Source organism: Setaria italica, chromosome II, assembly GCF_000263155.2.
Source record: "Setaria italica strain Yugu1 chromosome II, Setaria_italica_v2.0, whole genome shotgun sequence".
Taxonomy (NCBI): domain Eukaryota; kingdom Viridiplantae; phylum Streptophyta; class Magnoliopsida; order Poales; family Poaceae; genus Setaria; species Setaria italica.
This window is the reverse complement of record NC_028451.1, coordinates 1,552,029-1,623,008: the sequence shown is the minus strand read 5'-3', so window position 1 is coordinate 1,623,008 and position 70,980 is coordinate 1,552,029. Positions and strand designations below refer to the sequence as shown.

Sequence of the window (70,980 nt, the reverse complement as noted above, 5' to 3'; positions counted from 1 at the left end):
GAACTGCTGCACGCCGTCCCTCCTCATCGCAGCGTCGCTGGTGAGCACTCCTGGCCCAAGGCGCCGCCCCTCTCCTCTTCCCCCTGCCGTGTGCTCTTCCTTTCCCTCTGTCGCGGCCGGCCCCCAAGTTCCAGCGCCATATTTTGTGCCATGCCTGAACGTTGCTGTGCTTTTGTACGTGAGGGATCTATGTGGGGAAGAAGAAAGAAAGTCAGGGGGTTATGGGGAAAGTCGTGGGATTTATGTTTGAGGTGGGTTTTTGTCCAGGGGTGTAGGCGCAAGATCCAGGGGCCTCTACGCATTTAACCCATAGACTGGAGGGCTAGATTGGAAGATTGCCTCGGTTTTCTTTTTTTTCCTAGATCTAAAAAGGCTGAAAGTTTAAAAAGGCATAGAAAAGTGTAGAAAAATGCTAAAAATGCAAGATAAATTTTGTTAGACTCAATATTCTGTGTAGTTTCATATAAAAATAAGTTTACACATGTCTCTGTTAGAATTAATGTTATATGATTTAATCCTTGTTTAAGCTAGTTTAAATCATAGAAAATAACAGAAAATGCTAAAAAGGTAAATCCAACTCTCAAGTGTTTGTTTCAGAGAATAAAAGCTTAGAAAAATGGTTTAGAGCCTAGCTTAGACATTTAAGTTACTGTTTTAGTTTATTAATTGAAATCTACGGGTAGATTTTTCTTTTTGCATAATGATAAATCCAGAGATGATAAAAATATGAAACCACTTGGAATAATTCAGGAATGAGGTGTAGTTCACAGGAAAATTATGAGACTTGGTTTGAAAGTTAATGAAAACCTCTTTCCTTTTTAGAGAAAGATAAAAAGGAATAATATATGAAATGCCTTTCAGACTCTTGGTTTTGCATGTTGAATCATTTGCACCTGCATTTCATGTAGAAGTTAACATCGCCGACGGTACATACGAGCTACACCCGACGCCCGAAGAGGAAGCTGTAGCGGATCTACACCACGCCGAAGTCGAGCCCGTGCTAGAGCAAGCCGAGGACCAGTTCGGTAACTCCGAGTGTGAAGGCAAGCCCCGGATCATAAATTCCTATATTTAAATACTTGCAATATATTGGTTGTTTTGATTATGCATTTACGTTTATAGGAATTGATTGAAACCATAGATGCATGAATATAGTGCCCCTTGATCTGAACACTAGTATAAGAAGTCGAGTAGTTGCAATGCTAAATAGGACTCGGTAAAAGTCGAGTGATTTCCTATCACTCGCAAGTTATAGGAGTTGAATGATTTTCTTTTTGTTGCAACTATAAGGATGATGGACGGGGCCGGGCTTATGTTGGTACTCGGTGGTTTGCCCCGTCTGTCTACTTGAAATTTGGACTAAGGTCGAAAGGTGATGGTGTTCGTGATCAAGTGTTTGAAAGTACTAATCTCATACCTAGTATGGGATGGGGAAGCCTAGTACCTGATTGAACTGGGACGTGGCTTATACCCCTGCTATCCTTGGAACGTCGTTCCCATGGTGCATCATGTGGGTGCAATGGCGGTCATAGTACGGTAGAGACCGGGACTGTGGAGCATTGCATGCCAAAGGAAGTTTGGACCTGACACGTACCTAGGGATCGATGGGGACGGCTGACAAGTGAAGTGACCCTTCGTGGTGCGCGGATGTCGTGGGATTAGGTTCGCCATGCATGGTTAATAAATTCGAATCGATTCGTCTGCCTCTCACAGTGTGGGACTACTTGATCGCTACGCTACACTGAGTAAGAATGAAAGATGATGATGATATAATATTGTTACTTGTTATTAATTGCTTAGAAAACTATGCTTGTTTAGTATAGTTGCTAACTTAGAATGATAAACAACAGTAGAACTGGTGGCTAAAATGTTGAAAGTAAGGACCTACACTAGTCGCTTTTGGCAAAACAAAACCCAGAGCCAAAAAGCTTACATGTCTAGGTGTTAGTGGATTAGTACCACAGGTCGGTTAAGTCTTGTTGAGCATAGTTGCTCAGCCTTGTTTGTGGCACCTCTTTTCAGGTGAGGATGATGTTTCTGAGTTCGCTGCTAGTTCTGCTTGGTCTACCCAGCTCCCTCCGGGTTGGACGGTCGAGTGGGATCCCTCCTCGGACGGCGAGGACAGGGGTTAGTGATGTCATGATCGGCTTCTTCATGATATCGTGCACCGACGTTTAGTTTCCGTTCGTTTTATTTCCGCTGCTTGAACACTCTACAAACTATGTTTGAATTTCTGAACTTTATGTTGTAATAAATTGATGCACTTTGTTTAATCTGGATAGACTGTTGTAATCTCTGTAACCACTCACCATCGTGTGAGTTTTGCTTTCTCGATCCTGCGTTACGTGGTTTTATCGGAGGAAATCCGACGGACGACCAAGTTGACTTGTTTAAAGTACATGATCGCGTTTAGGCGACTTAAGTGTGCTTTAGCCAAGTTAATTTAGGCGGTTCTGCCACAGTATGTATGTATGTATGTATGTGTGTGTGTGTAGCAACCAAATGTATTCATCAAATACACGAATCCATACATAAGTCCATACATCGAGCATATTATTACAAGTCCATACAACGAGTCCTATCTAATCTCATGTTTGTCCAGAATGATACAAGCTACTTCTTACCCCTAAGCAATGTAGTAGTCCGAATCTGGTTCGACAACGTGATCCATAATGAATCGGGCTAGTTGTTCTTGAAGTGCTATTAGTTGGTTCAGTAGTAGCTCGGAAGTGGACAGCTTGCCATTCTGCAAAACACAAATCAAAGATGTATTAACATATATAGTTAGATTTTTAATAATCATATATACTCATATTAGTTTGCTTGTAATTATGGAGGTTTTCATAAGAACCTTCTTATTTACTATAAAAAAGTCATCCCTGTTGTAGAGATGCAAGTAATGAATTAATTAAAACCTGCACTGATCATTACCCTCAAGCTGCCTTAGGATGAAATCGAATTCCTTAATGGAGAAATATGTCCAAAAAGGTCTATGAACCTTGCATTTCTTACGGTAACGCTCAAAGACCCTATTTGACATTAGTAAGAGTGAACACTAGTAGAGAACTCACCTTCCATGTATTCACTTTTGTCCCAGTTTAAAGATGGCCCGGGACAAAAGGTGCTTTAGTCCCAGGTCAAATATCGATCGGGACTAAAGGCCTCTTTAGTCCCGGGTTAAAAAATCAACTAGCTGTGGGAGATCCTTTAGTCCCGGGTGGTAAGACCAACCGATACTAAAGGTCACCCTTTAATCCCAGTTGGTGTTACCACCCGAGACTAAAGGGTTTAGTCCCGGTTGGTGTTACTAACTGGGATTAAAGGGTCTTCCCACGGGTGGCTGAAAAAGGACTAAAACCCTCAGACCCTTTAGTCTTGGTTTGTGTTACCAACTGGGACTAAAGGGTGTCTTTTGTCCTGGTTGGTAACACAAACCGAGACTAATAAAGGGTTCCCCACGAGTTAATACAAAAAGATTGCATCTCCTATATAGTCAGATGTGCTGTGTAGGTGGGATGGTAAGAAGCTACGCGCGAGGCTTGAGGTCGTGGGTTTGAATCCCATGCATCGCGCACGTGCATATTTCATCTGAAAAATTACGTGACTTGTGACTTGCGACGTCACGTGTGTGTGGGGGGGGGGGGGCTCTTGAGAATTTCTAATATTTTTTTAGCACAAAATCCTTTAGTCTAGGTTGGTGGGGGCTGTGCCTAGCGTGACAGCCCCTTTAGTCCCAGTTGACTTTACCAACCGGGACTAAAGGGGGTCTTTAGTCCCGGTTGAGTAACCCGGGACTAAAGACCTCCCCTTGTCTCGATTGCTTTATCCCGAATGGATTTTCGGGAGATTTTCTCCCTACCAATCAGGATTAAATGCGAGTTTTCCACCAGTGGAATATGATTAGATGGAAGCAAATGTGACATACAAAATCCTATTTGTGATGTACGCCTTGGCGGCCTTCACAAAAGACTTCTGTCTCACCTTTGAACTGTGCATCCATCCTCAATCCATAGTTGAACAACATCACAAGAATGATATTCAATCCACGAAGAAATTGCTCAAAATATGGCCTAGAGTCAAGAAAGAGCCTCTCCATCACATTCTTCTCATTTTTCAACAATCTAACTAGGCAAAGCATACAAGCTAACAATTACAAAAGAGGCTACATATATACTAACCATAAAACATGTGAATTTTTGTGCTAACTTCAAACTTTTGGAGCATCCATGAAGAAATTGCTAAAAATGGTCTAGAATCAAGAAAGAGCATCTCCATCACATTCTTCTCAGTTTTGCAACAATCTAACTAAATGTACATGGAAAAGTGGCAAGATACTAACGTTCAAACAAGGTAGTGATAAGCAACCTTCAAAAATGGCCTCTAAAATGAAGGAAGGGAACCTCTCCATCAAATTCATGCCAAATTACAAAATCTAGCCAAATAAACAAGCTAAGAATTTAAAGGGCTGCTAGGCACCAACCTCGAAATCTCTACTTGACTTTTACACTATTGCCTCAGAACACATTGCAACAACATAAAATTTGTTGCAATAGATAGGTGTTATTCCTACCATTTTGATAAAACGTCAATAATATTGTGACAAATATCTTCCGTTGCAATAATCTTGAATTTCGTTGCAAGAGGTAGCTATTATTGCCACCATTTACAAAATGGTTGTGATTAATTAATAATATTGTCATGAATTTCATGTGTTGCTGTAATCTTGACTTCCATTGCAAAATGTTGGTCTATATTGCAACGAAAAACTACTCTGATTGTTATTGTTCTAGCCCCTGTTATGACTAGACTTGAACCTCTCGATCTCCTTGTCTTCTTCATCTGCCTAGGCTTGAATCATGATCTTGAGAGACTTGATATCTTTCGGGCATCTCCTGTAATAATCTTGGAACATCCGACAGTCATAGAGACCATTCTGGAAGCAATCTATGCTGTCACGCTCCGTGATGTCCATGATAGTGGCCTTCTTGTCAAAGAAACGGCGTAGATAACTGCGCAGGGTCTCCCCTTGTTGTTGTTTCACTCGAGACAAGTCGATTCTATTGCTAGGACGTTGCATTGCCCCTGCGATGTTGTTTGTGAATGCCACCTTTAGGTGCTTCCACGTGTCGATGGAGTTCTTCTCTAGGGATTTGAGCCATGTGAGTGGTCCTGCCTCCATGCAGATGGGGAAGTAAATGACCTTGGTGTCGTCGTTTCCTCTCGCTACCCGAACTAACAACGAGTAGCACCGCAGCCATTGGACTGGGTCCTGCTTGCCGTCCTATTTGGTGATACCCGAAGGTTTGAATTTGTCGGGTAGAACCATCTTTCATGCTCATTTTGAGAAGGTGGGGAACCCACAGAATCATCTCCCAAGTACTCAACTTCTCGTTTACGCTCATGGCGGTGCCCTTCAATGATTGTACGGGTGTCGCGGCTGTTGTTGATCTTCTGACGGAGGCCATGTACTAGGTTTCAGGCTCTAGGTAGGGCCCATGGCGGCCGCAACCTCTTGAGGGTTCCGACCAACTACCCTCTGCCCTGTTTTGGCTTGGTCTAGCATCCTCAATTCTGGCACCCTCATTTTGAATTGGTCGTCTATGGCTACTGCCATGCTGGGATGAGGCGTGTCAAACCAAATGTATTGGGCTTTGTTGATCGAGTTGCCTGTATGTGTGCTCTACCAGCTGAGCCAGTTGCATGGTGTACATGGTTTGTGGCATTGCCCAAGTAATCAGGTCAATGAACTGCTTCAAACGCGTGATCCAAGTTCATGATGGGTAGTTCAGCTGCAAGGTGGCAGCGACGCTCTGCTCTTGCAGCGTTTTTTGCTCACCATCGATTCCTTTGAGCTTTAGTTTCTTCTCCTTCTACATTGGTGGTAAGTTCATCCTGTGACACGTCATATAGGTGATGTTTGCATCATGGATTCCTTTCCGGTGGTTCTTCACCATCGCCTTCTCATGTGGTCAAGAGGGCGAAGAGTTCTCGCTTCGGAGAAAACTACCCAAACTTGACGTGATGATCTCTGTGGAGCCGCCTTCTTTGTAGATGGGCGATAGAGGGGTTCCCTCCTGGTACGGGATAGTGTCGAGGTAGACAACAAGGCATGACTCGTCGTCCTTGGCGAGAGCAGGTGGCTTCATGGTCAGTAGACGAATCTGCCTTGTGGAGTAGATGTGATAACCAGGCCTTGTTGTGTACCTGATAATGGAGTCTCCTCATCCGAATCTGAGTAGTAGTTGAGGTCCTTGAACAAATTCGAGTTGAATTGTGATCTGGATTGGGTGTCTTGGTAGACAGCACCCGAGTTTTGGAGTTCGAACGCAAATTGACTTGTATTGTAGACCGATTCACACGATGGCTTAAGCGCCAGCTCGTGGGAACCAATCCGACTAGTGGGAGAAGTCGAGTTGTACTCGGACTCGTCCTGCAAGCCTCTAAATAGGTCGAAAATTTTGTTGAATTTTTTGATGAAATCCTCTAAAGCTTGGCGATGAAGGTTGATGTTGTACTGCTTCTCCTCTGGGGCCGGCATAATGTGGCGGTGGAAGTTTCCAACACCATCTACGATGCAAACCCAAGAGCCAAAGATGAATGCCACGATCACTTCGAACGCAATGGTGGGCTTGATGATGACTTGAGCTATTGAGTTCGCTGGTGGATCTTTAGCGAGATCCCCTACTTGGCATGCCGACTGTCGGTATTTAGACTCGGCAACCTATCCAGGAGGTGCCCGAGGTAGTGTTTAGTGCATAGGGCTCGCCGATATCAGGAACTCGATGGTGAACTCGAACACATGATCTAAACAAGTTCATGCCGCTAAATAGTATAATACCCTACGCCCTGTGTTGGTTGTATTGTAATGGATTGAAGTTGTTTGTACGGGGTCTCTGCCACGCCTTATATTGCTGGGTGCAGGGTTACAGGTCGGTTGTTTACAAGAATACTAGTCCAATTCGATTAGAGAGACCTACTCTATTTACTACGAGTAGTTTCCTAATCTTCATCTAGTTCTTATCCTCCACGTAGACCACGCCGTCCTGCACCATAGTCTCCATGTCTGATACATCTCGGTGTACAGCCCCATATCTAGGACTGTCCAAACCTTCTGGTGGGATCATAGATAGATGAACGGACGACAGACTGGTGGTGATACGCTATCACCACCAGTTCACCCAAAACTGGTGATAGCCTAGTGGCAAAGGGCTCGTCTATAGTAGTGAGTTTTCCATATCCACAATGAAAGCAATATGGCTCGTAAATAATAGATTGATTGATGCAAAGTATCGGGGTTACATATATAGGCTAGGGTCTCCACGGCAATATGGAGATACTAGCCTGTGTGGCCAGCACCCAAGGTCCATAGGGCTGGCCTATATATAGAATCTGTCGAACACACAACAAAATACACGAATTTTTCCTGTGTATTTGTATGCTTAAGCTTTGAACATGTTAACTTGGCAGTGGAGCCATGTCGTCAACCATGACTACTGCACAGGCCATATGGTTCATATGAGGCATGGCCATTATTTCAGGCTTGTATCCAAAGGGAAGCGTCAGGGTAGTTTTGAACGTGTGGACACTTTTTTCAAATGATCCATATTTTTTGTTGATCCACTTGAATTGAATCAAATGAAAGAAAAAAAAGGTTTTGTAATTTCTCCATCCGGCTGGTGAATAGCAAAACCAATTTATAAACTAATAAAAGTTTATATTTCCCTATGAACAAGTTTTTTTTCATATCTATGTATGTGTATTGCCGATCTTCTTGATCAATCAACCACCTATCCGAAACTTAGAACACTCAGTAGTCACTAATTTCCCTTTTTGTGAATCTCATCACGTGTTGCATCCTCAAATGCATACCCTTCTTGATAGAAAAATCTCCATTGCGAATCTAGAGAGAAAGGGCACGAGCGCATCTCCATTGAGTAGCATGTGAGGGGCACTTCCCAAACCACGGCCAATTTTAAAACAAAAGCAAACATCCCTGTAAAGGGTGCTGAGTGCTGACAGCTCGCATGTAGAATTAAGAACTAACCAATATAGCTTAGGCGTTTAGCTAAACAAAGCACACACGAATACACATGCAGATTCTCTCTGTAAACAAAACACAAAAGCAAACACACAGATTCTTATAGGGATTGTTGATGCGCGTCACGCCAAACACTTGAGCACTGAACGTGCAGCCCACAAAGATGCTTCTTGTTGCGTTGATGCAGAGGCTAGTCAGACCGATAAGGCAGGTTGATCATACCGGTCTCGCCAGGGAGCCCGGCAAGGATCAAGCGAACGCCCACCCGAGAGGGATCCCTTCAGGGCAGGCGCACCTTGGGTTGCCTAAGGCTCGATAGGCCAGCTAGGGCACCTCCTCATGCAATGGAGATAGGAGAAGAACAGCACATGGGATTGGAAAAGTATGACAAAGAGGAAAAAAGGTAAAAGTAAAAGATAGATTGGTATTTGATTGATTGCATTGGATGCCCTCAATCGACTATGGCACTTTATATTTATAGGGTGGGGAGGTCTTGCTCTACAAGAAAACCGTTTTACAAGTTGTAATCAACAAGGACTCCTCGATTCTACTCAGACTAGGGATAGTCAGACCGCTCCAATTGAGGAAGATGGGCCTCGGCATCACTAACGTGCTCATCCGAACGAACTCTCCATTGTACGGGATTACCCCGGGCAATGTGGCTGTACCACTCGGACAAGTTGTTTTGCTAGTTACCTTTGGCACCAAAGAACACTACCGGATAGAATAGATCAGGTTCGAGGTGGCTGACTTCGAAACATCGTAAATTATATTTGAATATTAAATATTAAATAGACATTTGAATAGATTTAATATTCAAATAATAATTGAATATTAAATTTATGGTTTCTAGGGAAAGAAATATTTTGAAAAGGTTTCTAGGACTTTAATGATGAGAGGACGGGTCAAGAGTTTGAATATTATATTTGAGTAATATTCAAAGGAAGTTATCATAGGATTTAAATAGGATTACTAATTGGATAAAATTCAGATATTATATAGAGGAAAGAAATATTCCTAAGGCAAAACATATGCTGTCGTTTCATGCAAGTTTTATTTGCAAAAAGAGTTTTGAATGTTTGGGAAAAGGGATCAGGTTTAGTTTAAAGAAAAACTTTAGAAAATCCGTATTTTTAAATGCTCTAAAAAGAGGAATGTTGCATTAAGCATATTAACTTTATTTTTGAAATCGATGTATAACACTAGGTATCTTTTATTTAGAAAAGCTAGTTATAAATAGGAATTAATCAATTAAATCAGTTTAGGAAAATCGGGATAGAACATGATCAACTTTTATTTAGAAAACTAATTGAACAAGAATTAGTCAAGTTAACATTTTATATGAAAACCCGTGTTATAAAACTAGTAAACTTTTAATTAGAAAACTGGTTCTAATAGGTATTAGTCAAATTGTCAATTACTTTGATGTAAAAACAAGCAACAAGTAAGACACATTGGTAATGCAAGTTAAGGTGAAACGAACAAGAACAACGAAAACAGACTAGCATGGAAGAAAAGCTTACACTATGGTTTAGGAGAAACTAATCTACAAAGAGAACAACTAGGTTGCATGGACAACAAACTAGTCAAAGCTAAACTGAATTAGTCGGTAGAGAAACAAACTAACAAGACTGGTTTTACTGAGATGGCTGCGAAAATTTGGCCACAAAGAACTAAAAGAACGTAGCTGACTCAAAAAGAGACAACTAAGAAGGACAACTAAGAATAGCTATGAGCTGGCTAACATGATTTTAAGAGGAACAGGAAACAGCATGATAAGACTACTTTGATAGGGAAATGAGCAGCACAAAACTACTCATGTAGATATAGAACTACTAGGTAAATCCTAATCAAGTTTTATTTATAAATGTTCATCTATAAATTATATCAATTACACACTTAACTTTAGAAATGTGAAAACAGCTAATCGAATTACACATATGTCATGTTGGACTAAATAAACCTTATTTAGAAAATAGATTCATATTGACATTAGTCATTTTATCAATGATTAATAAAAACCGAGTTATAACCTAACTATATTTTAATTATAAATATTGAAGTATAAATTATACTATTTCAGCATTTAACTTTAAAAAGGCTAAACGAGGTGAAACATCTAAATGTTATTAAAAACATATTTGCGTTGACATTAATCAAGTAAATATTTATTTATAAAAGTCGGTGTAAAAGCCTAACCAACTTTTATTATAGAAAAGTTGATTCAGTATTGAACATTAATAAATCGATATTAGGTTATGAAAAACCAATATATAACCTAATTAGCTTTTATTCAGAAAAGCATGTAAACTAAACATTAATGAAATTAACTTTAATATGAAAAACATGAGGTAGAACTCTAATTAGATTTTAATTATAAAAGCAAGTCTATAAGCAATTAATCATATTAATATTTTAAATAAATTTTAAAAATAGAGAACATGATTAAAATTGCTTCTAACACGTAGGATATAAACCGAGTAAAACATGGATTCTATGAACTAAACAAGGTTTAGGGGTCTAGTCATGATTAACCCTAGACTCCATGTTTTACTCGGTGCTAGCAGAAAGATCAGAGTTGGGCTCGATCTAGGGTTCAAAAAGACTTCAGGGGGTTTTCTACAAACTTTTCGAGGCACAACAAGTTTTGAAACAAAAACATGACATCTCAGGGTATAAATTGCAAAAGCTCAAAGAGCTCTGGCCATGGATGCTGGCTTTGAACGCCGAGCATGGCTGGCGATTCGTCGAGCTAGGGGTTCAAGTCGCTGGCACACAAGATAGAGGAGATGGAGGGGAGTCTGCGAATGTGCTCACCGGCGGCAGAGAGGTGCTGATGCGGCTCGAAATTGGCCCGGCGTCGGAGGATGGCGGCGGCCCGGTTCTTCACACGGTGGTGGTGCTACGGCGAATGACAGGCACTGAGGATGGGTCAACTAGATGTGGCTCGACGACGCGAGGCTCCAGGCAGCGATGGTCTCCTCCAATTGACGATGGACATGGTGAATTGGGGAGCAACTCCGGCAGCGGTGCTCAGCTTTGGCGGCTTGCTCGACGGTGCAGGAGCAGCCGAAGGGCGAGTGGGGCTCGACCTCACCTTAAATAGGCATAGCACACGAGGTCGGCTGTGGTGCGCATGCCAATGCGGAGCTTGGCTACAGCGCTCAGCTTCGAGCTGCTGCTGGGCGATCGGTCCAGATGGGCTTAGCTTGGCCGGACACATCTGGACCAGGCCTCGCATGCTCGGTCCGAGGGAAAAAGGTGGGGCCCACCATCAGGAGGGGGAGGCCGGATCAGGTGAAACCGTATCGGGTCTGTTATGGTCTAGAGCGTTGGATCAGCCCAAAAGGATTTAGGGTTTTATTATTTTTTGGAATATAACTTTTTAGAGAAAACAAATCCAAAAAATTCTAGATAATGTTCCTAAAGCAAAAAAATATCCAAAAATCCCAAAAATTTTAGGAAAAATCCCCGAGATAGTTGGGGACACGAGAGTTTAAATAAAATATTTGGAACTCCTGATAAAGATTCTAGAGCTTTCAAATAAATAGATTTATCTCCAGGAAAAATGAGAATAAATCCCAGAAAAATCTAGAAAATTCTCATAAAGGCCTAATCGGCACCTAAACACATTTTAAAACTATTAAACTCATAAAACACCACAATGCATAACTCATAAAACATCACAATGCATCAGCGTCAATGCAACACGCACGGAACAACCTTAGGTCATATTAATTTAATTTAGAAAACAAATAATATTTTCCTATACTAAATTTCTTATCGAGAAAATAAATGTTGGAGAAATTTTAAAATTTTGAGAAAATCATTGTTTTACTTTTATCTCTAATAACATCCTAATATCCAAAAATTTTAGGGTGTGACATTTTATGACAAATTGGAACACCTTATTTCTCAACTCATGCTTACATGAGGGACCCCCTTGGTTAATGACAATTTTTCACACCTTATTTTTCAACAAATGCTTACATTTGGGACCTAGGTTGGTTTATGATGTTTTCACAAACCTTATATCATCACAAAACCACCATGTAACAACTAGCGATATTTTCTTTCTAGCTTGGGTGGCAACTTTTATGACGTTCTGTAACTTTATCACTAAATTTGCTGAGATGTAAAATTATCTTCATAAACTGGAAGATTTCTTGTAGTGGATGTTAGTACCGGATGGACTTTGGGCCGATACTAATGCGAAGAATCTGCAAAAATAACATGGATCACTCTAAAAAATTGTTGATGCAAAATCTAGGCTTTAGGCTCTACGTCGATCAACATGTGAGGACCTGGGAGATCTGCTTAACTCTAGTGCAGGCTCCAAATTGGCTCCCGTAGGTGTGTGGCGGGCTAGTCAATTTGACTAGGAATTCCTGAGCAGATAGGCGGCGAAGCCTTCGAACTCATGGGTTGGCATTCTTTGAATAAACACCAGTAAGATGTATTCGATGTAATCATGTGATGCAAGTAAAATAGATAATTTTAATGGCATGTGCCATCGGCTATATGAGAAAACATGCTAAGATGAATCCAAGGTAAGGCAGTTGCCATTAAGAGATAACTTGTCGATTGCATTCTAGCTGATTAGACCGTTGGAGCTAATTAATGTCACGAATCGATGGATCAAACTGAATCGAGACAGCATGGAAACATAGGGCATTAACTCGTTCTTATGGTTTAAAAGACTAAAAAGTAATAACAAGGCCTCACGCATGTGGCCATTAGCTCGATAGCATCAGACTACCGCTAGGATGGATGGATTGGACCTAACCGAGACAGCATCGACTCCACAACAGCGGTCTAATACTAAAGATCCGACAGTTGGTAATGTGAGGGGTGAGGGTAAAGATCTATCGGATCTAGTAAAGATAAAGCAATTAAAGCATGCAAAAATAGACTAGCCGATATGATCAGATAACTAGTGAGCGCTTAGAAACAACTAGGAAGCCGATGCGGAAGATACCTAATCAAATCTAAGCAACCTGATAACTGTGAGCGCTTGATATAACTAACAGTTCGATAAGATACAACTTAATTAAACCAAACAACTCAATAATTGTGAGCACTTCGAAGGCAAACAGAAGATTGAAACAATGCGGCCCTATTCGATTGTAGGTGACTCGATAACTAGCCCTACACTAAGAGAATAGATCAGACTTAACCAAGAAAGTTCTGATACAGGTAATGTAATGATTGTGTGACGGTACTTACAAGCTCGCCTAAGATCGAAGCCGATGCAGCCCTACGTGAAAGAAGAACTTGCTGATTTTACTCTACTTCTACTCCTAAGGTTTGGCGGTGGGGCGCCAAAAAAAAAGAACTGTTGTATTGATTGATTGTTGATTCTTTGATTACAACGCCTTGGGTTTATATTTAGACCCTGGCACGTACCAAGTCCTAGTCGATTACGACAATGACTATTAAAGTTATTTCTAAAAAGTAAAACTAAAGCTTCCTAAAATACATCTCCACGATATTTCCCTTATCCGGTGGAGTCTCTTTCATCTCGGTCTTTCTTGGCTGTATTGGCTCCGGGACTCTGACTTCCGTGGTTGACTTTGGTCAAAAATAGGTGTCAACAAAAACACTCTACACAGCCACATATATCGTTGGGGTTTCATAGATAACTATATTATTTGGACCAAGCACGGTGAAAGAGGAGTTGTAATGAAAGATGGTGAAGAAGAAGATTGTGATGATAACAACATTCCAAAGTAGGCTCAAGGTGGTACCTTTGCAAATGCTACAATAGACGAGGTTGAAGAAAATGTTGCAGAAAATGAACCAATTGAGAGAAAATGTTGCAGAAAATGAACCAACTGAGAAACTAAGTTAGGTATTAAGCTCTAAGCCATGGCTGCTATCGGCTTCCACGAGCCAGATAGGAGCCCCAGGCCAACCAGCCAACCCAATCGGCTACGACGATGGTGCGGCCTTCACGCCGCGCAGGCAAAATTTCGTTGAAACTCAATTTATTTCGCAAGATAAAAAAAAAGGGAGGTAGTCGCATCGGACTTTATATTGCCACTGGAATAGGAAAACATGTTCTAATAACACTACTCGTAATCTAATTTGCCTTTTTCTTGTTTTAAAAAAAAACGTGTAGTCTGAAAATGATTTTACATGGTTTCATGCATGAAGCATTCTTACGTACTCTTGTGATTTTTGGCGGGAGTTTCTCCAGAGAGGCCTAAGTACGTACGTAATAGCGAAACTGGTGTGCACTTTCAGAATTCAGATTTCGGCCTTTTGCCATACGTGAGGGCCAGGTATGCATGCCTTGATTTCACAAAACAACTTTTTTTGGACCACACGCATAGGTTATGGTTAGAGCACGACCAATAATGGGGGTCGTCAACGCGAATGACTGGACGAACGAGATCTAGTCCATATAATTAGTTACGCAAAAGCGGGCTAAACGGCCTGGCAAACGGAATAAAGCCGGCCGCCGGCCACATTCTAGTCCGGTTGTGCATGCTGTTGTTGTCAGTTGCTCCGGTCTATTCGCAGGCACGCCCTCGTGCTTGCACATGCTTTCACCTTTTTGTTTCGGCTCATGTGGACAAATTACATATGTAATTAAATGCATGTTGTGCTGGGTTAGTATATAAGGACCTTCCGTAACAACCAACGACAGCACTACTATATCAATCACAAAGACGGCCGGGGTCAGTAGCGATCAAGCTAAGGTAGCTTGCATTGAGAGTGTCGTCCACTGCCGAGTGCAATGGCGCAAGGTAACAAGTAAATATCGTCAATTTCAGTTATGTACTGCATGCATTAACTGTGCTTATTAGGATATTGTAGAGAATTATTGTGCAGTTCATTTTTTAGCGATGTTGCCTGTTTTAGAAGATTATTAAGATGTGTGGTTTATTTACTCTAACTGTTTTCAGGGTACGGTAAATAATGTAAACTTTTGATTTTGATTTCATGGAATTCCAAGTGGGACACGATTATGTAGAAACAAAATTTAAAGAAGAGCCGCCTATTTCTCCCAACTAGCTAGTTAGATCTTAACATCAATCGCATATGGAAATATCTCAATTGTACACCCCATGCAAGAGGTATTCCTACATTTCGATCATTTGATCATGTCATGTGAAAGTCACAACCAAATCTCAATCATCTTTTTACAACATCTATATTTTGTCCGGAAAAGAAAGCTACGTTGTCATCGTAGCGCTCCCACAAATAAAATATTGTTATGTTTATGTCCAATGCAAATTAAACCAAAGGGAACTATATCTATGTACAGTATGTGATTAAATCCCCGGCTGAGGATTCCCATGAGTGTCCAAAGACACAAATGTCACAGGAAAACGGAATCTTTTGTGATGCGGTTACTTCTCTAGATTAGTAGAGTTTCCGTAAGAAAGCATTATCGACAATAATTTTTAATAAAAAAAGTGAAATAGTTTTTAGACAAGTTAATGAAGCTTTTTCTCCTTCTTTCCTTGGATGGCTAAACCCTTTAATTGAGCAATTTTGTAAGAATGTGTGATTGTGAAAACAAAAGAAATTGTTCCAGTTAAGGGACCCGAACCTTCTTTGGCACCCGTGCAGAGGCATCAAAAAGTCAGTGATGGCATGTTAGAATTGGAAAGAGGTTCCTTCAAAAAAACAAGCAAACAAGCGCCCCCCCCCCCCCCCCCCCCACACACACACACACACATAGAGTTTTATAAAAGTCAATTTAGCAATGAATATCAACAGGGGGGAGTATGGGATGTCTAGTGTAAGGATAAGATACGAAGCAAAATATTTGTATCTATATTTAATATAGAGTAAGGAACATTTTTTGTGCTGAATTATTTTTTAAATGAAGTTCATTGATTTTATTGATTCAAATATATCAATTTAATTTGGGAACTAACTGAAGTGCCCATTGCAAAGCGCTGGGCACATGAAGGATAGTCCATCAATGGCTTGCAAAAAATGATGCTAACACCATTTCCAGGTCTAAAATTTACTGAATACTTCCTCGTTACTTTTAATTTTCTTGCAGAGAGAAATTAATGTTCATGTTTCTCCATTTTACTTTGTATTGTACCAGCCAATAGAAACATTTATATTCAATTGTTCCTTTTCATTTATAGGAAAACAGAAACATGTCATCATCTAGGTGATGTATCTGGCCGAAAGTTCTTAGCTTGTTTTTAGTTAATTAAAAGGAGCAAGATAGGACCTTTATTTGGACTAAAAATTCAAGCTGATATGACCTTCATACACATAGCAACTTCGACTTTATCTTGCCTACAAAAATTGTCTGGGAACCACCACTTCGTGCGGTAGTGGAGTGGCAGGTGCACGACTCCACCCATCAAGGTTCAAACCTTGTTCTCCACATTTATATAGTTGGGGCCTCCCTTACAGTTATATTTTGAAAGAAGTCAAAAAATGGTTCTCCATTAGTGGCTCTCAAAATCTTGGCCTGCTCAACTTTGCATTGACAAAAATACTAGCTAAATCTTTGTTTTTGTAGAAAGCCAATCACTAGATAAAATTATTTGACCCAGTTTTGTTTAACGTACATTTTGGCAATATCACTACTAGAAAAAACGCCTCTTATAACGGTTAGAAACCCCCTCTAGTACTGGTTGCACAACCGGTACTAGGCAATCAGTACTAGTATAGAGGGGGTCCTCTAAGTACCGGTTGGAATAACTGGTACTAGAGATTATTAATAAAAAATTAAAAAAAAGAAAATCACCCCGCCGCCCCACCGGCCCCGCCCCCCACCCCCGCTGCCCCGCCGGAGGCCCCCGCTGCGCTTCCCGTCGGCCCCGCCCGCCCCTCCGCCCGCCACTGGCCTAGGCCTCCCTCTACCACCCCTCCACCCCAGCCGGCCTCCACCCCTGCCTCCCCTCCACATCCATTGCCACTCCGCCTCCTTGCTTGCTCCTCCGCCTCCGCCCGCCCCACCGCCGTGGCTCCGCCCCGCTCCTCCTGCACGGCCGCTGCTTGCCCCTCACCTCCTCCGGTGAGGGGCGAGCGGAGGGGGGAGGGGAGGGGAGGCAAGGGGCTTGCCGGTGAGAGCACAAGGAGCTAGGAAGAGGAAGAGAGAGAGAGAGAGAGAGAGAGAGGAGATAGAGGAGAGAGACATACGGAACATGAGGGAGGCGGAGCGGATGAGGAGAGATAAGATAGGGGCGCGCCGCACGGTCGGGGGACAGGAGATAAAAAAATATAAGTGTTTGCTCCATCCGGTACTAGAGATCACCCTTTAGTACCGGGTCAGGGCTTCAACTGGTACTAGAGGGTGACCTCTAATACCGGTTGGAACTCCCATCCGGTACTAGAGGGCCTCCAGAAGCTCCCAAACTTGGAACCGGGTCCAAACTTAACCGGTACAAATGCTCGGGACAAGAGGTCATATTTCTAGTAGTGTATGAAATTTAACTCTGGCTTTGTAAATGTTGCAAGCAAACCTAGCAGACCACTTGTTTTTATATGTTAATGTCAAAAGGTTGTAAATAATTAAATTTATTGGAATTCAAATAGACCATCAATGCATGCTTACAGATTAAATTAAATCTGATATTACATGCAGGGCCTTCACATATAAACGTTGCATGGACCAGTTTATCGCTGAGACCAGCACAAGAGAAGGAGGAAGTGAGTCAAGTGGTATGGATCCTATAACATCCCAAAACTTCACCCTAGACATATCAATAATGTTAAGTACAAATTTGGTACCTTTGGTCATTTATATGGAATTAGACCAATGCATGGTTCATACTTATTCTACCACCTGATTAAATGTGATGAGGACATGCAGGGACTTCAGATATAACTCATGACATGGACCAGATTATGGCAGATACTAGCACAAGAGAAAGACGAACGGAGCCAAGTGGTATGGGTCCTATAACATCCCAAAACCTCAGACCCTAGACATGTTATTAATGTTAAGAGTGATTTGGGTATATTTGGTCATTTATATGGAATAAGCTAAATTTATTTGTCTTTATTTAAGATCTATAGTTTAAAATACTTAATTTTTTTAGTTGTACGTGAGAAAGTTTTCCAAAATAAAGTTAGAATGTATCTTTGCTAATCCCATTTTACAATAAAGTTCAACTATAATTTGTATAAAATTTCATTATTTTTGTTTCATTTTCAATTGTTAATATAAATATTAAGTGAACTCATGCAATCTGTTTCAGTAATAAATCCTTCATTAATAATTAACTCAAGCCCCTCGATCGTGAATGTTTATTATGATTTTATTTCACTTTACCATATGAAAATAGTTTCTAAAGTTAAATTATAATAGAATACGCTCTATAAGAGCCCAAAAATAAATAAAAGAGTTTACGGTAGCTTCTCCATATGTGATCTATTTATTTAATTTATTTCAATAGGACAGCATAAATCAAAATGAATTCATTAAAGTAATTTTATATAAGAATGGTTTCTGGACATTTAATCCGAGCATATCACTTCTCAGCTGTAACATTGAAATACAGTGATTCAAAATTGTCTAGGCCAAAAGGTGTGTGTGTTCAATCAATAACCAATTAAAGGAACCATATGGTAAAATCTTGATCATCAATTTTAGATATGGGTTCTTTGTATGCCACATAGTCTTCTCTTATCCTGCATCCATACTTCCTTTTTGTTCCTATATATGCCTAAAGTTGTAAGGAATACATCCTATTGGCAAAGAACTTATCTTAAATTTTGAAATTTTAGTTAATTAGAAAGGAAGAAGATGAGCATATATTCTATCTGTTAAAATTGTAAGATAACCCTCCTGGTTACGGAAACTAGCATATACTAGTACATCAACCCATGCTATGCATGGGCTAGTAATGTTAAAATATGTAAGTATTAAAGATCATCTATAAATTTGAGTACCATCAAGAGACTAGATTGGTAGATTATAAGATTGGCAAAGTGACCACGGTCTCATGTCACCTCTACCATGAAAACAATAGCACGGCTAAATCCTAGAATAAGTATAGGAAATATGAGCATGAACTCAAACCCACATATGTAATGTAAGTTCCACTACAAAGTAACGTAAGCACGTGCGTGCCCTCCAAGTTGGTACGATGACCTACAGCACGACATATAGTCTTCTCTCATATTGCATCTATACCCAAGTAGTGGTTAGATGTCATAGAGACGAAAGATCTAGCTGAAATCTTATAGCTTTCCTTGTCATACCTAGCAATCTAGTATAGTGATGATCTTACATTTAAAGAACTCTGTATTTCTTTTTGTAATTTTCAAATCGGTGGCTGTGGTGGACAAATTAGTTCTGGGATCGAAATGCTCGATGTTACCTCCAGTAGAGACATGGGGCCGGGTAGGAGAAAATTCTTTTGTGATGTTTTCAAAATTTCATATTTATAAGTGGGATCTGATAACTTCGATTTACTCCAATTCCGTGCGATGAGCCTATGTATGTGTTGAACTTGTGATTTATTGTCATATTATTATATATATATATAATTATAATATATGATGGATTAGATGCAGTTTCTAGCGAAATCATGCCAAAAAAAATTAAGGAGAAAAAATGCTGCCGAAATTTGTTGACGTCTCAGATATTTATTGGCGAGTGCGATAATTTTTATTTACTGATTTTCTTTTACTGCTTGGGGAGCAGGGACAGGGGTGCAGGCCAGCATAATAGTCATCCCTAAGGTCCGAAAGCAACTCAGTGTCATCGACGAAAACAGCTACACACCGCACGACGTGCCGATCGGCCCTTACCATGACATGTTCCCGTCCTCAGGGATTGAAAAGGAGAAGAAGAATTCTGTAAGTCACCTTCGGAAGCTCTCCGAGCAGCAAAGGGGATCAGGTGGTGGTCTTGAGGATCTAAAGGAGGAACTGGAACCCCTAGTGAGGGCTTTCTATCCCAGCGGCTGGCGGGTGGGCCACATGACGACGGAACAGTTGTGGACAATGTTGCTGCATGATGGGTGCTACCTGCTCTGTTGCATGGTGGACTACAAGGGTGGAAATGATGTCAACAATGACACCTCGTATGGGATGCCTGCATCAAGCAACAACGCAGTGGCGTCCACACCAGCGGGAAATGATCAAGAAAGTGGTGGAAATAATGTCAACAGTGGCACCACCCCTCATGGGACGCCTACATCAAGCAACAATACAACGGCATTGACACCAACAGGAAATGATCAAGAAACTAGTGGAAATAATGTCAATAGTGGCGCCCCTCATGGGATGCCTGCATCAAGCCACAACGCAGCGGTGTCCACACCAACAGGAAGTGATCAAGAAAACAGTGGCGCCTCAGATCATGGGACGCCTGCATCGAGCAACAATACAACGGCGTCAACAGAAACAGGAAATGATCAAGAAACCATTGAAAATAATGTTAATAATGGCACCCCTCATGGTACCAACAATGCGATAGAGTCGTCCACGCAAACACCAAATCGAATAATAACCAGCTACTGCGGCGTCCACAACAACACGGTGGTGCGCGACACCGTCTTCCTCGCTGATAACCAGATACCTTTCTTCGTGCTACAGAAGATCCATGAGCGCGTCACAGGTGATACCACCACCAGCTCCGTCCTGAAACCCATAGCAGGTTATGTCCAGGAGGTGCTGCAGGCACAGCTCTACATCAGCGAGCACCGGCGGCCGGCTCCGCCTCTGACGCCGCTGCCATCCCACCTGCTGCACTTATTGCACTTCTACTTGCAGCCAACTAGTCCACCTCCGGCCATGGAAGAGAACGCTGCACGCCCTCGCACGAGTCGGTGGCGCCGCGCGACGGAGTACTGCAAGTACGGCAACGTGCGGTTCAAGCGTCGGGTCTTCAAGGACAATGAGAAGTGGACCTTCCTCGACGTGCGCCTTCAAGGAGGCACGCTGTGGGTCCCCCGCCTGCGGGTTGATGGCATGACGTGGACGGTCCTGCGAAACCTGATGGCGTTGGAGGAGCTGACACCCAATAAGCCCGTCACGGCGTACTGTGTCTTCATGTCGCAGGTGGCGTGCAAGGTGGAGGACGTCGAGTTCCTACAGGACCAAAAGATCCTGGAACAGTTCCTGGTGAACGACGAGGAGGTCGCTCAAGGCTTCGCCAACCTATGCAAAGGGGTGGTCTTGGACATCGACAACGACGATAGGAACTACCTCAAGCCATATTGGCACGAGCTGGAAACCCTCTGCAATTACCCGCGCAACTTCATGGGGTCCTTCTACCATAAGTACTGCAGGGATCCGGTATACCTCGCCGCGTTCATCATCGCCGGCTTCCTCTTCTTATTTGAACTTGCGCAAGTGATCCTGCCACTCCCCGTGGTACAAAAGCACTTGCAGTAGAATAATTCACGCTGTCATTATGTTGACGAACCTTTTCAGTCATAGTGTGTTAAGTAGTGGACCAAAGTTATCGTTTGTATCAAATAATGCATTGCGATCCATTTATATATGCAATGCACACCCAAAACTCATTTCCGTTTGCTGCTGCACTAGAAAGTTTGGTTGTTGCTGAAGTCATCATGGGCTTTACTTTGGGAGATGTCTTTCGTATTTATGTTTTGGATTGGTTGAGCACTTGAGCCACTGTTCTTTCGTCTTGACATAACCACTCGTCAATTTTCGACCGATAAAGATTGTCGATCTGTTTCAGTTTAATTAATTTGACTTGGACAAGATTGCCCACGTGCAGTGTTTCAGCTTTTGAGGCAGACGACGTTCGGAACTGTAATATATTGGAGTTTTCATGGTTCAGTTTCAGTGCAGAAGGTTACATGTGTGGCAAAGAAACATAAGCCGGAAAAAGTAATTGCATTCATTTTCCTTGATATGAAACGAGGCGCCCTCGGTGGCCAGCTAATTGGTCCGCATCAGTAAAAGAAAAAAACTTGCACCATTCGATCTGATCGAATTTTACGGCTCTCCGTGGCCAATCGCGATTCGTCCAGTTGAAAAATATTGCAAGCTCTAACCTTCCCGTCTTCTCGGTTCACCCCGACGGCTGCCTTTCAATCAATCCTCTGACTTCCTTCCATGGCGCCGCTCTGCTCTCTCCTCTCCTCTCAGCATTCTCGCCGCCACACCTGGTCGCCTCCCTTCCACGCCGCGACGCCCCTGCTTTATTGGCTTATTGCCTCCTATCCTGCCGCCTCCCCTGACGCAGTCCGCTTCCCTTGCCATTGCCGGCGCAGTCGTGCAGACAAGATGGGGAAGCCGGTGTGCTTCTTGCTAGCCATCAGATCGACATGACAGCAGCTCCCATGGGTACGGTGGATTGCACGAAAGAAAGATCCCCAGGCTGATCCCATGCTAGAGGCAAACTGCCACTTTCAGCAGCTTCCGTGAGGAAGAAGAAGGATCGTGAGAGCCAGGGTTCCATAGGTAAGCGGCCAGAGGATAATTTAGGTAGATGTTATGTGTATGAAAGTGTCTCTTAATTTTTCTTATTTACTTCTTGATTTTTTTCAGGTCATTCAAATGTTCTTAACAAATTATATCTAAATTACAACAAATACATGGAATTGTCAGGAATAGGGTCCATTTTGGTGATTTTAGCCCCTACCATGGTTTGTTAGGAACCTGTGCAAAATTCTGCTTCTAAATGGTCAACAGGCCTCAGTAAATTCCTACATTATATTGTGTTGTATCCTGATTTGTGATACTGAAAAAAAAATTGCACTTCCTTTGCAGGAGCACTTAGTTTATGTTGCAATATTTTACTCTTTGTTAGCATGATATGTTCACGTCAAGTGTATAATCGGATATGCAGCTTCCCAACCATGTCTATTTACACAATTTAGAATCTAACAGCCTTACGCTCGAGGTAAGAGTTTTTTCCTTCCAAAAGAAGCTTTCCTTGCTGAGTATGCCAGTCGTGGCAAGTTTCTAGGCATTTGTTAATAGTTTACCTACGCTTGGCATCATATTTTGCAGTAGCCTACTACCATCAATGCCATTGCTTGTTTGCAAAGTATAAGACGTCTAGAGAATCATTTTGGGAGGCTAACTGGTTCGCGTTGAAAGAAGTTACAAATATATGATGTTGAATTCCCTATGAAACAGAGTAAAAAATTCTTAGGATCTAGAAGACCTGCAATGCTAGAAGAAAGGCATGTTGTTGTTTCTTTCTTGTGCTATGCTCTGTCATTGTCCTTCGTCCAGAAATTTTTTCATTATTATATATGTTTAGAGCTCTTATAATTTTGATGAAATAATACAATTGTAGTGCGTATACTTTCCCAAATATCTCCACAATGTTTCCTTTCTATCTCGATTAAAAGTACTTGAAAGGCTTCTCACATTTGGTTATTCATGAGCTATCTATATCCTTTTGTTTAGCCTTGTTAAATGATGTGAGAAGGACTTTTCTTTTTCCTACAAATAAAATTGTTAACGCTTTACTCCTCCCATCAGGGACCTCCCTTAGGGTTGTGCTTGGCCATCACCAGCATTCAACCTACACGTAATGGCAATCACCAATAATGGTTCTGCCATCCTCTCCTGATCTGCAGAACTTAACCATCTATCAATGGATCACAAACGTGGCTTGCATCAGCAAGGTGGTCCGGGGTGCCACTGCCCAGCAGCCCAGGTGATCTGGTGGAGGATGACAACGTTTTCGACTTCACCAACTATGACAGACGTAGCAGAAGTTTCGGCGTGAATCATCAATCCATGCATCACTCCTTACGTCACCTCCCAATTTCCCATGGCTTTTACTGCCAATCATATATGTTATGCTATTTTAAGCACAACCTTAGTTTGTTAAAGGTTTATTTTCTTGCAATTCACTTCATTATCCCTGGAGTTATAATTCTTACTCACATTGGACAAGCAGAATGAAGAACTAATGCAAGTAACTTCAGGTGCTCAAACAGGTAGAAGAAAGAACAACCAAACATAAGTTGTATGATCATTGCCTAAATTAGTCCAGTTCTGCTTTTTATTAAAAAAATGAATGCTTTTGTTAGAGTGTAGAACAGAAAAGGATATCCTCTGCAACTTTTCCATCAATTGACTGTTCTGAAAATATGTTCTAGTCGCACTCGAATTTCTAAATTCACTGATGAATTCTTACAGCATCCATGAGGAGCTGTATAACATGGAATGACAATAGCAAGTAGCAGAGGAAACCTACCAATACATCAATGTCAAATTGGGGTCACCTTGGAAGTATGTTTAGTGCATTCAAAATTCAATATTCAGCACTACATTTGTACTGCATCAGCTACTATGAAGATTCCTCTATGTTTTCCTTAAACTTCAGAGAACAATAAGTAAAATTAACCATTTGATTACAACATGGTTTGATTATGCAGGAATACATAGAAGTTGTGATCATCTTCGACTTATTCGAGCTACATCTAGTGTGATTTATCAGCCCAAATCACACTTCAAAGAGCATATCAAATTGAGGATCTACAGCAACTTTTTCACCTGCCACTGCCCTCTCAAGCTTTCAATCAGCTGTTTCAACTAGCTGCTGACCTAGAAGATTTGCCCCTCTCGAATGATGATTCAGATACTTGGACATACATATGGGGAAATGCTTTGTTCTCCTCATCTAAGGCTTATAAATATCTTACTGGACAAAGACAGGTTCATCAGGTTTTTAATTGGCTTTGGAAATCAAGGTGTCAAAATAAGCACAAAGTGTTTTTCTAGCTGGTCTTAAAGGACAGGCTTAGCACACGTGATGTCCTCCGAAGAAAACACATGGCCTTGCCATCTTATGCCTGTGTGTTATGTCCACGTACATGACAGTGAGGATCTTCTACTTGAATGTCCCTTTGCACAGGAGTGCTGGATACAAATAAGTTTATTTCCTGATCTGCAACTTGAGCCATACTTCATTTTGGAAAGCTTCAGAGCTCAACTACAAGTTCCTTTTTCCATGGAAATTATAATCATCATGTGTTGGAGCATTTGGATGGCTAGAAACGATTGGATTTTCAAGAACATCTCTCCAACAATTCAAGGAACCACATTTCGATTCAAATCAGTCTACGCTCTAGTTGTTCATAGAGTAAAGGAAGCCTGGAAAGAACCCATGTCTCAATGGCTAGAGCACACAATTGTAATCTTTCTTATTTTCTTTCACACGTTTCATGATTTGAACCTTTGTAATTTGTACTCCTTTAAATTATTTATATAATTAGCAGAGGTACCTCCCTCCTGTTTCATCAAAACAAACTATTGCCTCAGCAAAATTTCCATAGAGACCTGAACTGAACTGGCTCCCAAAAAATGTGTACTGGTCAGGATGACTGAACATTGCATATGCCAGGAAGCAATCAGTGATGGAACATTACATATGTCAATATGTACCAGTCAAGCTAAGTACCGTAGAGGGGCTAGCACGATGGATGGAGAACGTCAAAAGGGAGCTGCAGTGCTGAAATAAGTTTAGCCCATGCCCAGACCATCCATTTCGCATACTCTCAAGGTGAGTGCATTGCATGCCCTACCATTGATCTCTGATGCTCAGTGCCATCACATGCATATGCATGTACACAGCCTATTTGACTGCATACCAAAATGAATCACGCTTGGTGACCTCTGATTACCAGTTCCATAACTCATTAGCATGCTATAATTGAACCTGAACTTTTTGACACATTTGCCTATTTCGAGATTGAATTAAAAATCAGTGTGTATTTTTAGACATGGTGATTCTTAAAAATTAGGAATCTATTGACGTACAAGTAGCGTTTAGAATAGGGTTCAATATATATATATATATATTTCACTTATCAGCTTCTGATAAAAGATATGTGACCTTTATCAGTTTTATCTTCTTTAAACAACACTCCTTTTAGTTTTGCATTTTGCTACAAATGTTCTACCAAAAAGGTTAGCAATATGGTTCTAATATCTTCTTTTTAATATGTACGTATATCGATGTTACTTTCACCTGATAATATGTGATCATGTTGATAGATTTCTAACATCACATTCAGATCACTGAATTGTTGTGTTTCTAACTTCTAACACTGTATCTTTCTATACGGATTGCCAAATTGATAGTTGTGGCACAAAATTTACAAAGGATCAGTGATCACATTGAAGTATATTGGAGAAAGAGATTGTTTCTGTCTAGCCACCGAGTTATCATAGTACCCATCATACCCGTGCATAGACAATTCTACACATTTCTTTACATCTATGTTATCGATAATTTATACATCAATCTTAGCACCAGACATGTATGCTGGCAAAATATACACAAGGGACATACAAAGGGTAATAACCTCGGCATGCATCCAGTTTGATATGAGAGAGCCATACATGATACTTCAGTTTCAAGCATATTGACATAGAGCCAGACGAAGTTTGACATCTATAACGAAAAATATTGCTGTCACAACATTATACGCACGCCCCGGCGCGCGCCAAACACTAGTTAACATGAAACTCCTAGTGTGCTGGTGCTGCTGCAGTTTAAAAGTGGCCTCTGGAGTCTGGACTCTACACATTAACTGTTGGAATTGGATGTTTTTTCCTTGAAGTAAAATGTTCAGATTCTTTTGACCGCCCTTAATCTTTCTGGTAAAGCAGCTGTTAAGATGAATAGGAATATCCATTGACAGAGAGAGAAAACCAAAGCTCTGGTACCACTTGTTATCAACGAACGGCGTATGGAATATGAAGTAAAGAATCAAACCGCAAGGAGACACACGATTTACGTGGAAAACCCCTTCAATGTGAAAGGGAAAAACCACGGGCACCAGCCAGCAACAATCTCACTATCTCAAGAGTTTAGGGTTACACGCCTACGGCGGCTTACACGAGAATCTCTCTGTCTCTCTTCTATCCTCGGTACGAAACCCTAGCAAGGGTGCTAGTATATATAGTACCGACACCCCAGACAGGGGTTATTGAGCGGTACGGACTCTATGTCCCGTACGAGGATGGAACTCCTCCTCGTCCGACCTTGAGTCCTCTTCGTCCAGGAGTCGGGTGCGCCTGGGACTTCGCCTCGTCCGACCCCAAGCCTGGGGTCGGATGCGCCTGACCCCTTGGGGGTCGATCTCCGATTCGCCCGACCCCGAGTCCTGGGGTCGGGAGATGCTCCGACTCGTCCGACCCCAAAGTCCAGGGGTCGGAAGACGCTCCGCCTCGCCCGACCCCGAGTCCCGGGGTCGGGAGATCCTCCGCCTCGCCAGACCCTGAGTGTAAAGGGTCGGGAAGGTCGGCCTATTTCCTGGAGTGAATTTGGAACAACTCCAACAGAACTTATGGAATTAATTCATCTTGTATCATCAACCCTTCATCCTGAATAGAACAAAGACAAGAAAACCACTGGTGCCAACAATAGTCTCTTGGACTATCCAATTAAACCGACTAAGCCCGAGCACAGCTCAAACTTAGTAACGGGAACAGGCTTTGTCATCATATCAGTAGGAATGGATGTTCAAACTACAATGGGGAGGAAAATTCTCGGCCGGCCAATGCAACAACTACTAAATCTGATTTATAGCTTGTTTCGGAAAAAAAAAATCTGATCTATAGCGCCCACTCGATTTTATCTTGCTTCCTGCATAGAGAAGTAACAGGACTTGTGATTGACTATCCTGAGCCCTTGCAGTTTACTCTCACCGCCGCCACTGCAGCCGCTAACCAGCTTGACGCTGATGAGCACAGCAAAATCAGGCATATCTGTTTCCCAGTCAGGGTTGAAGTCTGAATAATATTTTCCTCTGATTCCTCCATTGTGTCGCTCAGAACATGGAAGGCTTTGGCAAAGCACAACCGGCTGCCGACATGGTTAAGGAGGTTTGAACTCATAACCGACCAGTTCTTGGTCGTGTCGAGATCAGGACACGCTGCACTGCAATGTCGGTGGGCGGGCATGGTGGAGCCCCCTGCACCCTGGCGTGTGGCTCCCATGCCCTAGGGCGGCCGGGCGGGGGCAGCATCGCGGCTTCGTGGGCAATGGCGGCGGACAGCCGTGTGAGCGGCGCGGCCGGCACGCGGCCTGGCGAGCGGCAAGCGTGCAGGTGGCAGCAGGCAAGCTGTGCGGGCAATTTTTTATTTTTTAATCAATTTCGAGGGCAGGCCATAAAGTCACCTGTCCTAAAAGGAAAGGATGTGCAGGAGTGGTCGAGGCCCGCTCCTACAAATGCGATATTTCTAACTATGAAAAATAAGAGCAGAGCCTCAAGTAAGTTCCTGCAAATGTCATTTTACCCGACGCTAAAAACTTTATTTTAGTGCCGTGTGTATGGAAAAGGCTATATAGTACTGAAATGAATTAGAGCATGTAATGAGACTGAGATGGGAGTAAAATTGTGTGTACTACACCTCGAGCGCGTGGCATCGGTTAAGCGGGGGTATGGCAGCCCCTCCTAGTCTCCGTCTTCTCTGGCAGGGAGGCAGTAGTCCACGTATTCTTCCTCATCGTAGTGCTGGACGGTGGCAATCTCACTGCGCCACTGATTTCTTCCCTACTCCATCCGCATATAAAAGGAATCGATGTTTGTAGCCTAGAGGGGATAGGGTGAATTAGGCAAACTTAAAAACTATAGCTTATAGCTTTCGCTACTTGCATCAAAACATAGACTAGATCATACTATCTAGATGTGCATCTATGATTGATCTAGTGAAAACTTCTCACCCACAAAGAGTTTTCCAATCTAGAGCTAATCCTAACAAGATACTAGTCTAGAATGTAAGGCACTCAAGTTCCAAGTAAGAAATGTGGAAACGTAAAGGAGTGGGTTAGAAAGATGCAAACGCGGCACGGCAATTTATTCCGTGGTATCAGTAGGCAAATGCCACCCCTACTACATGTTAGAGCTGCACAAGGATATATTTCCAGTCACCAAATCTCTCCTGGTCAAGATCTTGAACTCACCCCAAAGACTTCTGCCATGCTGGATGAGAAGCTTGCCACAAAGGCAAAGCTCACTGCTCCCTTGTGACACCCGGCCCAATTTGGTTGGTCCAGTGTGGCCCATTAGCGCAAGTGCGCATGTTTAGTACCACATTGTTAGTTTAGCAAGGGTGGAGCCAACTTATAAGCCTTCATCAACCAGCCATAGTACCTTCGGATTAACCTTTTACACGAAGCGAGGACGAAAGTGTAAGCAGGGTGCTATGTGTACGCGTGCTCACCCCTCGGAAGGGCTGGGCGGTGCGGCTTTGGAGGACGGGGTGTTACATCCCTCACTCTCTTCCGGTCATGTTGATGCTATCTCCACCACAGAGCTTCTCCACAAAGGAAGGGACCTCTCATCCCCTGCACATGATCGTCATCATCACTCCATCTAAGCTCGAGAGGGTCAAAGACTTGACAGTGAGCCACCAAGACCCCAAGGTGCTAGCGCACCAAACTTATAATGATGGTTGACTCCTTGTACCAATCACAGGGGAGGCTCCTCAGGGATCGTTTGATACCTGCAACCTTTTGCACCGCAAACATATGGTCCTGGATGATTATTCTTGTGTCCTATGCTCATCGGGAATGGAAGAGACTTTGTTTCACTTATTTTTCACATGTCTCAGCGCAATGCTGGTTCTGGATTTGCATAACCTGGGACCTGTCTCTTCTTACATCAGATACGATCATTGATGTTCGACAGAGTCTAAAATCTTCAGGGAAATTTTAATTGTTGCCTGCTGGTGTATTTGGCTGCATTGAAATGGGATTGTTTTTTATGGTGGCTCCCTGTCTCTAGATAGATGGAAGTTGGTTTTGAAAGAAGAGTTTGCTTTGATCATACATAGAGCTAAAACCTTCTCGGGAACAGGAGTTGACTCAGTGGCTATGTAATTTCATATAAGATGTCTCTTCCCTCCCCCTAGCTAGGATCTTCTTTGGACCTGTGATCTTGTAATTTGTATATCTCTTTTTTCATATTTATATAAAAAATCCAGTAGGGGTCTCCTTGTTGTTCAGTTAACAAAAAAGGTAGCAACACCTTGTACTCGCTCACTCTAGGCCTATCCTAGCACTAATCACTATTCTAAGCTTGTGCTAAGCCTTGGATGATCACTTTTCCACTCTTGTTTGTATGGATGTATTATTAATGAGTCTTGATCTTCAATAGACTTGTGCACACAACAGCATCTCCAAATGGATGAGATAGCACAAACTATCAAAGAAGTTGTTGCTCCAACAGCTAGCTAAAAACTGTGAGCACCGAATGATCCGATGGTCACATGAGGTAGGCATCAGATCATCTGTGCCCCCTCTGACACAAATAGCCATTGGACCCCTCACTGCCAAAATCGTCTCACGCTTCATCCGACGGTGCGTCGGATCATTCAGTGCCCTTTGTTTTCTCCAAACCGAGCCAACACATCTCCCAAGATTCATCTAATGCTTAGTCTGACACCCCTCAATCCTAGCATCAGATCATCCTAGGGTTCACTTGTTCACAAGGTCTAAAACTCGGACACTCACAAAAATCATCCTGTTGGATCATCTGGTGCGCATGGGGGTTTTGCCGTTGTAACGAATGCTCCGACACTTTTTGTGGGATGCTTCCGCTGATGAACCGTCAGCTCATCTAGTGATGTGCATTTTTCTTGTTGAATCCAGCTATTTGAATAGCGTTACTTCGCTGCTCTAGAACACCATGACTTGAATACCGTGACTTGAATCTTGCATTGTTTGGTTTCCATTCTTGGGACTTATAAATCCTACAAAGCATATGCTCAATAAACCATTAGTCCCAATAACTATATTGTCACTTAATCACCAAAATCACAAATTATATATTTATAGGACCATGTTTATTTCATCATCGTCGGCCATACTGTCAGTATCCTTTCAGGCACAGGAGGACGGTTGGAGATGTGTGTTGTGTTGCCTTTGCCATACGAATCTTGATGACTTGGTTGAGCCAGGATGTCAGACCAAATTGGTCAAACTAAACCACCTACTGTGGCCCTTTGATTATTTACTTCTTCGTTCTTCCTCACCCAAACGGCCAGTCGCCGGAGCTAATAGTAGACATAGGCTATATTTGAATGGGTTAGAGCTAAATTTTTAGTAAGGGCTAAACTTTAGCTGGTTAAACTTTAGTCCATACATGTTTGGAGGCATAGCTAATGGGTACAGCTAAACTCTATAAAGTGTCACTTTTATTCTTGTTTCTCTCTTTTCCTTCATAAAGTTAGGGCATTTTGGCCTTTTCCTCATAGCTAAAGCTTTTTCACCTTTTTAGAGCTTGACTAAAGTTTAGCCCATCCATTAGCCCTCCTGTTTGGATAGGTAGTACTAAAGTTTAGAAAGCTAAACTTAACCTTTGGATCCAAACATGGCCATAGTCAGTGAGATCAACGACAATGAGTCTCTTTTCCCCCAAAATATTGCGGTGAACAGCTACTAGGAAATGTATCTGCAGCTGCAAGTTTAGTCCTGAAATATTATTGGTGTTCTTCAAATATAGTGCATTACTGCTCTAAATCATATCGATTCCACATCCTAGCTGTGGCTATGGAGCAGCTGCCAATTTACATCAGAGATATATGATTCAAGCCTGTTGACTGTGTTGATTCCTAGAGGTGATAATTCTTGGAGTGGAGATTCGGCAGCTGCAGAGTGACGATGACAAAGGGGGTGTTTGGATATGAGGTGCTAAACTTTAACAGTGTCACATCGGATGTTCGGATGCTAATTAGGAGGACTAGATATGAGCTAATTATAATACTAATTGCAGAATCCTGTGCTAATTCGCGAGATGAATCTATTAAGCCTAATTAATCCATCATTAGCAAATGGTTACTGTAGCACCACATTGTCAAATCATGGACTAATTAGGCTTAATAGATTCGTCTCGCGAATTATACTCCATCCGTGCAATTAGTTTTATAATTAGCCTATGTTTAATACTCCTAATTAGTATCCAAACATCTGATGTGACAGGTGTTAAACTTTAACAGGGTGTTCCCAAACACCCCCAAAGTATGCCGCTCTGAACTTCCAGCCGTACGCTGTTCTGGATTCTTCCGATCTAAACGCAACTGAGCTTCCGTAGCTGAAACACATATGTCATCATGGCAGAATTCTCGCATGTGCTTTGTTCCGGGTTTGGGCAAAAACTTGCTCATTCAGTTGGGCGGCAAAAATCCAAACAAACTGCCTACGAAATCTCAACCACCCTCGGAATTCCTTGCTGTTGGAGGTTGATGTTTAAACCAGACCAACGAAATCTGGTCAAATTGGACCAACTCGATTTCTCGAGTACCCTGAACCATCGACCCGGCGGATCGGCGCTGGAGCCATGGCGCCGCCCCGGCAGCCGCCGGAGCTGGTAGCGGACATTGTCGGCGAGATCCTGCTCCTCCTCCCGCCGGCCGACCCCGCGTCCCTTGTACGCGCCTCCCTCGTCTGCAAGCTCTGGCGCCGCCTCCTCTCCAACCCGGCCTTCCGCCGCCGCTACCGCGCCTTCCACGGCGCGCCGCCCCTGCTCGGCTTCCTCCACGACCACTACGCCCACGGCGCCGTCGCCGAGCCCCGCTTCGTACCCACCGTGGCGCCCTCCCCAATCCCCCAGCCGGCGCTCGGTTGCCGCGACTGGTCCGTCATCGACTGCCGCCATGGCCGCGTCCTCTTCGACATCTTCGGCTACAGAGTCAGCCTCGTCGTCTGGGACGCCGTCACCGGCGGCCGCCACTTCCTGCCGGATCCCCCGATCTCGCGTCTGCTCTACGGCGCGGCGGTGATCTGCGCCGTGCGAGGATGCGACCACCTCGATTGCCACGGCGGCCCGTTCCTTGTGCTGCTGACGGCCCTGGACGTTACTGGCAGTGTGATGCAGGTGCAGATGTACTCGTCGGCGGCTGGTGCCTGGAAGCTATCTGCTCATCAAGATCTGCGTCACCATGTCGCACGAAAGCCGAGCACGCTTATCGGAGATGATATCTACTTCAGGCTAGATTCTGCTAGCACGGCTCTTCTGAGGTATGATCTGGGCAAGAATCGCCTGTCCACCATCGACGCGCCGGCATCGCACTCGTATGAAGGAGGTTTTGCAATCATGCCAATGGTGGATGGTTCCCTGGGGTTTGCCGACATTAGGGGCTCAGAGCTTTGCCTGTGGTCAAAGAATGTGGATACGGAGGTAAGTGCTGGGTGGGAACAACGCGCAGTCATTGAGCTTGAGACATTGATCCCTGAATCCTTCAACCAAGCATACGTAGTTGGTTTTGAGGAGGGTGGGGATGTTATGTTTGTGAGCAATGACGTCGGAGTTTTCACAATTGAACTCAACTCAGGACGGGTGGAGAAGATAAGTGAGCCAGGGCACTATGACGCTGTCTTCCCCTTCATGAGCTACTACACCAAGGTAAGGTTTACTAGCTCTTTGCTTTACCTAGCTAATTCTTCAGTGTATAGCTTCTGCTTCTATATACGCTGTTCGTATATATATATGTGGATATTTACTTGTACATAAATAAATGACACCTGTACTTGCGAAAACAGAAACATCTGACAATGTGTTGTTATCAGATTCTATCTCATTCTGGTCGTGTTCAACTTGTTAAGGACCATTCTTGATATATTCAAAGATGTGCCTAGGAATTAGTAGTTGATTTTTTTAATAATTACTCGCAAGTTATTGATGTGATATTTCGAAGTCTCTTCTTTGGAAAATCTGAAACTCACATCACAAAACTCAACCTTAGCTTGTGAACTTTTGTAAATTCTGATAAATCATTAGCTAATTTTCTTTGTAGCCCTTTTTGGTTTATTCATTCATATACTATCCGTGTAAGTATTACATATATACACAGTAGGTGCTCTGTACTGTTTCATCTTAAAAGATCGTATATAGAGCTTGAAACAATTTTAACTTTCTTTTGCTTGGTACTTTCCGATTTTCAGATTATCTAGCAGAAAATGGCCATATCTCCAGCGGAGGTAGATTATTAATAACTACTGAGCCCAAATTATGTTACACTCTGGACAGTTCACAAATCCATCAAGCTGAGTCTGCTAATGTTGGCATCTTGCAGGGCTGATGCTTTGGAAGGTTTATTAATGTGTTGGGTAGTTTAATTAGTTTGTTTAAAGAGAATGCCACCATGCATGGTCAGTTGTAGATATTATGTTTCTCTTCTCTAGTTGGCTGGCTGGCTGTGAGGACTATGTTTCAAATTTGTAGTTAAATCTTACTCTGGTTAGTGTTTCATTGAAGACTCCTTGGAACTAATGTGGTTCTTTTGACTGAAGAATGAATCTGAGTGCTTCAGTTAATTTGATGGTTGACAGTTCCACTTTGAGCTGAAAGATGCATTGTGGTTGTTTTGACTGACAACTGAATTTGAGTGCTTCTGCTTAATTTTCATTTCTGGATTGAGGATGGCTGATTTATCAGGAATATATCTATACTATATAAGAAATGAGAGAATTGAAAACAATTCTCACCCAGACTAAAATCCCCCCACCCCTCGTAGAGGACCCACCTGGCAGGCTAGGGGTGGGCGAAAAGGATTGACGAAAGGGGGAACGTAATTTTTGGACGATGAAAAATGTTTCTGCCAAATCGTGCCTATTTTTTTCATGCACCAGCAGCTACTTGCCCACCATACTCACGCCTATCCCGCCGACCAATCACGCCACCCATCTCCCTCAATCCGCCCCCTCCTTTCCTTCCTCGCTTGGACGCCCCATCTCCCTCAATCTGCCCCCTCCTTTCCTTCCTCGCTTGGACGCCGCCGCCTCCACCGCATAAAGTCACGTGCCTCCCACCTTGCCGCCGCTGCCCACCCTCCGCCGCCGCCATCAGCGTGCTCCAGGCCTTCCTCCTCCTCCGTCCACTCCCCTCGCCGCTTCCGCCGCGGTGCCAGCTGCTGAGGACAGTATTGCGCGGTAGCAGCACAACAAGCCATCGAATGCCAGCGTGACGCTCAAATTTATTTGGTTTCTGAGGACAGTATTGGTCGTTTATAAGACTGCACTAGAATTTCATAAATATGTATTTTCTGAAACCTCAAAGCACTCATCAATGCAAAATGCAATTTCCTCTGTTGTAGATCAACATGTATTTTCTGAAACCTCAAACCACTCACCGATACAAAATGCAATCTCCTCTGTTGTAGATCATGAACATCATTGTTGCAATGGATAGGAAAATATAAATTTTGATAATGTTTATGTGCAAGTGAGCAACCTGAGTTAGAACAACTGAACAAGAAGAGAGTGACGATGGTAAAGTCAACCGCATTGTCATCATCTCTCAAATTTGTGCAGAGCTTAACTTGGTTGAACCAGATCGGGCAGCAGGTCGAACCCTCCTATCCTTTCTCCTTGCCATCTTCTCTCCTCCTCACCCAAACCCACTATACCACAACCCAAGGGTCGGTATAAGTACGTCACTAGCGGTTAATAGTTCGTCACTATAGGTACCTACAGACCATTCGTCAGTACTTCAAGTTATCCCACGGAACCATTGGTCGGTATAGTGTTTAGATATGCCATACAACCATTCGTCGGTATATGTGAGTAGCACATCTAACTATCCGTGGTATACATGGAGCCGGGTAATCCAAACCCATTTTCCCTTCTCGCATGCTTTCAGCCCATCTCACTTGCAACTTTGTACAGGAGTCCCATCAGTTAGATTATTAACTCCAAAATGCTAACCCTAGTTTCCCTTCCTCCCTCTCCCTGCCGCCAACCCTCCATTCATTCCCCGCCATCGCGCGTGCTTCCTTTTCCTCCGAAATCAGCTGCCCCACCTCGGCTCGCATCGTCATCGATCCACAGCCCTCCAGCGGGCGCCATGGCACCGCCATAGCCGCGCCAGCCATTGGAACTGATGGCCAAGCTCGTCGAGGAGACGATCCTCCTCCGCGTCCCACCGGACAACCCCGCGTGCCTCACGCGCGCCTCCCTCGTCTCCAAGCCCTGGTGCCGCCTCCTCTCCGACCCCACCTTCGGCCGCTGCTACTGCACCTTCCACCGAGCACCGCCTTGCTCGGCTTCCTTCACAATCACATAGTTGCCTGTGTCAGCCACATGCCCCGATTCGTCCCCACCATAACACCCTGCCTGTTTCCCAGCGCACGTTTGATGATTGTGCCGGTTGGCGCGTACTCGACTGATGCCATGGTCGCGTCATCTTTGAAAACCCCATCGAGGGTGGGAACCTTGTGGTCTGGGACCCCACTACTGGCAAACAGCAGAGGCTACCAGAGCCCCCAGTCGAGCTTGGGGCCTACAATGCGGCGGTGCTCTGTGCCGTGCGCGGCTGCGACCACCTCGACTGCCGTGGTGACCCATTCTTCGTCATCTTGGTGGGCTACAACCAGGTACTGTGGTTGCACTTGTACTCATCGGAGGCTGGTGCTTGGATTGCATCTTCTCATCTAGGTCACATTTTTTATCTTGCCAACACTACGGGAAACCTCAAAGTCGCCAAGTGTAATTTCTTCGCCGAGTGTATTATTGCGGGCACTCGGCGAAGGACCTATTTGCCGAGTGCAATCCTAGAAACACTCGGCAAAAATAATACACTCGGCGAAAACACGATTTGCCGAGTGCCACCAAAAAAACACTCGGCAAACACCCACGGGGCACTCAGCAAAGATGGGGCACTCGGCAAAGTCTTCAGCACGTGACTTCCACGTGCCGCGCTGCGCCGTCGCCGTGATGGACGTAAGGATTTGCCGAGTGTCGACGGGGGGCACTCGGCAAACTAGCATCTTTGCCGAGTGTCCCGATGGGGCACTCGGCAAACATGCTAGTTTGCCGAGTGTCTCGATGGGGCACTCGGCAAACATGCTAGTTTGCCGAGTGTCTCTTGTGGCACTCGGCAAACCTAGGGTGTTGCCGAGTGTTTTTTTGGCACACTCGGCAAAAAAAAAGACCTCCTCCGCCCTCCAAACTTTTTATACTCCACATGTATGAGATTTGGCACTGCATGGTACAAGGTGGACTTCTTATTGACCTGTTTGCTATATTTAATCAATTAATTTCATTTAGAGTAATTTGTTGATTTAAGTCAAATTTGAACTGCAGGTGTTTGGAATAATAGAATAATATGAGTGGAAAAATCATATTCATGTTAGTGAGTCCACATTGAGGTCTTACCCAGAAAATGAAAAGAAATTTCGAACATTTTGTTAAGGAAACACGACTACGAACGTGTGGCCAAATGATTTTTTAATTCTAAAAAATACAAACGAAGTTTGAAAATCACGAGATTTTGCAAGATACTATGATTTCATATGCAGAGGCTGTGGTAAAAAATTGACAAGGTTTCGCACAAGTTTTGACATATGATGTTTAGAATTCGAAGCATCTCCGGAGAGGATTCATAGAAGTTGGAAGGATCCGGTAAGATTTTGAGACGAATCGATACTTGAATTTGTCATTGAGTCCCAATTTATTTTTATAGGCTATAGAGAACATAGATTGGTTCATGTCAAATTTTGGGGATTTTTCGGATCCGTTTGATAATTTTTATTTATTAATTGCAAGTATATGAATTTAATAGATATAAATTAAATATGAGCTATAAATCCATGAAATAATGGAACAATATTACTTAAATAAGTAACTTTAAATATTCTTAATATTGTTCTTATGTTGAAAGTTACAAAAACTAATAATTCATATTAATGACTTGTGCAGGAGTTGGATTAAGCTCAGTGGGGGTGACCACAACCGTAAGGCCAACGGGATCCTTAGCCTTTTGTGCAGGGTTCACTTCCTTGGCTTGGTGGTGTACGTCGGACAGCAGCAGCTGGCCTACACGTGGGACCACTACGTCGCCGCCCCCGACGTCCCTGATCGTCAACAGAGAAGATTCCCCAACATAGCGAAGCGGGTCAAGGCCGAGCTGTGGGTAAGTACTCCTCGTACTAAATTGCTCAATACATCACCTACTTTTGACATTCTTGAAATAATAATTGTATACGCGTGTATATGCAGGACTTCTATAGATGCCAGGAGGGGTTCGAGGCCAAGGCGAAGGCCGTCTGTGATGTAGCCGCCAAGAACCTCGTGAAGGACATGCATTACGAGGCGCGCATCCAGGCCATCATCGAATTCCACGCTCAATACAGACAGATGAAGGTTAGAAAAGAGGAGGCAAGAACAATGAACATGACTAAGGACCAATTCATGAGGGTAAATAAAGAACGTTGATGCTTACTATTTAAGATTAATTAGGCTCATTTTCTTTTTCATATGTCACACGCTTGATGATGTAGGTGCCTCCGTGGTGGTGTCGTGCGCATATGCCGTGCTGGGAGAGGATGGTCGACGTGTGGTTGGAGAACCACCTTGCTTGCCGGCAGCGGCGTTTGCAGATGCTGACTGCACCACACCATCAAGGCAGCCTAAGCCTTGATGAATATAGAGAAAAATGGGTACGCAACTTCAATTCTTTATTGTAACGTTCAGTTCTACGTAATTTTTAATGATTTTGTATTTTGCCGCAGTCGGCGTCACATGATGGCCGACCTTGCTCCCAGCTCAAGGCATGGGTCCTCTCCAAAAAGGGCAAGGCGACGGCCGATATCGATTTCAACCCAGACGACCCGTCCGAGGCGTGCAGCCACCCTAGCATACACAGCCGCGTCAGCGAGTATACAAAGATGGCTAGGGAGGTTGACGGGCCAGACTTTGATCCGAACTCCGAGGACATTGATGGAGAAATCGTGATGAGGGTGGGAGGAGGCAAGAAGCATGGCCGATATTGGATTAGCGACGGCGTCATCGACACGGCCTCTACTCCCACTCTCTCCCAGATCCAAGCTAGGAGCACGGACTCGAGCCCGGCGATACGGCCACGACCCACCACTGCACAGTTCCAGATGGAGGCTCTACAGGTTCTTTCTCTTCCATTCATCGTTCGTTTGTTGTTATACTTTAGCTTTGCATTATAACATTGCAATGAAATATTGTAGGCCCAGGTGGAAGAAGCAAGGAAGAAACAAGAGGAGATGGCGGCGCAGATGGAGGAAATGCAGCGGAGGATGGATGAGGAAAACCGGATTAGGATGGAGCAGATGTTCCAGTACATGTAGAACTTTGCTTCGAGCATGGGACAGTCTTTGCCTCCGCCACCGTCGATGATGTTCCCTCCGCCTCAGCCACCCACGACTACTCCTGTGAGTCACTTGACACATTGTGCTTAAGATTTAATACTTTAAATTTGACAACTTTAGATGTTAGCTCAGAATATCCTATCCTATGTGCAGAATCAATCGGCGGCTTCGAATAATGAAGATCAAGATTTGTCGCAGTGGTCTCCTTGGCCTCCACGGAAGTAGACTTGGTTGTGAACAATGTGGAAACTAAAATGTGACTTGAACTTGGATTTATGGATTATTTCGTGCGTATGTTGAATTATTCCTGTGGTGTTTATGAATTATGCCTGTGGTTGTAAATTATGCATGTGATTGTTTATTACAAATGCCTGTGATATGTGTATTGTGAATTGAGAGGGGTCCGTTATACGTGGCAAAATGTCAAAAAAGGGGGGGTTCTGGCCACTTTGCCGAGTGTTTTGGCTTTAACACTCGGCAAAGGGGCACTCCCAGGTCGAGCGGCGGCTTGTTTGCCGAGTGTCATGGACACGGCACTCGGCAAAAGGCCCATGTTTGCCGAGTGTCAGGGACACGGCACTCGGCAAACCTGCCGGTGTCCGCCCACGGCATAAGTATTTCGCCGAGTACATCTTTCGCCGAGTGTTTTTGGCCGTCGGCAAATTGTTTGCCGAGTGCTCGCGTTTTGACACTCGGCAAACTAGGCTTTGCCGACAGGAAATTTGCCGTGTGCTCTTTGCCGGCAAAGCCTTTGCCGAGTGTTTTTGGGCTTTCGCCGAGTGCCTGTGGCACTCGGCAAAGCTTCTGGTTCCCGTAGTGCAACCGTAAGCATAGCATGCTTATCGGAGATGATATCTACTTGTAATAGTCCCAAGGGACACAATTCTCAAGTACAACTTGGGGAGGAATTGCTTATCCATCATCAACCCTCCAGTGGAGCACGATACCCATGGAGGCATTGCCCTCATGCAAATGGAGGATGACTTGCTGGGTATTGCCGGTGTTCTATGTTCAAAGCTCTGCCTGTGGTCTAGGAATGCTGAGGTAGTTTCAGGATGGGTACAATTTAGGGTCATTGAACTTGAGCCGACACTGATCCCCTTTAGGCGTAGTTCTAGCATAAAAGTGGCTAGTTCTGCAGAAGGCTTCGGTATCATATTTGTGACCACAGATGTTGGTGTCTTCACATTAGAGCTCAAGTCAGGTCAGGTGAGTAAGGTAGCAAAGCCTTCTTTGGTACGCTATACCGTCTTCCCCTTCATGAGCTTCTATACACCAGGTATTGTGCTGGTGTTTTAGTTAGATGTATTCCTGCACTTTACAGCTTCACATTTGCTTAGTTCTGATTTGTAGATCGATATCTATATATGTAAACAATAGTTACATATTGAAAATATCCATGGAAATGTTGGTTGATGACTTGATGTTAGAGCAGTCTGAATAGATGTTACATTATTGGAATACCACACTTGTTGTTGTTATGTTCGAATTATTAAACAGTTTCTTGGAAATCGGCAGGATGTCCTGTACTAGCAAGTAGTGGACCTTATTTCACAAACCAGAAGTTGTTGATCGCTCATTTTGATATCTCCTATGGCTTATTCTGAACCTCTCACCCTTTGGAATTGAACTCAATAATCATAAGCTAATGAGGGCCTTTTGCTTTGTACATTTTTTAGTCTCCTTTTGAATACTAGACAACTGGAAATGTCCACTATTTCTTCTTAAAAATCAGAGCTATGAAACCAATTTTGACTTGTATGGTAGCAGCATATTGCCATCGCCAGCGGAGGCACACTAATCATTGTTGAGCAAGCTGAAGTATATTAGCACCAGAGTTTCAGGATGAGTCTGCTGCTGTAGGCATATGGCAGGGCTGATGCTTTCAAATGTCTAATCTTCTATGGGTAGCTTAATATATGGAAGTGACCATGGCCAGTTATGGGACCTTATGTTGTTCTTCTCTAGTTGGTAATGATCATGTCTGTGAAGACTGTTTCAGGTTTACTGTAGTCAATCTTGTTTCAGGTCTACTGCCAGTCTTTACTTTTGTTAGTGGTATGAGGTGATTGTCAACTCCACAGAACTGATGATACATTGTTGTTCTTTTAACTGAAGTATGAATCTGAGTGCTTCGGTTCTAGTTTCACTTCTGGAATGACCGAATGAGTATAGCAGTTTCAGCATTTTCAGGAATACATTTGGAATGCATGTCATCCAATCGCATACTGTTTTAAGCCGACTGTAGGAGCAATGTCGCCCCATTTTCTACCTGTGGAATTTCAGAATGCATCTGCAACTGTTGCTTGCTTTCATCTGAAAGGGAGCTAACCATTACAGCTTGTCCAAGAATTAGCTTCTGTAATGGACCTGTTGCAACTGACGAAAAAGAGCAGATAGACAAAGGGACCTGTTGATGTGCTGCTGATCATGCCTTGTGATCAGCAGCAAGAGAGGTGGTGAATCCCTCATGACATTTTGACATGCTTTATCAGGTTGGATATGACATACGCTGTACTCTAGTGCTGAAACATATAATCGAATTTGATTCTGCTGCCTAACTGAAACAAACTGCAAGCATCAGTTCTGCAATATGCTAACATGAAGAGGAAAGCTCAATTTAATAGAATCAAGGGATTACTGATGGAATTGAGCCCTTTGTCATTAGTGGCAGCTTGACAGTAGCATGCCGAAAACAGGTTGGCGCCGGCTTGAGATGACGTAAGTACAGCACGTTTGTAATCTGTAATCTGTGATGGCTAAATCTCATCAGTGGCAAAATGTGTTGTACTCCTAGACTCCTAGCCGGCTTTGATCGTGCGCGGAATATCCTATGATCACACTTGTACTCATCGGAGTCTGGTGCCTGGACTGCCTCCGCTTATCTAATCAATGTCTATTACGGTAACAAGTCTCTTGACCGTGTAATTGAAGTTATAGGAGGTAACACGGTGAGAGGGGATTAATTTCAACCCATTAATTTTAACAGTTAGTCTCGCGGTAGCAAGACCTCCCATGTGCCACTATTAGCTCAATGACGTCATCATGCTTCCGTGAGATTCGGATAAGATCCGACCGAAGCATCGGCTCTCAATGGTAGCACGCTGACGTCAGATGCCTGACGGTTAGTAATGCGAGGGGCAGGGGTAAAGATTTATCGAACCTAGCATATAAGGTAATAAAAGCATGCAAAGTCTATCAGCCGATACAATCTAATAACTGTGAACATTTAAACAAAGCAAGGGAGTCGATGAAGACAATCTAACCAGATCTAAACCGTTCGATAACTTGAGTAACATCAAAAACAAGCCGAATATTGGCCAGGGGTGCATATTTATACCCTGGACTAGTGACTACTGGTTGAGCTGTACCAAAACTTGTCTAACAATAAATATCTAAACAAAAGAAAATATTAACATATACATAAACTCTAATTTCCCGTAGAGTTCTTGGTAATGAAACTTCCTTTTCCTTGAATCTGTCTCGGCCAAGGCAATTGAAAATATTTACTTCCAATAGGCCAAGTACCATCACGTGGCCGTATCTGAGCTTCTTGTACTCCAATTATTTCCTTTGAGTTTCCGTGCACCACTTTTGTTGCCATGTCCTCCTTACGTGCACTTTTTATATTTTGATTACCTCTTTTCTATTTGGCCAATCCCATCAAGCTGATGTCTTTTCTTACTCTGGATTTTAATTACCCAAAATACGGTGTCAACAATTACGGAATTACCCACCCGTACCCTCGCGGCCTTGCCTCGTCCCGTGCCGCTCCATCGCCCACGAGCGCGCCATGGCGCCGCAGCGGCCGCGCCAGCCGTCGGAGCTGATGCCCGAGCTCGTCGAGGAGATCCTCATCCGCCTCCCGCCGGACGACCCCGCGACCCTCGTACGCGCCTCCGTGGTCTGTAAGCGCTGGCGCCGCATCCTCACCGACCCCACCTTCCGCCGCCGCTACAGCGTCTTCCACCGCGCGCCGACCCTTATCGGCTTCCTATATGACTGCCACACCTTCGGCGGCGGTGAAGGCGCCACGCCCCGCTTCGTCTCCACCCTAACGCCCTCCCCGTTCCCCCACCGTGCGCTCGTCGATTACGACGGCTGCCGCATCCTCGACTGCCGTCATGGCCGCATCCTCTTCAACACCTCCGGCGAGAGCGTGAACCTTGTCGTCTGGGACCCCGCCACCGGCAGACGGCAGCGGCTGCCGGAGCCACGGGTCCCCTGCTGGCACTACACCGCGGCGGTGCTCTGCGCTGCCACCGTGCACGGCTGTGACCACGTCTGTTGCCACGGTGGCCCGTTCCTCGTGGTCCTAGCCGGCTTTGATCGTGCGCGGAATATACTGCGATCACACTTGTACTCATCGGAGGCTGGTGCCTGGACTGCGTCAGCTGATCTACCTTACTGTAATATCACCTCCCGAAAGCCTAGCGCGCTTATCGGAGGTGATCTCTACTTTGTACTTGTCCCCCGTGACATGATTCTGAGGTACAACATGAGCAAGAATTGCCTATCCATCATCCGCTCTCCGGCGGAACACGAGGTCCATGGGGGCGCTGCCCTTGTGCCCATGGAGGATGGCTCGCTGGGCTTCGCACAGGCCTTATATATTCAAAGCTCTACCTGTGGTCGAGGAATGTCGATCCAGAGGTAGGTGGAGGATGGGTACGATGCTGGGCCGTTGAGCTTCGGACACTAATTCCCTTTGCATCCACCATAGAAGTGGTTGGTGCTGCAGAGCGTTTCGGTACCATCTTTGTGGCCACAGATGTTGGTGTCTTCACGATAGAGCTGAAGTCAGGCCGGAAGAGGAAGGTGGCTGAGCCTGGGGAATACTCTGCCATTTTCTCGTTCATGAGCTGCTTCTACGCTCCAGGTACTGTGCTAGCGCTTTCCTTTGAGTAATCCTGCACTGCACGGATTCTATGCATTTGCTTACTTCTGGATGTGTAGATGATATCTATAATGGAAAGTGAATAATATTAACATATTGAAAATATCCATGACAATATTGGCCGGTCTGTTGGTGTCGGTGCTAGACTGAAAACTGAATATATGAAATTATTCGGAAGGCTTCACCTGTTTAACTTGTGTGCATGTTACTCTCAGATTGTGCTACCAGCGAGTTGCCATCTTCAGCGGAGGCACACTAATCACTGTTGAGCAAGGAAAAGTATAGTAGCAGATGTGCATCAAGCTGAATTTGCTGCTGTTGGCATCTGGCGGGGCTAATGCTTCGAAATGTTTAGTATTCTGCTGGGTCGTAGTTTAATTTATGAGTGTTTAAGCCATCATGGCCAGTTAGGGACCTTATGTTCTTTCTCATTGTTTAAAACTTTATTTCAGGTTTACAGCCAATCTTTACATTTCTTGTGTTCTATTAATGATTGCCAACTCCATTTAGAACTGATCATACATTATGGTTCGCCTTTGGCTGTATTGTGAATCTGAGCGCTTTGCTTTAGTTTCATTCTGGAACGAGGATATAGCAGTTTCAGCATTTTCAGAAATGCATTTGGAACTGAAAGTGCTCAAATTCTGGTTCAATTTCTGTACGCAAGGTTGCTTCTCAGTTTCAAGTGGACTGTGGTAGTTTCAGCATTTTCAGAAATGCATTTGGAACTGAAAGTGCGGAAATTATGGTTCAATTTCTGCATGCAAGGGTGCTTCTTAGTTTCAAGTGGATTGTAGCAGTTTTAGCATTTTCAGAAAAGCATTTGGAACTGAAAGTGCTGAAGTTCTAGTTCAATTTCCGTACGCAAGGTTGCTTCTCATTTTCAAGTGGACCGTGGCAGTTTCAGCATTTTCAGAAATGCATTTGGAACTGAAAGTGCTGAAATTATGGTTCAATTTCTGTAGGCAAGGTTGCTTCTCAGTTTCAAGTGGATTTTAGCAGTTTCAGCATTTTCAGAAATGCATTTGGAACTGAAAGTGCTGAAGTTCTGGTTCAATTTCATACGCAAGGTTGCTTCTCAGTTTCAACTTTCAAGTGGACTGGCAGTTTCAGCATTTTCAGAAATGCATCTGCAACTGTTGCTAGCTTTCAACTGAAAGGTGTCTAAACGTTCCAGCTTATCCCAGAATCAGTTTCTGAAAGCTAGCACTGTTGCAACACATCTGCATGACTTTATAGTAACTTGTTGATCTGGTAATATTACTCTTTTACCTTGTTTCAGGCTGAGCTGAATTTCAAAAGTAGCATCCCAGAAACAGTGGCAGTGTAGTAGACCTTTAGGTTTGGACTCAGGCTCACCACCAACGCCTATGGGTATCTCTAGGGAAGCTCGACAAAAATGCAGCTAGAAACTTGCGATCTCTGTTGCATTTGCAGCTCCTTGGTCACAGAGCAGGGAGTAACGGATCGAAATACATTCCTATATGTCAAAGCTTGAACGATTTGCATTACAAAAGTTGGTTTTGCTTTGGTGCTTATGAATCACGTAGATATAAATGATTTTTTTTCGAAACGAACCAGGCAGGAGAGCTCCCAAACTAGCAACAACGACAGAGCCACAAAAAAAGAGAGATCCCAAATTGGGAACAACAACAAAGCCACAAAAGTAGCTCTCAGTGGATAGTGCCAACTCAACTCAAAACAAAAAAGAACTCGATGGCCGGTCGGATTGAGACATCAACACAAGCCACTCTAACGCTAACGGTTGGATTGAGACATAAATGAATAAACTTCATGCAAAATTCTTTGGTTTCCAGAGAGGCGGAGAAAGGCAGACTTTAGTTACCGAGGGCAATGGATGCTCTAGTGGTGGTGGAACATGAGTCCAGCCTCCTGAGCGGCAGCTTGATAGCAGCATGCAAAAACAAATGATCGATTGTGCCCAGCAGCCACAGCCCTTCGCCGGTGAGTGAGCACGGGGACGCGCCGAGACGCCACAATGACGCTGGCCCAGCTAGCTGCGGCACCGCAAGGCAGCGCAGCCACGACAACAGCCGTTCTCGCCGCGTCGGAAGCATGCCCGGCGCAACATGGGCTGCCTCAATTCCAATTGTGCTCAGAAAGACTAGCATTTTTCAATTCCAAGAGTGTGCTCAGAAAGCTGAAACTACTACTGCTTCTTGCTCACGAGTTAACACAGGAACATAAACACATCGACTTTCTTTCAGAACAGAAAACAAACCATTCCGATCGCCTGTGTGTCAAACAGAACTGAAAATATAGCTGCACCAAGCAGAAGATAAAAAATGGAAGACAGTTTTAAATCACGATCACGATGAATCCATAAACAAACCATATTATCCATTGATGAACCACAATTCAAGAAACAAACAGTTTGCATTCAGTTGCTAGTGGATGGCACCACACACAAACCGAACAACTCACGACAGCAAGAAACTTAAACATAGTTTTTTGATTCATAATTCACATAGAATTTGATTCGAAGAAACCTAGCGAACCAAGATAAATGATACTGTTCTTCACTGAAGCTCTCTCGAGAGGTACCAAAGTACTGGAAACTAGAAAGCATCAGCTCTGCAGGATGATGGATTTGCTGAAATGTTGAATAGGGAACAAAACGCTGGAAGGCATCGGCACCGCACGGTGATGAATTTGCATTCCATTTGCCTAGTTAGTCCTCATTCGCCGCAGGTGGTGGTGGCGGTGGCGGGCCTGGTGGCGGTGGCGGCACAAATGCAAAATCTGAAAATAAACCGAGCATAAATGTTATAAGTGTCATAGATCAGCACTCATATTTGCAAGAGCTTGGCAAGCAATGTACTAAATTACGAAGGTTTACATCCTAGGTTTTGGGTTATGATATTCAGATTGGTCACAACGAAGCAAAAAAAAAAAAAGATCAACAGCCTCTTGAGTGTATGCAATTTACCGCAAACAGAAAAACTAATTATGAACTGGTAACTAAATACTCACGTATCAGAATTAACCAAGCATGGTGAAGCAAGACAAATTTTACCAGGAATGCAGAAAGCAGTGAAGAGAAAGCCAGAGTAGGACATGTCCTTGTTGCAGATCTTCCTTGTCTTGTATGACTTGAGCTCAATGGTGTATACTTCATCTTCTGTTGTCACGACAATGCAATTGATGGCATGCACAAAACCAGTCAGATATGGTGACGCACGGCGAATCGGGGGGAGCAGCAACTCCAGAGGAATGACCCTGCGCTTCTCCCATTGGGGGTTTCCATCAGGGCCTGCCTGCATCGACCACATATGGAGCCTGTGAGCCTCCACGTAGGCGAACCCCAGCCTGCCGTCCGCCTCCGGCATGACGACGACGCCATCACAGCAAGTCTCCACGCCCGGCGGCGGGTCGATCGCCGTCAGGCTCGGCTCCTCCGGATCGAACTCATACTTCAGGATCTCATTGCCGAAGTCGCCGATGAAGTAGAGTGCGTTCTCCATGAGCGCGGCAGGCACGACGTCGACGGTGATGCAGGTGGTGGTGAAGTGATCCGGCGCGATGTAGTCGAGGTCGATGGAGGTCAGCCCGCTCCACTCGCCGCTCTCCGATGAGTAGAGGCAGGCGTGAATCTGCCCTTCAGCGCTGGCGCCCACTAAGGCCACGAGGAAGGGCCCGGTGTGGCAGGCGAGGTGGTCGCAGTCGTCGTCGGCGGCGGCGCAGAGCACCGCGCCGTTGCAGACGAGGGAGATGTCTTCGGGAGCCTCCGGGAGGGTGTACTGGTCGCCGGTGATGGGGTTCCAGACGTCGATGTCCCCACAGTCGAGGTTCTCGAGGAGGACGCGGCCATGGCGGCAGTCGAGCACCTGGCAGTCGCGGTAGCCGGCGGCGGCCGGGCAGAACGACGTGGTGGGGATCAGGATCGCGTCGGTGCGGAAGATGCCGAGGACGGGGGGCTTCTTGTGGAACGCACGGTAGCTGGCGGGGAAGGAGGGCTCGGCGACGGCGCGGCGCCAGGTCTTGTTGACGGCGGAGGCGCGGACGAGGAGTGCGGGGTCGTCGGGCGGGAGGCGGAGGACGATCTCGCCGACGGTGTCTTCCACAAGCTGCTGTGGGGAGCGGGGTTCCTCGCGCCTGGGTTCGCGACTTCGCCGGCGGCGGCGAGCCTCGGGCTGCGACATCGCGGCGCCCGCGAGGTGCGCGACGGGGAGGAGCTAGCGGAGGGGTGGACCCTATGGGCCCACCGTGGGCCTTACTTGGGTTGGACCAGCTTTGACGGTGCAGACTACTGGAGGACCCGGACGAGACGCCGAGGTGAGACTCTGCATGTGGGGCCGGGCAAGGATGCCATGGTGGCACAAATCATTGGCATGGACATATATACTCAGATTTTGACATAATACAGCATTGGCATCATCAACATGTAAATCCACATAAGATGAAACCAACATCATTTTCATCACATAAATAGCGTCCAAAGCATGCAAACTTATACAAGCGCAATCTCAAGATTCATGAGGAGGGGTTGGGAGGAGGTGTTTATGATTTTCTTACCACAAAAGGAGCAGCAGGAAGTTAGATAACAGCTGACAGGACAGAGGGGGAAGGGGTGGATCTGCAATCCTGCACAAGGGAATTGATTTTAACCATTAGAATCTCGGGAAAATAAAAGTAAAGAAGTATAAATCGAATTCTAGAGGAAAAAAGCTTGCCTTTTTTTCCCTTTAAACAGCCAAACAACTCATATCCGGTTCGAGAGCCATCGAAGAGTTCGCCTTTTTTTTTTTACCTTCAAACAACCAAACAATAAACCAACATCATTTTCATCACATTAAATAGCATCTGAGCACACAACACATTTACATGTGCAATCTCAATATTCATGGAGAGAGATTGGGAGAAGGTGTTTATGAATTTCTTACCACAAAAGGAGCAGCAGGATGCTAGAAAACGGAGGATGGGACAGAGGGGAAAGTGGTGGATCTGCAATCTTGCATAAGGTAGAATTGATTTTAACCATGGGGATCTCAGGAAAATAAAAGGAAAGAAGTATAAATCGAATTCAGACAAAAGAAGATTGCCTTTTTTTTAACTTTAAACAACCAAACAACTTAGATCCGGTCGGAGAGCCATTGAGATAAAAAAAAACTGACAAGAAAGAAGTCTAAATTGAATCCAGTGCAAAGAGCTTGCCTTTTTTTACCTTCAAACAACCAAACAATTCAGATTCAGTCGTAGAACCATCGGGATCTCAGAAAACTGATAAGAGAGAAGTCTAAATTGAAATATAGTGCAAAGAGCTTGCCTTTTTTAACCTTCAAACAACCGAACAACTCAGATCCAATTAGGAAACCATTGGGATCTTGAGGAAATGATAAGAAAGAAGCATAAATTGAAATCCAAAGCAAAACTCTTGCCTTTATTTACATTCAAACAACCAAACAACTCAGATCCAGTCGGAGCTGCACATTTAAGGTGTGAAAAGTGAGGATCCCGTGCCTTTAGGCGCTCTAGGGTTAAGTGATGGGAAATCGAAGAGGAAGGGAGAAATCACTTGCCTGCACACACCGACTCCTTGAGATCTAGGGTTAAGTGATGGAGAAATCGAAGATGAAGGGAGAATTCACTTGCCTGCGCGCACAGACTCCTCGAGAAATCTCCGCTGCAAAATAAAGAACACGGGAGAGAGAAGAGGGGTTAGTGCCTTAGGGATTCAACGAGGAGATAATCAGAGAGGAAGAAGAGATAAGAGGAGTGTGGAAAAATTCACCTACCTCAGGGAGAGAATGGAGAGTGAGAGAGTGGGAGCGGCGGCGGTGGGGATATATAGGTGGAAAGTTCCCACATCTCAGTCGGGAGCCAGGCTTAGGAAGCCTTATGCACGATGCGGACTAGGCCCAAATGTTATTCGAGGCAATCGATCAAGCCAAGCTTGCATCGCAAGGGTCTGACTGGGCCGAATCTAGAAACCGATCACACCCTTAGCGACGCTGCTTAAGAGCGTGTTCTCCATTTACATTTTCTCATAAAAACATAGCCTTTTTTGGCTCATGAGTCATTTTTCAAACAATATTTAGTGCAACCACTAGCAATAGAATATGTGTTATTATTTGTTCTTGAAATTTAGAGAATGTTTCCCTAGTATCAAATCACTGATAAGTGATGACTAATTTGGTCCTGGTTGTATTCACCACGGTCATGGATTTTGAAGCATCTAGGCCCTTTCACACCGTTGGTAAGGGTGTGTTCTGGTGATAAATGACAAATGTATGTTTGCGACTAACTAAGTTGTTTTGAATGATATCTTGTCTTGGTTGAGTCATCTTAAATTAAATGGAATGAGACCCCTCATATTGAATTGACAAGCAAGCAAAAGGACATAAGGACCTTTCCAGAGACAAGTGTCATTAGGAGATGAAGGACACTTTGGAGTGGTACATGTTTTCTAGTTTCTAGCTCTTCGATCGTACTATTAAGAGGGGCTTTTGAGTTATTAGTAGCTATCACATGAGTCTAACCACGAAAAAGATGTACACTTGATAAATTCTAGCATTTGGTAGCTCAAACATACCCTGATAACACTTGACAACAAAGAGATAGGCTAGGTTCTCAAAAGAGTTTGCATTGAATAAGTCCCAATAAAAATTTAAGCACTGGAATATCCGACGCCCCAATTTTAACATGTGTTGGAGCAATATAGTTGAAGTGATGTTGGAAATCCTTAACCACCGGAACATCTGATGCCTTGATTCTTGAATAGCCAAAGCAACAAACAGAGGCTACAATCCAAACCTAGGGCATCGGAACATCCGACGCCTCTCTTCAATTAGTGTCAGAGCTAGCAATCAACGGATATATGACCAGATACGGTGTAACAGTCCCTAAGGAAAACTCTTAACTCTTAAGCACTGTATTATCCGATGCCCTCATCTAGTCAACGTTGGAGCAATCATCGAACATATGTGCAAAGATGGTGCAACAGATCCTGGGAGAAAACTCTTGAGCACCGGAACATCCAACGCCCCATTAGAGCAAAGCGTTAGAGCAACTTTACTCTTGGTGTTTGATGGCACCTAGACAATCTTGGTGATTGAAGAAGTTCTTGATGAGCTCTTGGAGATTGTGAGAGCCCAAGGAATGAGTACTTGTACACGGTGTGAAGCTCGCCATTCCGAAGATGGAGAGAGGGGGTTATCTTAAAATTTACAAGAGTCTTTATGACTTAAGGGACCAAAGCCCTTAGTAGGTGCTCCAATGTGGTTTAGGGTGGGTGGGGCAGGGGGTAAATCCTTGATACCGTGAAAAAATGGTGCCTTTGTGTCCACGCTTTTACATTTCTTGCATTTATTTTTGTGTATTTTCTTTGAGCTATTTCCTTTGTTGCATATTCTTTCCTAGATTTCCTTGTTGTTAGTTTGAATCTTGCATGGGATGACGATGGTCATATTACTGCGCTCTCCTTGTTAGATTGATCTTGCCAGTATGCTTAGAAGTAAGCTTTTTCAAACTTGTAGATTGGGCAGCACTAGAATTCTAGGCTAAGACTTGTTTTCATTGTTCTATAAATTAAAAAAAGTCCCAATTCAACCGCTCTCGGACCATCGTTCCCTTCATATTTGAGAATCTTTTTAATGTTTTATGCTTATGCTAGGTTGAGCTGCTGTTCATTCCTGTTTGATACAACCAATCTAACCTTTTTCTCATCCTAGAAAAACTAGGCATAATGCATCAGTTTCAGCTTGACTTTCCTAAACTATGGGCCCCTTGGGACAATCTATGAGCAAGCTCAGCAAGGTTGCTCAAGCGGTGTTTTGTCTTCTCTTTTAGCAGAACTTAAATATGTTGGAGCATCGGCTATAGTTTGCTAACTCCGGAGGTTGCTGTTTTGTGGAGGTCCTTGTGGATTTCGACAGAACTCGTCTAGCACACCCAACACATTCAGGCCATGCCACATTGCCACGCATCTGGCAAGGAGTTGAGCCAATGCTGCTTGTCAGACACAAGCATCTCAAGCCGCCCTCGGTTTACGTCGCTGCATCCTGCCATCAAACTGCTGGCGAGGGTGGCCACAAGCCCACACTCGTGTTCGAAGATGGCTTCTTCGTATTTCCAACTGTATGACCATTGACCAAAAAAGTCTGAGGCTAAACGTGTCTACAACTTGACAACTCTCTAGCTTGAAGGTCAACACATTTTCAAGAAAGGGGAACGACATATACTCAACATAATAGGGTTCCATGCAGGCGAATCGAACATTAACTAAACAGTAGCTTGACTCCATTCTTGACTCAACTTTCAACAATATATGACAGGGATGGAATCGACAAGACAACCATAATAGTCTGCACCATTCTCTACTTAAAACCGCTCAACAGGAAATTAAAGGGACACCTGAAGCATTTTCAGAATAATACTACATTGAGCTTACAACTCAGCATGCCAGAAAAATATCATAATGCATTATAAAGAAAACCTGAAGCAAGGTAACAGGATAATACTAGATCAAGACCTTTGTAGCATTCCAATTTCCACCTATGCATGGTCATTAACAAGTAAAGTTTCTGCTTCACAGTCCAACTTCACAGTGCCGATTCATTCATCAGCTGGTACAGGCAAATTCATGGTTGCACATTGGCCAGGCCAGGATTGGATTTGAAGATTTTGTCACAATACCACGGGGGAACTAGATGGTGGTAATGCCGGACAAGTTGGAAGAGCTTTTAGGCTGCAGATGCATTATTCTTGATTCAACATACAGACTTACAAAGAATGGGGCAACGCAAATCCCACAAGTCAACAAAATGAATCTTCAAACAGTATGCAGTCCTATTGACAACCCCCAACCTAGTGCATAGAAAGCAGACTGAAATATTTTTTTTCTCAAGCACGCAGCAGACCTGCATAGTGTGTACCATTATATTAAGAAGGAAAAGCAGACTGAAATATGAGACTTTTTTGTTCACAAGTGTAGCCCTGAAAAGGCTGAAACGACAATTCTCCTTCCATATACAGAACTAAACCAAAGCATCTGCATTTTATTTTCAGTAGAAAGAACCCCAATATATTTTCAGTTCTGCTCAGACTTGTTAACCATCAATATAACACAAACCAAAGTATTATTTATTAACTGTAAACATGAAACTTAGTATTTATAGTCATGATCATAAACAGGTAGATAGGCCAGACATATAAGGGTCCATAACTGACAACTGTGGCTTACAATTCCTTAATTTAAGCTAACCAACACAATACAGAGAATTTCAAATCATCAACCCATGAAAGATGCAAAACATCAGCAGACTCAACCTGATGGATTTCTAATGCATCAGATTCTACCATAACTTGGGTTCAGCAGTAATTAATTTGTCTCCTCTAGCAACGGCAATTTGGTGCGAGCACAATCTGAAAAGTACCAAGCATACATGTTAAAGCTTTTTCATAGCTCACTATAGATGGATTTATAAGACGAAACAAGTTGAGATGCCTGTTGTTTAAAATTTACAAGAGTGAAAAAAAGTAGAGATCAAAATATTGAACCAGCAAATTGCGATGGACAAAAAAAACTAACTACTTCCTGCACATATTGCCAATAACTAATAAGAATTATCCTTGACAAGTTTAACATGACCGAAGCTAGATAAGATGTGATGTTGCATCATTAGATATGCAGCTCTCAAAAGACAAAGGTACCATTCATTTCCAGAACTAATATCGATATACAAGAATGACACAATAGTCTCAAGAAAAATAATGTGTCTCTGCTGGCATTGGCACTTTCCTCCTAGTACAATACAAAGAGTAACAGGCATAAAAAGTTAGTGTTCCATAGATCTATACATATACAAATTTTTAAGATGGAACAGTAGGGAACGTTCACACCTAGTGCTAATGCAACAAGCTAAAAGGCCACTAAAATTAGATAATGCTAATCAGTGCAATTCCAAAGATTCACAAGGATATATATGATGTGACACTCTGACATTGCAATTCCAAAGATTCACAAGGCTAGCACATATATCATTTATTCCATTAAGATAAATATCGACAAATGAGCATCACAACAGCATAGAGAGGCTGCCAGGGCAGGATTAAAAACAACCAAAGATCTGGAACCATACCTGGAGTGCCGAAGGTCATGAAGGGTACGACGAAGTAGTACCTAGGCTCACTTACCTTCTTCACCTTCCCTGACTTGAGCTCCACAGTGAAGGTGCCCACCTCCGTGGTCACGAAGATGACACCGACACCTTCAGCGAAACCAATCACATAAGCTCGCTTACAAGGGCTGTCAATGGGTAATAGTGCCTGCAGGTCAACCACCCTACATTGTACCCATCCTGCAATTCCATCTTCATTAACCTTCCTCGACCACAGATGAAGGCAGGAGGCACTTATGCTGGCAAGCCCAAGCGAACCATCCTCAGTAGGCATGGGGACAATGCCCCCGTCATCTGACTCGTCGGGTAGGCCAATCACAGATAAGCAATGGTTGCCCAAGTCGTACTTCAAAATTGCATCATCGTCCCCAATTATTACTTGGTAAATTTCATCACTGATAAGGGTGCCACAATATGCAGTAAAAAAGTCATTGTAGCCTATGTGAGCAGACACCATGGTGACCCAGGCACCAGACTCTGATGAGTACACGCATGCATGCACGATGGGCTGGCTCTCATCGTTGCCCAAATATACAACGAGGAAGGGACCACCGTGACAGTCGCGGTGGTCACATCCGGCTGCGGCGCAGAGCACTGAAGCAGAGTAGAACGAAGTTGCCCGGTCACCGGTGATGCTGGGCATGTGCAGCTCCTCCTGGTCACCGGTGATCGGATCCCAAACAACGAAGTTGCCCCCAGCTTTCTCCTTTTGGAGGAGAACGCGGCCGTGGCGGCAGTCGACGGCGGCCCAACTCCGGCGGTCGAACGCCGCCTTGGGGAAGGGGGAGGCTGGAGTGGTGGGGACGAAGCGGCGCTCGGGTGCCGCGCCGTACAACTCGTTGAAGAAGCCGAGCAGCGGAGGGGTTGGGTGGAAGCGGCGGTACCGGCGGAGGAAGGCGGGGTCGGAGACTATTCGTCGCCACGGCTTGCAGACGAGGGAGGCGCGGACGAGGGCCGCGGGCTCGTCCGGCGGGAGGCGGAGGAGGATCTCTTCGACGGCGTCCTCCATCAGCTCCGGCGGCGCAGGTGCCCGCGCTCGCGGCTTCGCCATGGTGCGCTCGTGCTCGGGGAGGCCGACGAGGGTTTGGGACTTTGGGTGCTTGGTTGGGCCGGGCCAGGCGGTCATAGCGATTGAAGTAGAATTAGGGACCCGGCCCACCTGCTAGTTACTCAGATTGAAAGCTGCTAAACCTCCTGGTGTAAAACCTCCCGCTTCCGTCAATCTGTCATGGCCCTCGCGCTGCGCCTCCGGCGGGCCCTCGCCGCCGCCGCCTCCACCTCCTCCCCCCTCCTATGCCCGGCCGAACCCGCCTCCGGCTCCCGGCTCCTCCGGCCGCTGGCGCCCTTCATCCCGCGGCCCTGGATGCTCCCGCGGTTGGGGTTCCGGTCGACGGCGGCGCGGCGAAGTGGCTGCGAGGGCTTGGCAGATGACGGAGAGATCACCCTCTATCCTGACGGGTGCGGACGCGACTACAAGCACTGGCTGATCACCATGAGGTTCCCGGACCCCAAACCTTCCCGCGAGGAGATGATCGAGACCTACCTCCAGACCCTTGCCATGGTCATCGGAAGGTATCCCAACGATTTTTCGAGCCATTTATTATGTGAATTAACGGTTGTACTTTTCCTCTGAGGATTAGTAATCAGTACTCCCTCTGTTCTTAAATATATGACACCGTTGACTTTTTTCATTTGTTTGACTGTTCGTCTTTTCTACAAATTAATTGTTTTTGCAAATAGATAAACCTACAAGTTAAATCTAAAGTACAATTGAAAATAGACATAATGATACATGTTTTACTTTAGTTAACTAACTCGTTCAATAGATATTGGTGGTCAAAGTTAGAGTAAAAATTCAATGGCATCATATATTTAAGGCTAAGGACGGAGGGAGTACTAGTTAAAACATAGAAATTGTAGCATATTATCTATGGTTTATTTCTCCTTGTCATATAAAATTTACCCAACAGGAAACTGTAACATCCATTGTCACATCATGTTTCCGGGATCATACACCATCTATCTATGGCTTCTGTTTCTGCAGCATTTTGATGTTCATATTATTCTGTGTTACTCTAGCTGGAATATATTTTTTCTAGTTATGAATTTTGGTGAATTGTCCCAGAAGATCGTGTTGTATTCTACATACTTGATAAATTAGTTCTTACCTCGTCAATTTGTTGTTCTTCAGATGCCTGAGGCCATTATTCTATATATTTGATGATAACTCTTAATATGGTCAAGTCGTTGACTTATTGATCTTAATTAGGCTCTGCTTGTATCTGAGATCAACAATTTAAATTCAAGCAACCGCATGCTTCGGGTGCTTATTTCTAATATCAACAATTTAAATTCAAGCAACCACAATATATAATTTGCCTCATGTTTTGAGCCCTGAGCTTCCTTCTGTTATGAGGAGGCTAAGAGGAGGATGTATGCTTTTAGTACAACAACTTATACTGGTTTTCAGGCTGTAATGACTCAGGAAATGTCAGAAGAATTCTATGGTGAGTGAACAACATAACTGAAATTATGTTTGTCCTGTAACGCTTAAACGTTATACTAGTTCTTAGTTCTTACCTGCCCTCTTTTTTTTTTGTATTTTTGGTCAGGGTTGCCTAGAGTGGTTTTGGTTTTGCCTGATGGGTATGTATATCCAGATAGAAAGCAATATGGAGGTCTGTTCCTATCTTTCCTGAATTTGCAATTTATTAACTTTAAAAAATCTTGATTTTTCCCCCTTTGGATGCTGTGAGTGAATAAGCAATCAACTCATTTCTTTGAGTTGCTAACTGGGCTTTAATTAAATTGTTTCCTTCATCTATTACATAACACTTCATAGAAATTCATATTGTATGTATCGATTGATTTCACCATCAGGAGACAAATATGACAATGGTGTCATCACTCCTTTCCGACCACATTATGATTGGGGCAAATCATCAAGGCCTGACTGGACTAGGAAGCATCCAGAACAGCCCTCCTCTGAAATGAAGTTACCAGAACAGCCCTCGTGTGCAAGGGAGTTAGCTGAACAGCCTTCTAGTACATGTGTGATATTAAACAATGATGATCCAATGATTAAATGCGTCACTGAAGCTTTTAAAAATATCACAGATACTATCAAGCAGCTAGCTCCACCTTCTGCTCTGACAATTCCCCCAAACCTTTGGAATGTGATGAAGGAAATTCCCAACTTTAATAGGGATGATCTTGCACACTATTATGCTTATCTTTGTGAGAATCCAGCACTTGCTAATGCCTTTCTAGGTCTTGCACTCACTGATCAGATGGTGTGGGTAGCCAGGTACATCAAGAAACATATTTCTGATTGATGCACCTCATCCCTACAACATGACGCTCGTTTGTGCATGCTTTTGCTCCATACTTGCATGATTTTAGATGAACCTTTGACAAACTGAATTGTAGTAATTTATATATGATATGCTGAACGCCTGTAATGTTTATGCTCCCACCATATATGCACCTTTTGGGACAAATTAGATATTTGGTTGATGCACATCGAATATTAAGCTGAGATGGATGCATGTATGAATGCGGTGATTATCTTTGATCTTGTATTGTATGCATGAGATGCATTTTTCTTTTGATGAGAAGGATTCTTGCAACACGTGCCATACCTCCATTTTTTTGTATGCAATTGGTTAAAATATCACCCCATTACTCCATGTCTCAAACCAAAAAAGGTGCTATTGCTAGTCCACTCCATTCAATCAACCAAACAATTAAAATTTAGACAATACGATCCTAGACGATATCAAACGATAGGGTCACTCAAAGCTATCAAGCTGCAACTAACAACAACAATATTAATTCACACATGAGCATTGCCTCAGTAGTAGTTTGATTAGCAAAGAATTTTTTTATGATATTGATTTGGAATTTATTTGCCTTTCTTGTATCTATTTTTGCTAAGAGGAGACAATCTATATATGTTCTCTTTGGTGAACTTATATTATTTGTTTCAAAAACTAGACAATTAATTCATGGCAGGTGACAGTTTGCTTGGCCGATTCAATTGGCATTCTGTGAATTTGTGTAGCCCTTTTCCAACAATCACAGTGCGGGCATTGTCCCTGTAATACTGTAAGCATGCCTCAGGCTAATGCCCTGTAATACTGTAAGCATGCCTCAGGCTTTTGCAACCTAAACGCATCAGTAACCCTGCTTCTGCAATATGCAATTGTGTAATTGTGTAAGCATTCCTCAGGGTTTTGGGAACTAAACGCATCAGTAACTCTTCCTTTACAACATGCTCACTGCAAAAGTGCAGGAGGATGCTGCCCTTCTCGTGCATCTTAAAACCAACCCAAGTAAGCTTAACTGCAAACCTGAAACAGAGTCATCAGTCATGATCACAGCCAGCCAACTAGACAGTAGGGGGGGGGGGGGGGGGGGGGGGGCGGGGAGGAAACGTATAACAGGCAAGTGGCCATGTAGCCTTACACTTCCTTAAATTTAACTGCCAAACAGATTACCGAACATTTCAAACCATCAACCCTGCAAGATACAAACAGCTGCAAACTGACTCTCAAAGTACCAAGGAACCGCTGTAGTTCGGATCAGCAGCTATTGATGTGAGGAATGGCAATTTGATGCCAGTTCAATACAAGTTCGAAAGGTATCGTACATACAAGTTCAATGTTTTTCACAGTTCAATATATACAGTTTTGTAGGATAAAGCAGCAGTGACTATTGATCCACACCTAATATCTACAAAGAGAGAAAAATAATGAAGATAGAGAGAAGCCCTAAACTACTTCATGATAGAATACAGAATTGATACACATGTTCCCCTGTAATGGCTTCATGACAAATAATGCAAACATACTTCAGATAAAAAAAGAACCACAATACACATTCAGCTCCGAGTGGACTCACCAATCATCAATGTAAAACCAGCCATAGTAAGATTAGCTCAAAACCTCAAACATAGTCTTCACAATCATGCTCTTAAACAACTAGCCATGAAGAACATAAAAACTGGTGACGTGGCTTACACTACTATTAATACTGCAACAACTCTTTTAGTTCCAAGCAAGTTGGGGTAGGCCTTGACCATGGTGGCTGACCCTATAAGAAATTAATCTAACAAACAGAATACTAATAAACATTTCAAAGCATCAACCCTCCAAATGCCAACAGTGACTGATTCAGCTTCCTGGATTTTTAAGCTGGCCAGGTATCTCAGTAGTGATTAATTTGTCTGCTGGCGATGGCAATTTGTTGCAAGCACAACCTGGAAAGTATCAAGCGTCAAGTTAGAGTTGCTTCATACCACACTGTATACTGTTTCAAATTATAAGAGTACAACAATAACATGTAAATGAAAAAAAATTGGATCATCAACTTGCAATTAAAAAATAATCAACTATTTCATAGGCACATTTTGCTAATATATCAAGAACTATGCTTAGCAAGTCGAGCGTGACCAAACAACTAGATTAGATGTGACATTGCATTTCCACATATTTAATTTTTAAAAGAAAAGGTATCATTTATTCCCAGAACTACATGCACATATCGGAACAACTGAATTTTCACAAAGAAATGAAAATTAAACCAAAGTACTCAGCTTCATTTTTCAGGGAAAACAACCACGTACAGTATAGCTTCTGCTCAAAGTGGAACTGTTAACCATCAACAAAACACTATCCAATGTAAGATTAACTAAAATTGAAATGTAGTCATCAATCTTGATCATAATATTAAAGGCACCATGATGGTTCACAGAACCATTAATTAAATTGTCAAGAGAGTAGTAATAAACATTGCAAAGCAACCGCCCTGCAAGATGCAAACTGCAGCAGATTCAGCTTGGTGGATTTGCAAATTGGCCAGGTACTACCATACCTCATCTCAGCACTGATTAATTTCTCTCCTGCATGTGTGGTGGCAATTTTCTGCTCCCACAATCTGCAAAGCACCAAGCAATAGCATACAAGTTAAAATTAATTTGTAACTAACCCAAACAGTATTTAAATATGAAACAATGCAGGCTACCTATTGTGTAGTATTTACAAGAAGGATAAATAATGTGCAAGCCAAAATGCCATAAAATTAGCTAATGAATTGTTGGGTAAAATAATGTGCAAGCCAAAGGCTCACAAGGTTGAGGTTTTGGCATGTGAGCTTCACAGCAGCCATAGGAGATATCAACATAATAGATCAGAACCCTCTGCTTTGTGAAGAGAGGAAAAAAAACAACTTCTAGGGCATATCATACCTATCTCAATAAAATAGCTTTTAAAAGTTCAGACAGAACCGAAACCAGGTGCAATGTAGGTTGTGTATTCTGTTTTCTGGCCAACATCATCATCAATATTCAGTTTTATATATAGATAAATATTATTTGCATTCCATTGAAAATATACAGATCTGAACTAAGGAAACTTCAGAAATTTTAGTGCGGGATTACATTAGGCAATGTGCTAGCACTGTACCTGGAGTGTAGAAGCTCATGAACGGGATGATAGTACCAATAACCCTGGACTCGCCTACCTTCCTCTTCCGACCTGACTTGAGCTCCATCATGAAAACACCAACATCTGTCCACAAAAAGATGACACCAAGACCCTCAGCAAAACCAATCACCCTAGGTTGGCTGCGGGGGTTGTTAATGGGGAACAATTTCTCAAGATCGATGACCCTGCATTGTACCCATCCGGCACTTCCCTTAGGATCCAACTTCCTTGACCACAGGTGAAGGCTTGAACACTTGATGCCGGCGAGGCGGCGAGCCCAAGCGAACCATCCTCCATTGGCATGAGGACAACACCGCATTGGTACACGTCTGGTGTGAAAATAATAGATAAGCAATTCTTGACCAAATCAAATTTCAGAATCCTTTCACCCCAGGTGAGGGCGAAATAGATGCCATCTCGGACAACAGCACCACTCCTTTTGTTGTTGACATTGCCACTGACGCCCAAGTCAACAGAGGTGGGTGTGCCCCACGCACGAGTCTCTGATGAGTACACGCACGCCCGTGCGAGCCTGTCAGTGGCAGGAGCACTTACAACGGGGCAAGAACCCACGGAGACCACTAGGAAGGGGCCTCCGTGGCAATCGAGGTGGTTGCAGCTGCCCACGGCGCAGAGAACCGCATAGGAGTAGTTGAAGCACAGCCGCATTCTGGGCATGGGCAGCCTCTGCCGAAGGCGCGTGACGGGATCCCAGACAACGAGGTTCATGCCGATGGACCCGTGGCCGACGAGGACCCGCCCATGGCAAGAGCTGAGCACTTCCCATCCCGTGGAATATTCGAACGCCAGCTGCGGCAAGGGGGGTGCTGATGTGGTGGGGACGAACCAGGGTGCGTGGACGCGGTCGGCGGCGGCGAGCTGATTTTGGAAGAAGCCAAGCATCGGAGGCGTCCGGTGGAACTCGCGGTACCGGCGGACGAAGGCGGGGTCCACGAGGAGGCGGCGCCAGAGCTTGCAGACTAGGGAGGCGCGGACGAGGTGCGCGGGCTCCTCCGGGGCGATGCGGAGGAGGATCTCCTCGGTGGCGCCGTCGATGAGCTCCGGCAGCCGGCGCGGCGGCGCCATGCCGGGCGAGGGTTTGGCTGGGGATTTGGATTGGGGAAGAACAAGGGAGGACGGGGGAGCGACAGCGATGATGAGAGGCGGCGGCTGCCACGTGAGGACACGCTTTTTTTTTAAAGCTACACCGTCGGCATTTTTGTTAATTTGATTTCTGGAAATTTGCAGGCAGCAAAGCATGTAGTACTCCCTGCTGACTAAACTAAATCAATTTACAACAAGATTTGGACCGTTTAGTATTACTCCATGCCCTCGATTAATCATGTCCACAAGATTGCCTTTGACGTTCCAAAATTTAGTTCGTTGTTCATGGATCAATGCACATTATTTTAGGACAAAAGATTTGGTTACAAATTAATTTTATTTTAGGAGAACGGGAGTAGGACCTTATTATATACCAGTAACTATTAATTTTATTTATGCGGATTAATATCGAACAATTAAGCATATTATGGTAGGTTGTAAACGATGTGGGTGGATTTGGAAATTTGCTTGTATTTTGCTAATTGCCTATTCGGTAATAATGTTTGTGATACAGAAAACAGAGGAAATTCGAGTGTGCAGGTCACATAGAGGACACCAAGTTAGTAATTCCATTATATTTTACCTATTGGTTCTCACAAAACACTGTCATTGCCCACAAATCGGTGGCACAGCGCAGGAGGACAGCGACTTGGTGGAAGCAACGTCTGACGAGGATGAGTCCCCCTCAACCCCACCTAACCCTAAACCCTAGCCGTCTTCGAGCCTAGCGCCACCCCACCCGAGCTCAAGCCCGTGCGTGCATCCGTCGTCACCGATATCCCGCCTCGCCGCCTCCTGGTCGACGACAAGTAACTCAGGAATGAGGGAAGGAGGTGAGGAAGTTACCCGTCCAGGCTCCGTGCACCCTCGTGCCATTTTCCGCTCGCTTCGGCTCGCCGGAGTCGCTACAGAAAGAAAAGGACCTAGGTCTAATTACTTTTGAACTGCGCAGGACTTTGGGTGCAAAAACTAGAAAATTCAAGGTCTCTTTAGCAAAGAGCGGTGTGAGCGGTGCGGTTGACTGGTATCTAAATCGGAAGGGCTAGGCGGTGCGGTTTTGAAGGATGGGGTGTGGTGTTACAAATGGTATTAGAACCGACCCTCGCGGTTGCATGTACGGGTAAGTGTTCGAGCATATGGAACATGGCGTGTGTAGGCTTTGGATGGGACACACAGCATGGCATATGGCATCGGTACTGGATGTACGGTTGGGACACACAACATGGCATATGGCGTTGGCATTGGACGTACAGTTGTGCCCTAAGAGGGAACATTCATGTACATTTGCCCAAGTGTGGGTGAGTTGGACCGACGAGTATGTCGAGTTCTTTGGGGTGTATGTGACATCCGGCCCAACTTTGGATGGCCTAGTAGTGGCGCATGTTTAATACCATATTGCTAGTTGAGCAAGGGTGAAGGCAACTTATAAGCCTTTGTCCACCAGCCATAGCACCTTCGGATTAATCCTTTTATACGAAGCGAGGACAAAAGTATAAGCAAGGTATTATGTGTTAAGCAGGGTGCTATGTGTACGCATATCCGCCCCTCGGAAGGGCTGGACGGTGCTCCTTTGGAAGATGAAGTGTTACAACGAGCCTCCGATTAATACAGCCATGCAGATGAGCACCTAGGTGGAAGGCGCGGTAGTGGCGGATGAAGGTGGGTTGGACGGTGCAGATTTGGAGGACAAAGCACCCCCACCCCAGCCCATCACTCATGCACGCCCCACCGGCCCCCATCTCCCTCAGCGCTCCCTCTCGCGCCCCTTCCCCTCCTCACACCGGGATGCCGCCCACTCCCCTCCTCAGCTCTTGCCGGACCGCCGCCCGCTTCCCTCCTCAGCTCCCACTGGCGCCGACCCCTCCCCTCCTCACGCCGGCTCCTGTGGCGGAACCGTCCAAATTAACCTGACTAAAATGCACTTAAGTCGCCTGACATGCGATTATGCACTTTAAGCAAGTCAACCTGGTCATCTGTAGGATTTCATCTGATAAACCACTTTATTCACGATCGAGAAGCATTGCTCACACGAAGGTGAGTAGCATAGAGATTGCAACATTCCCATCAAGTTAACATAGTTCAACAATTTATTACATCAGAGTTTTCGAAATTCAAACAAGTTTGCAAGGTTCAACAAAGACGAAGTAAAATAAGCGGAAGCGAAACGTCGATATACGATATCATGAAGAAGCCGATCATGACATCAATGATCCCTGCCCTCACCGTCCGAGGAGGGATTCCACTACGCCCTCCTTCTTCCTCATCCCTCCCCTCCTTCTCCCGCCGCCCCCTCCCTCTCCCCACCGGCGAGATCCGGCAGTCGGGCGAGGTTTCTCCCCCTCCCTCTCCCCACCAACGAGATCCAGCGGCTGGGACAGGCGCCTCGAGGGAGGGGGCTCCAGCGGCAGCAGCTCGAGGAGGGGGCTCGACGGCGGCCAGATCCAGAGCTCGATGGCGGCTCGAGGGGAGGGTGCTCCGGCGGCGGCTAGATCCGGGCTCGGCGGCGGCGGCTCGAGGGGAGGGTGCTCCGGTGGCGGCCAGATCTGGGCTCAGCGGTGGCGGTTCGAGGGGAGCAGGCTCGGCGGTGGGGCTTGAGGGGAGGAGGCTCGATGGCGGGCATGTGCATGGTGGTGACGGCATGTAGGTGGCGGTGGCCACAGTATTTTTTTTTGTTCAAAAAGCTTTGCCTCCTGGCTTTGCCGTGTGAGCACTTGTTCCCCGTAGCGGGACTGGACGATTGGGCCGTACATCGAATAGGTATGTGCTGGCCTAGGAAATGATCTGGTGGGCCGTGGTGCTGAATGCGACCCACATCATCATCTCGGACGTCGGAAGGCCCATATTCGACATGCTGATACTCTGACGCACAAAGCAGAGTCTCCATCTGATCATGTGGCTCAACCCAAAAAAAAAATCTGATCATGGGGCTACCATCTGATGACCACAATCTCAGATTGGCCGTAAATGACATAATTAGCAAAATACAGGCTATACACTAATTTTTTATGCGACGACATGTTGACCAACATTGCAACTACGTAAGGATAAGCTGGAGCATATGAAACTGGTACTTACTAGAGCATGTATTGTACATGGGCTGTATGTGTATGCGTGTATATGGGCGTGGTTGTGCGCCAGGCCCAGACCAGCATCCCTGCCGTGCCCTAGGTGATTAGGTCAGGCGCCTCCTATGGCAGCCTATATATTTGTACATGTTATATAATCCTAATCAATCTATTATTCCACGCAATCTCCATTGCTCTCATGGTATCACGAGTCCGGGTTTTTCCCATATTCCCTACCTTCCGCATCTAGCACGCCGCCACTGCAGCCCTAGCGCGCCCCTGCCGGCGCCGCTCCCTTGCACCGGCCCCTCCAGCGTCGCTTCTCCCATGGCTGGCACTCTGCCGCCTGAATCCTCCGCCGCCGCGGCTAATGGCACCACCGTTGAGGCTGCCAAGCGCGCAGCTGATGTTGGCGCTGCTCAACACTGCGCCCCCGAAACGAGGCTCGCGCCGCCGCCCTCGCCCGTGCCATCACGGCTGAACAGGAAGCCACCACCGATGCCCGTCTTCGTGAGGCCCTCGCGCACGCCGCCCAGGAGCGCAAGGGCATCCTGCCTGACTCCGATGAGGAGGACGCCCGCGACGACCCCTCAACGTCTTCGATCAGGCGCTCGATGCCCATCAGGCCATGCTGCTCCACGAGGCTGCCGCCATCATCAACCTGCACGCCCAAGCCGTCGCCGTGCAGAACATCCGGAGCCTCGTCCCTGTCGTCCTCGACACCGCCGCCGACAACTATTCTCGATGGCGCAAGCAGTTCCTCCTCACCCTCGGGAAGTACGCACTCCAGGATCACGTTCTCCGTGACGTCCCCACCGTGGCTTCACCGGACTGGGGCTGGATGGACTGCGTCGTTGGGTCTTGGCTCTACGGCACCATCGCCAATGACCTCGTTGCCGTTGTCATGGACCGCGGTGAGCGCGGCGCCATCGCTAGCGCCACTTGGCTTTGCCATTAAGACCCAGTTTCTTGGCAACTGAGAGACGCGCGCCCTCTACCTCGATGCTAAGTTTTGGACCTTCATCCAAGGTGATTTGTCCATCACAAATTATAGTTCTCGCTTCAAGAACATGGTGGATGCCCTCGGCAATCTCGGCGAGGCGGTCTCCGATCGCACTCTCGTCCTCAACATCATCCGCGGGCTCAACGAGAAGTTTGCCGCCGTCGGTCGCAACATTCAGTGCTCTCGCCCCCTTTGCACCTTCTTGGAAGCCCGCGATGACCTGCTCCTCGATGAACTGACGATGGCACCTCCCTCTGCGACTCCGTCCATGGCCCTCCTCGCCGGCGCCAACTCTAGCTCCTCCTCGTGCCCCTCCATGCCTCCCCAGTCTGGTGGCCATTCCGGCTCTAGGGGCTGCAAGGGGGGCTCTTCCGGCGCAGCTCCTCCAAGTAGAAGCGGGATCGGGGCCGCCGAGGCGGGCAGCAGCGGCAGGGCGGCAGCAACAACACCAAAACACCTGCAGCTGGTGCCCAGGCCCCTTCTCCTGGCGCTACTCAGAGGGCCAGCACCTCCTGGCCCTCCTTCTAGAACCCTTGGACCAGTACAATTCAGATGTACCCGGGCCCTGTCCAACAGGTTCAACAGCTTCCTCGCCCCGCTGCACCTCCCACGGCCCCCCAACATTAGGCACAGTAGGGCCTCATCGCCCAACAGCAGGCCCTCTACGCTCAGCAGCAGCAGGCACACCTCTAGGGACAGCAGGCGCCGTACCTAGTCAAGCAGGCGCCCCAGGTGCCCCCGGGGTTCTATAATCCCATGACGGGCCTGCTGTCCTCCTGGGATTAGCAGTCCCTCACCTCGACGTTCAGCACCATGACCCTCAACCAGCCGTAGAACAACGACTCGTATCTCGACTCAGGTGCCACCTCCCACATGACTTTAGACACCGGTACACTTTCATATTTTTCTCCACCATGGTATCCCTTTCCTTCATCAATTGTTGTCAGTGACAGTTCCTTGCTTCCTGTCACTGCCATTGGTGCAGCTCATTTTTCGGGTTCCCTATCTCTTAATAATGTTCTAGTTTCACCTAAACTTATTAAGAATCTTATTTCTGTTCGCCAGTTTACCTCTGAAAACAATTGTTCTATCAAATTTTACCCCGCTGGCTGTTCTGTGTAGGATCTGGCATCTCGGAGGGTGATCATCAGGTGCAATAGCTCCGGGCCCTTTACCCCCAGCAGTTTCCTGCTGCTCATGCTCTTGCTGCGGTCTCCACCCCTCTGTGTGGCATCGTCATCTCGGGCACCCTGGCCATGAAGTCATGTCTCAAGTCGCTTCGGTCATTCCTTTGTGTAATAAGGATGTTCACACCGTCTGTCATGCGTGTCAGCTAGGGCAGCACACTCACCTTCCGTTTCAATCATCGAGTTCTAGAGCTTTGAACAATTTTGATATTATTCACTATGATTTATGGATCTCACCTATTCCCATTGTGTCTGGTTTCAAATATTACTTGCTTATTCTCGATGACTGCTCTCATTATTTGTGGACGTTTCTGCTTTGTCTCAAGTCTGACACTTTTGCGACTTTGGCTAACTTCTTCTCCTTTCTGCGTACTCAGTTTAGCGCCATTGTGAAGGCTGTCCAGTGTGACAACGACCATGAGTTTGACAACTCAAGTTCCCGCACCTTCTTCCTCACACACGGGGTCCATCTTCACATGTTCTGCCCCTACACGTTGCCACAAAACGGGCAGGCCAAGCACATGATTCAGAGCGTCAACAACATGGTTCGCTTCCTCCTTTTTTAGGCTAGTTTGCCTCCCTCCTACTAGGTTGAGTCCCTGCACACCGCCACCCATTTACTCAATCTTTTGCCCACCAAAACACTTAATTCCTCCACACCGCACATGGCTTTGTTTGGCGTTGTGCCATCCTACACTCACCTTCGGGTATTCGGTTGCTCTTGCTACCTGAATTTATCTGCGACCGCGCCACACAAACTCGCTCCTCGTTCCACCCTGTGCATTTTTCTAGGTTATTCTGCTCATCACAAGGGATACCACTGCCTTGACCTTTCATCGAATCAGGTTATCATCTCCCATCATGTGGTGTTTGACGAGGCCACTTTTCCCTTCGCTAAGCAGCACTCACCACCGACTAACGAGGATTTCAATTTTTTGGTAGAGTAGCCTGATGTGGTGCCGCCCCCTATTAGCTCAACATCATATTTGTTACATGCAGGTCCTCGCTCAGGCATCCCTGGTGCTTCTCCAGCCCCCGCACAGCCACGTACGGCTGCATCCTCCAATGGCTGCTCACTGCCTGGGGCAATTTCAGGCGTGGCTGGCACTCCAGGCGCTGCGCCTAGGACTCTTCCAAGCATTTCCGGCGGGCCAGGCACCCCTACCAGTCCAGGTGCACCCCCTGAAGCCCTCCCTGCGCTGCAACACGCAGCCTCCGGCACCCCTGGAGTTCCTGGCGCATCCCCTGGTGCTTCTCCCACGCTGCCACGGCTTCTTCCGCGAGTCCCGCCGCTGCCTCGCCAACCTGACACCTCGGTGCAGGATAGCCACTGCTGGTGTATTCCAGGCGTCCTCGGCAGCCTCCCGAGTCTCCCGCTCCGACGGCGCTCCCTTGAGGTGCTATCCCCGTGCGCCCGGTCACCAATCAGCACTCCATGACGACGCGCGGGAAGCTGGGTTTTCGTCTACCATCACTGTTCCACTTCTCCCAGCTGTCCCCCACGCCTCGGAGTTACCGGGGTGCCCTCGCTGACTCCAACTGGCGCCGCGCTATGCAGGAGGAGTTCGACGCATTGCTCGGGAATCACACTTGGGATTTGGTTCCTCGTCCTGCTCGGGCAAATGTCATCACAAGAAAGTGGGTCTTCAAGCATAAATTTAAGGCAAATGGTTCTCTGGAGTGCTACAAAGCGTGGTGGGTGCTTCAAGGATTCACTCAGTGCCTTGGGATCGATTTCTTGAAGACTTTCAGCCCCATCGTGAAGCCTACCACCGTTTGTACAGTGTTGTCCCTAGCTCTCTCACGACATTGGCTGATTCACAAATTGGATGTGAAGAACGCCTTTCTTCATGAGACTCTGACCGAGACAGTGTACTGCGCTCAGCCGTCAGGTTTTGAGGATTCCAGCCGTCCAAATCATGTTTGCTGGCTGAACCACTCTCTGTATGGCCTCCAAGCAGCAGACTGCAGTTTCTCGCTCGAGCGCTGAGGCTGAGTACAGAGCGGTTGCCAATGCCGTCGCCGAGGTCTCCTGGTTGCGCCAGCTCCTAGTTGAGCTCCATGCACACCTTCATCACACCGCTCTGGTATATTGTGACAACATCAGCACCGTCTACATGTCTTCGAACCCCGTTCAACATCAGCGCACCAAGCATGTGGAGATTGATCTCCACTTTGTTCGTGAGCGCGTTACTACTGGTGATGTTTGTGTCCTCCATGTTCCAACATCTTCACAGTACGCCGACATATTCACCAAGGGATTGCCTTCTTCGGTGTTCACGGAGTTCAGGTCCAGTCTGAACGTACGGCCTCCCGATGATCAGACTCTGAGGCTGTGTTAGAGCATGTATTGTACATGGGCTGTATGTGTATGCGTGTATATGGGCCTGGCTGTGCGCCAGGCCCAGGCCGGCATCCCTGCCGTGCCCTAGGTGATTAGGTCAGGCACCTCCTATGGCTGCCTATATATTTATACCTGTTGTATAACCCTAATCAATCTATTATTCCACGCAATCTTAGTACTGATCATTTCTTTGTGCATAGATGTTTTTAAAAATAAGATACCATTTCAAGCAGATGTACTGGACTACTGGAGTACAAACAGTCACAGAGCAAGCAGGACAATGGAGGGGGCAACAGCTTACAGGCAAATTGAACAGGTTCAAAGCTAAGGCCGACCAAAAAAAACCAGAACTAATCTCATGATGCTAAAAGTTAATCCCATCATACATCTCATGTATGTTATTACCAATATTACTACTGCCCAATTTTCCCTTGGCCAAGAGAAGCTCTCGCATGGACACCTTATGCCTTTCATGTACTTATGGCACCTGCGCTGGGTCCCTCGCCTGTACATGCTCCTCCTAGTGCTGCAGAAATTCACAAATTTTGAAAATGATGTCAGCTAGCTGATTAATGAATCAAATTTGCCTTCGATTCATCAAAAACAGGGATAGCAAGTACGCAAGTAGCAAATGTCTAACCAAACAACAGTAACTTTTTTTTATCACAACTATGGGCTATGGCAGTTAACAGCAACACTTGCACAGATGCATTTTGAAAAGGTGGACTTAAATTCAAGATAAATATGCCCCTTTCTTTACACAGTAATAATCACCCTGTATTTGGATGTTGTACGTATGCCGTGATCCGATCTATTATTTCAGCATGTTTTCTGAGATAATGAAGTTGTGCTTATTATTACCTAGTATGTTAGAGATTTGCATACTAAGTTTGATTCTTGTTATGATAAATCTAGTTCAGAAATTAATCGTGCAGTTGTCTAATTTTCCAACACTGATCACCGGCGTACGGAGAGCAGGAGGAGGTTGTTGTGGGCACGAAGCGGGCGACCTGCATCTTGTGTGCATCGCAGAGGTTGCAATGGAATCCGAGCATCGGGGCGTGCGATGGAACTCGTGGAACCTGCGGCTGAAGCTGCGGTCGGAGACGAGACGCCGCCAGCGCTTGCAGATGTGAGGGCGGCGCGGACGAGGCTCGCGGGCTCCTGCGGTGGGAGGCGGAGGAGGATCTCCTCGACCAGCTCGTCCATCAGCTCCGGCGCCGGCGCCGGCGCGAGGTTTTGATTGGCTGTGGTGATTGGTAAATTGCAATCGAGTTGCGCGCGCGCGACAGGATTATGTACGTGTGGTCTGGCCTTGTTTCTAGGCCGCCATGGGCCTATGCTAAAATAGGTCAATGAGGCCCACCACGCTGCCGCCGATTGCCGGATGGGGCCCAGGATGTTTTGCTCTTGTCGTGTGCCGGCCTGGCGGGGGGCCGGCGACGTGGCGGCGGGGCGCCGCCGCAGCGGTTTCGCCGTCGCGAGCCACCGTGCGGGTGCGGCGACGAAGGGGAGGAGAAGCTGTGGCGGCGGTGCGCAATTGATGGAGAGGCACCGTGCCTCCTGCCTCGCTTGCCACCACCGCGCGGGCGCGCTCCAGGTGAACACCCGTCCTATACTCGATCCCATCTCTCTACATTTTCTGCCTGATTCTAGCCTTCTCCGATTTGAGATTGTAGAGTAGGTCAAGCTGTCACTCGAATCACTTGCTGGGCTTGC

At 45.2% G+C, this 70,980-nt stretch overlaps 5 protein-coding genes and 1 pseudogene across 6 annotated transcripts; 3 read left to right on the top strand and 3 right to left on the bottom strand.

The window, feature by feature from the left end:
- The first annotated feature begins 14,703 nt into the window (after window positions 1-14,703).
- On the top strand, window positions 14,704-21,509 carry LOC111256484. 2 transcript variants are annotated; one of them, XM_022824693.1, is made up of 4 exons: window positions 14,704-14,790; window positions 17,607-17,683; window positions 17,835-17,912; window positions 19,674-21,509. In XM_022824693.1, the coding sequence occupies exons 2-4, from the start codon at window positions 17,629-17,631 to the stop codon at window positions 21,368-21,370; spliced, it is 1,830 nt and encodes a 609-aa protein (XP_022680428.1). In that variant the 5' UTR covers window positions 14,704-14,790; window positions 17,607-17,628; the 3' UTR covers window positions 21,371-21,509. The 2 variants fall into 2 exon arrangements, with proteins under 2 accessions (XP_022680428.1, XP_022680427.1); XM_022824692.1 differs by having other exon boundaries at window positions 19,671-21,509.
- Window positions 21,510-32,259: 10,750 nt separating this feature from the next.
- Window positions 32,260-33,536, top strand: LOC111256259. Its single transcript, XM_022823970.1, has 2 exons — window positions 32,260-33,324; window positions 33,489-33,536. Exons 1-2 carry the CDS (start codon window positions 32,260-32,262, stop codon window positions 33,534-33,536), a joined length of 1,113 nt encoding a protein of 370 aa, XP_022679705.1.
- A 13,090-nt stretch (window positions 33,537-46,626) lies between these two features.
- On the bottom strand, window positions 46,627-48,097 carry LOC105913878. The gene is made up of 2 exons (XM_022823969.1): window positions 46,972-48,097; window positions 46,627-46,697 (listed from the first exon to the last, which is right to left on the bottom strand). Exons 1-2 carry the CDS (start codon window positions 48,095-48,097, stop codon window positions 46,627-46,629), a joined length of 1,197 nt encoding a protein of 398 aa, XP_022679704.1.
- A 5,191-nt stretch (window positions 48,098-53,288) lies between these two features.
- Window positions 53,289-55,199, bottom strand: LOC111256257. Its single transcript, XM_022823968.1, has 2 exons — window positions 54,090-55,199; window positions 53,289-53,318 (listed from the first exon to the last, which is right to left on the bottom strand). The coding sequence occupies exons 1-2, from the start codon at window positions 55,197-55,199 to the stop codon at window positions 53,289-53,291; spliced, it is 1,140 nt and encodes a 379-aa protein (XP_022679703.1).
- A 102-nt stretch (window positions 55,200-55,301) lies between these two features.
- On the top strand, window positions 55,302-58,650 carry LOC111256255 (annotated as a pseudogene).
- A 1,313-nt stretch (window positions 58,651-59,963) lies between these two features.
- On the bottom strand, window positions 59,964-61,644 carry LOC111256254. The gene is made up of 3 exons (XM_022823966.1): window positions 60,792-61,644; window positions 60,538-60,642; window positions 59,964-60,010 (listed from the first exon to the last, which is right to left on the bottom strand). The coding sequence occupies exons 1-3, from the start codon at window positions 61,642-61,644 to the stop codon at window positions 59,964-59,966; spliced, it is 1,005 nt and encodes a 334-aa protein (XP_022679701.1).
- Window positions 61,645-70,980: the final 9,336 nt, after the last annotated feature.

What these genes read in the sequence shown, in the direction of transcription:
- LOC111256484 (XM_022824692.1), top strand. Translation starts at nt 17,629, where the DNA reads ATGGACCAGTTTATCGCTGAGACCAGCACAAGAGAAGGAGGAAGTGAG. An exon ending in AGGAGGAAGTGAGTCAAGTG is followed by an intron (nt 17,684 to 17,834) that starts GTATGGATCCTA and finishes GAGGACATGCAG; the next exon opens with GGACTTCAGATATAACTCAT. An exon ending in AAGACGAACGGAGCCAAGTG is followed by an intron (nt 17,913 to 19,670) that starts GTATGGGTCCTA and finishes CTGCTTGGGGAG; the next exon opens with CAGGGACAGGGGTGCAGGCC.
- LOC111256259 (XM_022823970.1), top strand. Translation starts at nt 32,260, where the DNA reads ATGGCGCCGCCCCGGCAGCCGCCGGAGCTGGTAGCGGACATTGTCGGC. An exon ending in TCATGAGCTACTACACCAAG is followed by an intron (nt 33,325 to 33,488) that starts GTAAGGTTTACT and finishes TGTTGTTATCAG; the next exon opens with ATTCTATCTCATTCTGGTCG.
- LOC105913878 (XM_022823969.1), bottom strand. Translation starts at nt 48,097, where the DNA reads ATGTCGCAGCCCGAGGCTCGCCGCCGCCGGCGAAGTCGCGAACCCAGG. An exon ending in CACTGCTTTCTGCATTCCTG is followed by an intron (nt 46,698 to 46,971) that starts GTAAAATTTGTC and finishes GTTTATTTTCAG; the next exon opens with ATTTTGCATTTGTGCCGCCA.
- LOC111256257 (XM_022823968.1), bottom strand. Translation starts at nt 55,199, where the DNA reads ATGACCGCCTGGCCCGGCCCAACCAAGCACCCAAAGTCCCAAACCCTC. An exon ending in AGTCAGGGAAGGTGAAGAAG is followed by an intron (nt 53,319 to 54,089) that starts GTAAGTGAGCCT and finishes GGTACTTTTCAG; the next exon opens with ATTGTGCTCGCACCAAATTG.
- LOC111256254 (XM_022823966.1), bottom strand. Translation starts at nt 61,644, where the DNA reads ATGGCGCCGCCGCGCCGGCTGCCGGAGCTCATCGACGGCGCCACCGAG. An exon ending in TGTTCAAGCCTTCACCTGTG is followed by an intron (nt 60,643 to 60,791) that starts GTCAAGGAAGTT and finishes TTTTGTGGACAG; the next exon opens with ATGTTGGTGTTTTCATGATG. An exon ending in CATGAGCTTCTACACTCCAG is followed by an intron (nt 60,011 to 60,537) that starts GTACAGTGCTAG and finishes GGTGCTTTGCAG; the next exon opens with ATTGTGGGAGCAGAAAATTG.